A 65,793-nucleotide genomic window follows, 5' to 3' on the forward strand; every position below is an offset into this window, starting at 1 on the left:
TTCAGATTTATTAAATGCCAATTTTATTTATAGAAATAGTTAGAACATAATTTATATTGAAAATTTAAACGTATTATTTGTTGTTTCCCTTTATCGAATCTGGAAGTCTTGTTCTCAAGTAGTAAGTTAACCAAAAAATAAAATATTAAATATATTTTTAAAGGTATACAGAATGATTGATTTATTTTTGACTATTAAATCTCTTGTAATATAATAATGGTTTATTTTTCATATTTTGTTTAGTAACTATTACTAAACATAATATTACTATAATATGTATATCTCCAACTAAAGAAATAAAAACTTTTCAGTATTTCAGAAGTTATTAATATTTATAATGGAGAAAAGAGGCAATTATGGATTATATTTTTTTTATCATCATCCATACTCTTCCTCTCATCCTGGTACATAAATATTATATTTAATTCCTGAACTTTTGGTTCAAACGGTGTTTTCAGTCATTTTTTAGGTTGAATAAATTTCTTTTACGTGAACTAATTAAATATGTCTGTTACCATTTAAAATAATATAGTTGATATTCTTATAAGCTTCAAAAGTGTTTAACTACTTAAAATTTAAAAATAAATACCCTTTAAATAAGTCATAAATTTTCTAAATCATTATAATTTTAGAAGAAATCTAATAGTAAACAATAAATTAACAATCTGTATAAGCTATGCTTATTTATTTTTTTTATTATTTAATTTGATTTTAGGCTTAAATAAAAAATAAATTTATTTATAGAAACCAGTAGTTTTGAAGTATTTATCAAATGATAGCGTTTAGTAATTAATTAAAAAACAATATTTTATAGCTATTATTTAAAAATATTTTTAATGAATTATTAAAATTATTACTATTATTATTTAAATATGTGTAACATAATTAAATTAAAATGAATAATTAATTCATCATATATTGCAATATATTTTATGGTTCCTTAAGACAGGTTAATATAACTATCAAAATGTATTTCATTTTATTAATATTTTTAAAATAAATATCAAATGAGTTACAATGGCAAGACATGATCTATTATATGTATTAAATTGATTAAATAAAATTTAATAAATACTTTAAATTATAATCATTGTACAATTCCCAGTAAAAACCCTATAATAATTTTAACGAACATGATAAAATAATAGATTTTCCTCTATAATATATCAATTTGACAATTGGGTGAAATTCAAAGTAAAGAACAATAGTTATTTCTATTATAATTGATTATAAAATCACATATAACTGTTGAACGCAGTAATTCGATTTTACATAAATGAATGTTGTATTATTTTCAAAGTAATTTTAAAACAAAAAACCTTAAAATTCTTATATACATTGTTTATCAGTGTAATCGGTTTATCACAAATCACTTAATTATTCGTAAAATAAATACAATATAAGAAAAATAATTTTTGATGTCTTTTTGATATATATATTTTTGATCAGCTAATAATTAAAATAATTATTTTTAGGATCATCCCTTATTACATATAGAAATGTCAAGTTTATTTTTTGAAATGGTAACATACATATATTTAATTAACTTACAAAATAGAACATAATCTAATTAAGAAAATGACTGATCGATAACAACTTTTTAACCAGCATTTCAGAAGTTATTAATAATTAAAGTATGACTGGAGGTAAGGAGAGCGTTCTACTTTTTTTCACTAGTTATTTCCCGGTCGTGCTCTTCGTCCAGCCTAGGAATAAAAATTAGAATAATATCTAAAGTACTGGTTATCATAGTAAATAACTATTGCGCCCACTCATAAGTGATCTTGTGAAGATGTCATTGTTTATTGATTAGTAGTAATGAAACATTTTTTAAAGCGCTCAAACTACATTGGTTCGACATCTGTTGAAATATCAAGAATTAAATAGAAATGATTAATTCCTATGATTTTTATTCAAGGGATTTATTTCGAAGTTAATACAAAAAAGTAGTAATTTTAACGAATTTATTTTATATACTGTTATTGTTAGTAAGACTTGCACGCTAAACCATACAAAGCTTATAATTTTGGTTTAAGTTGGGACATTTTAAATGAAGGATGTGTGCTGTTCAAAGCAATTTTGTATATGAAATTCTTATAACACTTATAAGTTTTTTTTTCTGCCGTTCCAAACCATTAATCACTTATTAACCAAGGAAAAGAGAATTTCAGAAACCACCGATTATTTGGCACAAATATTTGCTTCAGGTGGATAACAGCCAATATCTGGTCATACGTACCGCATAGGCATACACGTATCGTTCACAGGAAGTAAAACGGTTTATATTTCTAAATGCGTGTACAATCACTGGTAATGTATTGATAGGGCAATGGTGTTATTGTAGCAACTATAAATGATTTGGAGAGAGAACTGCTGAGTATAAATGAAGAGTTTAGACGATATCAGTGCAATCCCTCTTGCCAAACCACTTAACTAGCCCATTACTCGCCGTACGCATGATAACATTAATATATACTATAAATGGGTCAAGAGCCGTTATGTCACACACGCAAGAGTGGTTTTTTATATTTACACACCCATTGGGAATTATTAGTTCGCATATCTTACAAAGCTTGCAACTGGGGTTAAGTTTGAACGTTTGCAGTGTATTTGTCATAACCAGAAATATCTACTGTTTTATAACTATAGTTAAATTTCTTACGGTCAAATAAAATAGTATTACTTTATGTATGATAAGTATTAAGTGTTTAAGTAATTTAGTTATAGGTAAAATAGCGCTTTTGCCAATTCAACAGCAGTTTTTATACATAAAGGACAACGTGATGCAGCTGCTTCTGAGCGCAACAATAAGGGATTCACAACGATATAGGAGTCATATCAACTGAATATACGTTCTAAAAATATTTTAACAGAGTTGAAATAATTTCAGGTATATATTTAGAGTATTGTCTATTATTTAAAATATAACAATCACTAATATAGGATATTATATGGCTTATAAAAATATATTTATATATCAGAAATTATAGTTAAATTTATTCATAATATATTATGATTATAGTCAAATTGTCTTAAATTTTTCATTTTTTTGAAAAAGTGTTTTTACTATAAAATAATATGAGTATGGCTTTGAACTGTATGCATTTATATATTTTATTAAGTTAATCCGAAAAAACAATCAGCTAGTACAAATTTTTATAGAATTAAAAACTTAGTAATGTGTTTTTTCCAATGTTATGGTTTTGTGATAAATCTCCCCTAAAATGATAAATATTTTTTTGTTATTATATAATCTTAAGTTGCGCAAACTTGAGATACTTCAAAATGGCGCAAACAAAATTTATAAATGTATATGATATAACTCTGAATATGAGTCATCCGTGTGACTAAGCTAATTTATCTAATACAGAATAATGCTTAATACCAGCAGGTTACTAAAATTGGCATAACATTTGTAATTTTTCATGTATCACAGCTTCTTAACAAAGCAACTCTTTATCACAAAATATAAACAATGACTAGAATATGTGGTTATTTAAATTTCTAAGTAAAAATAACTAAAATTGTTGATATAGTGTATATAATCCATTATTATTAAATCAACTACACAAGTGACCGATTAAAAATTACCCTTACAAATGCCAAAACAAACTGATACACAATATCAATGATTTTTGGAAATGTTGGTTTCAGTGATAATTTTATCAAAACAAGTGTTAGAATTATAAACAACATTTGTCGCCACAAGATTTATTTTAAATAACTTTAAAAATCACATATTTATACTACAATTTATAATTTTGAAATTCAGCAACTAAAATATTGGAACCAAAACTGTAACCCTTATTTTTATTATGTTTTGATTTTTAAGGGTTTCGTTGATGTGTTTCCCGGTAGCGGTTTGGGTTTGTTCATTTTTTAAGGGTTACAGTTTTTTTTGGTTCGACTCTAATTTCTGGTTTATATAGACACACATTGTTATTTCATTGATTTAAAACATCGATCAAAATTGCAACTTTCATCGATGAAACTTTTAGTTACAACCAAAATTCTAACGTTAAACAATATAAAAGCATATCAATATGTTATAAAATGCCATACTTACTTTTCTGTTGAATTTGTGTCTGAAATTTTAATTTTGGATCAATAATTTTTTTTACCGTCTTTAATTTGAACAATTATGTGGGCAGTGGTGTGGCGCAGTAGATTATTTAATCGCCGTATTAGGGCTGATATTCAAGTGCGCTGTTGTTTCCCGAATGGGGTTATCCACCTGGAAACTTTAACAGTGACACATATCATGACAATATTTTAGTTCCCTCAGCTATAATAAGGTTGCGTTAGGTCAACAGCTGGTGTATAGTTTAATTAAACAGTTTTCAAATAAGCTTATAGAAATCATGTATTAAATATTTATTCACTAAAAGAAATTATCAAAATAATTTTTATTTCATCTAAAATCTGCTGGTTCACTAAATTCTGATGACCCTGTATAGAAATAAAAGCAAATTTAAGAAAATCAATGGATAAATTATATCATCTATTTAAATATTTAGGATAAAAATTTAGATGACATAACATATTACATGACTTATTTTATTAACACCGAAAAAAATAATTTGAAAATGACGATTTACAATCATTGTTAAAATAGAATCAAGTTGTTTTATAATTTCGATTTGAAATGAATGATTATTTTTTTGAAAACAATCATTTATTTTTTATTATTGATTTTTTGATTGTTAAAGAATTTATTTTGTTATTTATTTCAAAGTTTATATTTATTAATTATTATTGGAAACTTGAGTTATTTATCTGTTATTTAGTTTTAAAGATTAAACACTTACATTTATAACACATATCACACATATTAAGTATTATATATATATCACTAGTTTTGCGCAGGCGACCCCTGCCATCACCAGTGATTATTTTCATTTTATTACACACTAATAGGTTGGTCAGTCCTTGGAGTTGTATACTAAGTATCTAACCTAAATGTAAAAAAAACCGTAATAACCGAGTAAGCAATCTACTACTTACTTGGTTCATACATATAATGTATTAATAATTAATATTTTATTAAATACTTATCATAGTATTAAAATTACTATCCAACCGAGAGATGAATTGAAAAGATTAAACCNATATAATGTATTAATAATTAATATTTTATTAAATACTTATCATAGTATTAAAATTACTATCTTTCATACAAACTTTTGAAAGTAGAAGAAGTTTTAATTATTTAAAGTTGAGCTAGACAGTAAATTTTAATTTAGGTGAGTAATCAATAGTTCTTTAGTTTCTTTTAAATAATTTTTATTGATTTTCATTCTTGCCATTAGTTATGTATTTAAAAATAACTATTTTATAAAATCAAATGTATCATTTTTGGTAAATACATAAATTTAATACTAGGAGTAATACTTTATGTTTCTCCCAACTGAAATAAACTGATATCAAATATATTTTCAGTTCATACTCCTTAGAATGATTTTAAAATAATTAAAACTAGTTATTCTAAATGAAGTTCCATAATTATGAATCATTACTGTACAATTTTTTTAATAAAATACTATAAAATATTTAAAACAAATGTGTATTATAAATACGCTGATCATTAAAAGTGCATCATTATAAGTGAAATATTTTTCTTATTTTATTCAAAATAAGACACATAATAAGTAATGTTTGATAATAAATTTTATAGTAATATGAATAATATAAATATAATATATCAATTCAATATTAAAATAATGCAATTTTACATAATATCTATCAGGATATCGCTTCAATAGAAAAACACCAAGGAAAATGGATGACTATGTATGGATTTTAATTAGAAATAAAAATGTAAACACTATTCACTAAAGAAAAAGTTTAAATGGATATTTTTAAAATTACTTGTGTGGAATACTTATTTATTTATATTTATTTTATATAAAAATTCTGCTATTCTTAATGATGTTTTTTATTAAATAGTTAACATTTTAAAAATCATATATTACCATAGTTTTCTACCACAAAAAGTACATAAGTCTGTACTTTTTTTTTCTTTGTTTAAGTGAATTATGTTTAAAGACTTTAAATATAATCAATATTGTTATTACAATTTTTTTATTTATTAAGTTTTTTTTTCACATTTATAGCGGTTGTGTTTAGTTGTGTTAGCTAAATGTGACATAATAAACAAAATTTTAGTATTTTTTTTATTTTCATACAATTTTTTATTGATATAATAAATAATAAAAACAGTAACACATCCATACTCTGCCAAGACTCTGGGAGAAGTATAAATAAAAATAAAAATAATTGGATCCTTGATAGTACTTTATTATTAGTAAGAACATATAGTGATTACTACGCTACATTTTGTATTACCATACAAACCATACAAATATACCAGAAAAACATGAACAGATATTAAATCACCAAAATATATTAAATATTGTAAACAAAAAAACTGAAGTAACTAATACAAAGTTTAAAATACCTAAATTGAAAAATAGATGTTTTATTTTTAAATTAATATTTAGCTTATTTTAGGATCTTCCATTATTAAAATATACATTTTGAGTAATTTTATCTCAAAATGAAAAATCAGGTATAAAAGTGATAATATACTGTGTGATATTAATTTGTTTTAAAAAATTTTCGGTAAATATTCAGCAGCTTAAAACTAAAATAAAAAAAATTAAAAAGCTCTGTTATAATGTGACAGATGTTTTGTTAATGTATATTTTGATATTTATAAACATAGAACAGATTAAATACATGTTATTTGACATTTTGCCAAATAATATTTTGATCGAAAATTTTCAGTCATAGTAGTTATTAGCAATTATTTTAGAATGCTTTCATTAAAACTTATAAAGTTAAGTTTTATATTTTCTGTGATTTTGTATGCAAAAGGAAACCAGAGTTCAAAAAAAAAAATACAGCAGATAGATAACTTACTAATGTATCCGGGTTGGACAAAATTAAATGATTTAATCTGCATAAAATATTATAGAAGAAAATATAATCTTCAAAATTTGATTAAAACAAACAAGTATCGCTATGATGGTAATCCAAAAATAAAAATCACTACTATATTTCTTGGATGCACTTACGCAAAAGTTATAAAAAATCTTTGTACAGTTATTAGCAATCTTATACAAGATAGTAAAAGAAAATTTTATGAAATGAACGATTTAATTAATGGATTTTTTTGCACCGAAAAACTCATAAACATTATATCTTTATTAATTGTTCCACTGGCAACAATGTTTAAAGGAGCTATGGATGCTTTGGATTTATTACTTACTAACCGATGGTTTAATAAAAAATATACCTACATGAAAAGTTCTCGATTAGAGAAAATTGGAACTATTCATGACTATTTAGACAAACAAATTCTCTCACGTGATGATATTTTTACATACTTTTGGACATTAAATGTTGTAGATAATTTTATTAAAATCATAATGGCAGAGATAAATTATGACACTGCACAATATTGTGAATTTGTACCATTTGATACAAATTATTTATGGAATGAATGGAATCTAGAATATAAAACCATTATTGATCATGGCATTAATTTAGTGTTTTTAAAATTCCTATCCAATAAAATTGAGTATTATATCCAGACAGTAATTATACAAAAGTATTTTCAACTCGGATTTAAATATGATTCAATCACCGGAGAAACGTATATAACAAAACCGGGAGAGCTAATTGAGCTAGGTATTTAATATAAAAAAATATTTATTAAAATATCATATAAATGTCTTATATTTCTTTTTTATGAATTTAGAATTGGAACTTAAAGCAACAAATATATAGCATCCAAAGCAAATATTAATAGTAACTCAATTAATGTTGTAATAAAATAAGTTTCGTTCAACACTTATGTTTTATAATAATCACAATTTGCATACTTAATTTTTATATCATTGAGTAATTCAATAAATTAATAACATATAATTTCAACAAAATAATATGATCTAATTGTTGATTTATTTTTCATCACTAAAAATGTATGATATAATTATTTGATAATCTTAAATATCACACAAATTAGAAAATTACATTTTTATAAGTAAATATAGTTTGTTTTTTTAATGTATCAGTTAATTGACAATAATTACAATTAACAATTAAATAGTGAGGACTGTAATTTATACACACATTTATTTATTGGTTATTCACATAGAATAAATTAATAAATATATTATCGATATTGACAATTATAAAAATTAAAAGTAAATACTGTAGGTTTAGATTGGGTATTTTTATTATAAGTCATTTCTTACCCTTAATCTTCCCACCTAATTATATACATTTATATTATTATGCTAAAAAACCTAGTTAAATCCAAATCGTCATTTTAATAATTAAATTATTATATGATAAATAAACTATAAAATTAGGCATGAACCATATGGAAAAATTAAATTGATATCCTTATAAGATTAAAGGACTACACCAAATTTAATAAATTGAAATCAAAATGTAACTAAATGAAACCACAAAAATTATAAATATTATTATTAGATCTCTTACATTGAGCGTATGACAGAGTACCGAGAGTGGTTTTAAAGTAGGCATTAATGAGAAAAGGAGTCCCGAAAACGTACATTAATATAATAGAAGATATGTATGATGGCACTTGTACCAGGGTAAAAAGCGTAGGAAGAATATCAGAAGGTTTTCGGGTAAGAGTAGGAGTGCTCCAAGGTTCTAATTTAAGCCCTTACTTATTCTCAATAGTGATGGACGAAATTACTAGAGAAATACAAGAATAGGTGCCGTGATGCATGTTGTTTGCTGATGATATAGTGTTAATAGGAGAAATTAGGGAGGAAATTAATCAAAGGCTAGAGGTGTGAAGATCAGCTCTTGAAGAAAAGGGTTTAAGAATAAGTAGAAGTAAGACTGAGTATATAGAGTACGAGTTTGACAAAGGAGAACATGAGGTAGGTGAAATGAGGAGGTCAGTGACAATTGGCGAGGACGTGATTGGAGAGGTGGAGAGTTTTAAGTATTTAAGGTCAGTTGTGCAAATAGTGGTGGTGTTGACGAGGATGTAAGGCACAGAATTAAGTGCGGGTGGTTGAAGTGGAAAGAAGCGTCTGGTGTCTTATGCGATTAAAGAATTCCAATGAGGCTGAAAGGTAAAATCTACAAGACTGTAATAAGGCCAGCTATGATGTATGGTTCAGAGTGTTGGGCGGTTGATAAGAAAGTAGACCAGAGAATGAGTATAGCACAGATGAGAATGCTTAGATGGATGAGTGGAGTGACTAGAAAAGATAGAATAAGGAACGAGCATATAAGAGGGAGTATAGGTGTAGCATCAATTGTGGATAAGATGAGAGAAAATAGACTTAGATGGTTTGGTCATGTAATGAGGAAAGAAGAATCGGAAGCTGTAAGAATAGTTATAGAAATGAATGTTGAAGGAAGAAGAGGTAGAGAAAGACCAAAAAAGAGATGGAGGGATGCTATTGAATGCGATTTGAGGACAGCTGATGTGAGCGTAAATGATGTGAGAGATCGTGTCAAGTGGAAGTTTAGGATAAGGATGGCCGACCCTAAGTAGTTGGGATTAAGGCGAGGAAGAAGAAGAAGAATATTAGATCTCTTACAGTATATATCTGCTGTGCATACGGAAAAGTTTTAAAATATTTGATATCTATGATACCATTCATGTGTCTAGAAGGTTATAAAATTTTCATACTTGACTAATATTAAATTATTCTTTACCATATTTACATAGTAATTACTTTAATTCTAGCTACTTGATTTCTATAAAAGTAATAATTTTTTTCGACTAGTTATTTTCTTCGTTAGATCATTTTTAGTTTTGATGCGAAGCTATGGAGGTGTTAATTTTACTATGATATGTTTTTTTTGTGTCTGTTGCCACTATTTCTCAGCTCTCACTAGATCGATTTCTTTCAATGATACGTCAAAAGTTCACAAATTGCATCTAGTTGAAAACGTTGTCTTTAATAATTAAAAAAAATTCTCTCGTTTCCTGTAAATGGGGGTAAATCCCCTAAAAAATTACGCTTTTTAATTCGATACATTTTTACATTTTTTTCACTTAGATTTTTTATTATAAAGTGCCATAAATTTTTTAAAAATTATCAAAAAAAATAATTTTTTTTATATATAAATCTTAATGATTTCCCTTTTATACATTATTTTTTTTGAAATTCATAATAGCAACTTTTAACAAAAGTCAACTTTTCAACTTGACTTTTGTAAATGTTCTGAAATTTTGCATCCTTTAAATATATGTTAAATTAAAGCTTATATTATGTAGTATAAAATAAAAACAATTTTCAGTCATAGTTATTAGCAATTATTTTAGAATGCTATCATTAAAACTTATCAAGTTAAGTTTTATATTTTCTGTGATTTTGTATACAAAAGGAAACCAGAGTTCAAAAAAAAAAAAAAAATACACCAGATAGATAACTTACTATTGTATCCGGGATGGACAAATTTAAATGATTTAATCTGCATAAAATATTATAGTAGAAAATATAATCTTCAAAATTTGACTAAAACAAACAAATATCGCTATGATGGTAATCCAAAAATAAAAATCATTACTATATTTCTTGGATGCACTATGCAAAAGTTATAAAAATCTTTGTACAGTAATTAGCAACCTAATACAAGATAGTTAATCTCATGATAGACCCTATTGTATTACCTTTTTTTTTTTGGTTTTACACTCTCCGGTCGGAGTACTTATCAAATTGAATGTGGTTTTTGCATTGGATAACACAAGGAGACGTAAAAGGAATTTCATTGAACAATCACCCTTAAATGAACAATGAGTTCATAACTTCACATTGAATAAAAAAATAATATGGTCATAAGAAATATAGTTGTATGTTAAATTTTGGCATTTTGAAACGTTCATTAGTCAATCTCACAATATATTTATTGTGTTGTATTATTTTGTACTTTGTGTAATAAGCACAAATATGGTTAGTATAATAATTGCTAACGACAATTGTAGTAATGATCATAGTGATTTAGCAGTCTTATGAAATAATTATTTAAATAGTAAAAGTAAAATATAACATACAAGTATGAAAATTTTTATAATATATAAAAAGTGAACGGTTTCTAATAAACCATTAGATTACTCTCGAAATTTATATAATATAATTAAAAAATTTTTGATTATTTTTAATTACATATATCTCTTGATTTATCAGCTAATAATTATATTTTAGAAACACCCCCTTTATATTTAATAGGATTATCAGCTTAATATGTAAATTATAATCGTAATATATTTTTTTAGATTGAAAAAGCCAAACTTCCGAAAAAATGTCTTGCATTTTTTCACCTTTTCAATAGCTAATAATAATAATAATATTCTAATATTAAATATTAATTCAAAGTTGTTATAAAATGTAGTATTTTTGTTACGGAACACATTTACTCCATACAGCCTAATATAATAATAAATATGTGCGATGAGTGACTGGTTATATCTAATAAATTTCAATCTAGTATATACGTCTATTCAAAAATAGACTATCGAAAACAAATATATTAGAATAAATTTATGCTCGAAAATTAACAAAGTTCTATAAATTATTAAAATTTATTTGCTCATAGTATATTTTAGAGTTTTAAATTGTGAAAATAAGAATTGGAATTACAGTTTATACCTCCAAACCTATTTGTTTTGTGCAAAGTAAATATATAATTTTTAAGATTTTAAAATACTGTATTATATATAAAGAAATGGCTGATCTTACTTATTCAAAACTATTTACAACTAAGTGATAAAAAAATCATACCATTTGTATATCTATAAATAGTATTTTTGGTTTAGTTGAGTAGTATTTATTTCTGGATCTATAAGTCGTTTTATATGTTTAGGTTATCCCTTAACTATTATAAAGGTACCAAATTCATTTTTTTAAATGACAATATACATATTAAACGTGTATATTGCTATTTAGATAAATATTAAATAACTGATAATATAATAAATATTTTAATTAATAAATTGATATGTCGAAAAAATTATTTGTTTTAGAGAAATCAAGTAGCTAGCGTTAAAGTAATTACTATGTGTATATGGTAATGAATAATTAAATACTGTTTTCATATTATTTACTTTGGTGTATGTCCAATCGTTATATCTTAAAAGGATGTTAAGAATTAAAAGAATATTTTCCCATATAGTTTATGCCTAATTTACTAGTTTATTCATCATATAATAGTTTAATTATTAAGATGACGGGTTGGATTTAACTACGTTTCTTAGCATAATAATATATGTTTAAATGTATATAATTAGGTGGGAAGAGTAAGGGTAAGAAATGAATCATAATAAAAATACCCACTCTAAACCTACAGTATTCACTTTTAATTGTTATAATTGTTAATATCGATATTATATTTATTAAATTATTTATTTTTAAGAGTTTAAATGAGGACATTACTAAACCTTATAAACACATTTTAGTGGTTAGAAGAATACTAATCGTTTTTTTAAATACTAAGGTTTTATGCGTAGTCAAAAATCATTAATATAACAGTAATTAACTCTATCATATTATAAAAATGTACGGTATACACACATTTTAAAAGTATTGGGATCGAGGCGTTCATGCTGCACCACTTCGTGCAGAAGAAATCCTCAGAGTAAGTCCCTGTGTAAAGGCACATGCCACTTGGGGTTGCTTAACTTACATAAAACCGTATAGTTACAATTTAACACATGAACAAATAATTTAATACTTTAATTTACATTAAAAAGTTTATTATTTTTAAACTCTCGAACCATGACACCGATAAAATATAATTAATCATATGTAGTAACTCACTCGTGTTCTACCGCATTTAGATAAGAATATTCTTGTCTCTGATAAAAACTCCTAGTAGACCAGTGTATTTATTCATAAATAATAAACGAGTTTTTTTTGAAATCAAGCTTTTCAATTTTTTATACGTTTTTCTCCGTAAAAATAATAATATTAAATTATTGAATATAAATTTCATACTACATTTAATTAATACAATAAGTATATTCATTCATGCATTATGCTTATAGATCATAGAACTATTAATTAAGAATAACGATTGAAATAGGAATTAAATTGCTTTTAGAACAATCGTCCTTTTTCTTAAAACTAAACACTATTTACATCGAAGTGTTTCTTATGATTTAATTTTTAATCACTGTCAGATATTATCTATACTTGCCCCAACTATGTCACTTCAATACCGTGTCGTGACCCCATTGTACTACCGTTTTCTTATATGATATTATCATATAAAATTTTTTCTGGTATATTATTTTACAAAATGTAGCGTAGTAAACACTATATGCTTTTACTAATAATATAGACTAGATATAGTACTACCAAGGATCCAATTATTTTTATATTAATAAGTACTTCTGCCGGGGTCACAGCACAGTGAGGACGTGTTACCGATTTTTATTATTTATTATATCAATAGAAAATTGTATGGAAATAAAAAAAAACCTAAAATTTTGTTGTCATAATTGACCCTCAGAGTCTGTGATAGTGACGTCATAAAAAACTAAGTAGCTACCTGTATTTGTAATCCCTCGTGTATTATACGTGTATATTAACTCAATAATTTGAATCTTTAAAGTTTTATAATCTAATTAGCAAATAAAGTTTTATTAAAGAATCAAATGCCTTTTACTAATAAAAAAACCCAAACATTTTATTAAATTCAAAATACATGTTTCCATTTGAAAAAACAAAGTTAACACCCTTACAAGGCATCAGGGATAAACTTTAAAAGTATTAGATATCCATTAATTTAAGAAAAATATGTAACTAAAGGTAACCAAAAAAAAATTTTACATTATTTTTATTTTGTAAGTAATTGATCGGGTTATGATAAAAAAAACAACCTAATTATAAATAGTATGTAAAATAAAAAATTTGTAGAAGTATCAATTAAACACAGTCAACATAAACCTTATATTAAGATGTATTATGAAATACATTAATTTATTTATTTTATGTTTTACCCGATTGCTAAGAGTATTGAATCGTATTTTATATCGCTAACAAGTTATGTATTTTATATGAAAATGTGTTTCCTCCCTTTATTATTTTTTTTATCAAACGTCCCTCTGCGGTTGGCACATTTAAAAGAGTTCTCTTGGGGCTCAAATTTCTTTTGTGCGCTAACAATAATTTTTGTCAAAAGCGGTAGGACGAAGAATAAAAAGGTGGAAATAATTGGAATACTTAAATTCGACATAAGTGCGTTTTTGATACTATTCTGGTTTCTGATCGAAAACAAGCACAAAGCGTTTCAAATAATAATATCATATTGAAACCGAATATAAATTGGACAGCGATTTTACATTTATTTTACAGTATTTTAAGGATTCTATAAAATTTATCATAAGATACTTTATTTAAATTATTTAGGAATTTATATTGAATTAATAAACAATTAATGTAATTAAAATTAAATTTAAGGTTCTAAAACACATAGAACACGTAGAAGTTACTAAATTAAATGAGGCTATTTCAATGCAAAAGTAAAATTCATAATTAGACACTTTAAATTTAATTAACATAACTATAACGTTATTACGGAACTAATTACCGACGTATTAATATAAAATATATACTTAGTAATTTAGTATATACCATATTGTATTATACTTTTAACATAATATTATCAATCAGTTTAATTCATATAGTAACAATGGTCTATTTTACTTTAAACAATGCATTTTTATTAGTGATATTTTTATAGACAATAACTTGGAGTATTATTATTAGTGGCTGGTTTCATGCAGTCGAAAAAACTGCAATTTTTTTCGATGGACCAATTTAAACTAATTGGACGGTGTTGGTCACATTCCCAGTAAAACAATTAGAATCACCCCAACGATATTCTTTTAAAAATTTTCACCTCAAATGAGATTATTTTTAAAGTACATTTTATAATAATACAATAAACATTATAGTATTATTGCCATTTAATTATTGCTAAAATAATAAATGAATGTATTATTGGGATTGCTTACAATTTTTACTTCATATATAATTTTATAATCGCTATCGAATGATGTAATAATTAATTTAACGAAAAGTTTACTTTCTATTGAACTATTATAAATAACATAAAGAATACTATAATAATTATAATATTCTAAATTAATTTACATAACTATTATGTAAATAAATTTAGAGTATAGCCGCAAAGAGTTCTTCAATGTAATTAAAAGGATTTTCCGTAGTAAGATTATTTATGATAGTCGTAATAAATATAATTTTAAAATATCATGAATGAACGAAGTAATCAAATATTATTTTTTTTGGTTTAACTTAAATTAAATTATTTTTAGTTTTAAAGCAAAACCTAATTAATTATTTTTTAATTATATTTAATTAATGTTTAAGATTTGATTAAAAAAAATGTCCGTAAAGTTATAAGTAATGTTTTAATATTCAATATATGTTTAAAATAATCAAAGCTAGACATAATAATAATTACACAATACAAATATGATTCTACAGTGTGATTTATTAACGCTAGCCACTCGTTCCTTTTAAAGTAGTAATTTTTAATTTTGTTTTTGGCTTTTATTAGTGACTTATATATTTCTAATTATCTGGTATAAAATATTTTTATGTCCATCCTTTATGTTTTATAGGTGTGCCAACTTAAATTTTTTAATAAAACATACATATTTAACAAGCTTATAAAATGAAAATTATGCAATTAAGAAAATAACAGATCGATAACAATCTTTGGACCAGTATTTCAAAAATTATTAATAGTTAAAAGTAATGACTTGTGGTGAGGAGTGTATGCTGCTGTTTTTATCACTAAATATTTATAGACCTCACTTCTCCACCAGCGAAGATATAACAATGTTAATAATTTCTAAAATACTGGTCCAGAAGTTATTATCGACCAGTATTTTTATTAATTATATCATTTTCTATTTTATAGTTAGTTGAATATGTATGTTTCAATTAAAAAAAATAAAAGTAACACCATTATATGCCATAAGGGATGAACATAAAAAATATCTTATAACTGATAAATAAAAATAGATATGTAACTAACAGCAGCAAAATAATAAAAATTTACAAAAAAAGTTATTATTTTAAGAAAAACCGAGTGAACACATCAAAAGAATCATTCAGAATATAACGAAGTTTATTATAAGTCGACAGATGGTTTATAGTAAATATTTATCTAATTATTTATGAATGTAGAACAGAATAAATACGGGAATTTATTAATTCTTCGATTTATATTTTGATAAAAATATTTTAATCATATTTATATGTAATTATATTCCAATGTTTTCATTAAAAATTTTAACGTTTAGTTTTTTATTATATTCTGTGATTTTGTATACAAACGCAAAAATGGGTACAAAAAAAACAATAGAACAGTTAGATTTGATACTACAGTTTTCAGGATGGAAAAATTTAAGTGATATAAATTTGATAAAATTTTACAGTAACACACATTATTTACAAAATATGATTGAAACACCAACACATTTTAATAAATGTAATCAAAAAATAAGAACTTTAACTATTTATCTCGGATGTACATATGCAAAGGTTATGCAAAATCTTTATTCAGTAATTAGTAACGTTATACGACATAGTAAAAGAAAAATTTACGAAGAAAAAGATTTAATCAATGGATGCATTTTCACCGATGAACTAATAAAGCTTATATCCTTATACATTGTTCCACTGGCAACATTATTAAAAGGAGCCATGGATGCTTTTGACTTATTACATGATACTCCATGGAATAACATAGAAAAATATGACTACATGGTAAGTCCTACATTAGAGAAAATTGAAAATATTCATGACTATTTAAAAAAACTAATTCTGTCACATAATGATATTTCTACATATACTGGGGCATTGGAAACTATTGATAAATTTTTTAAAATCAAAATGACAAATTTAAATAAAGACTGTGTACATTATTGTGAATTTGTACCAGTTAAAACAAATTTATGGAAAGAATGGAATCATGAGTACAAAACAATTTTTGGTCATGCCATTAATTTAGTATTTTTCAAATTTTTAACCAAAAAAATGCAGAATTATATCCAGACAGTAATTACAGAAAAGTATTTTCATCTCGGATTTAAATTTGATCCAATCACCGGAGAAACGATTTTACCAACACCAATGGATCCAATTGAGCTAGGTATTTAAAATATAAAATATTTATTAAAATATCAATTAAATATCTTATAATTTTTTTTATGAATTTAGATTTGGAATTAAGAGTACCATATCAACATCTTCCATCGCCAATACTAATAGGGACTCAATAATTGTTTTAATAATATAAGTTTTGTACTATATTTATAATTAACCACAATTTACATAATCAATTTGTAAATCTTTGGGTAACCATTTAAACAAAATAGTATGATTTAATTTTTAATTTATTTTTTATCGCTAAAAATATATGATATAATTATTTGATAATCTTAAATATGACATAAAATAGAAAATTACATTTTTATATACAAATATAGTTTGCCTGTTTAATATATAAGTTAATTAACAATAATTATAATAAACATTTAAAAAATGAGGACTGATATTTATTCACACATTTATTTATTGGTTGTAAATTTTTCTGGTACATTGTTTTACAAAATGTAGCGTAGTAAATACTATATGCTTTTACTAATAATATAGACTAGATATAGTAACATCAAGGATCCAATTATTTTTATTTTAATAAGTATATCTGCCGGTGTCACGGCACAGTGTGAATTACATACATGTGTAATAATTACAACAATCATTACTTAAGCTCATGGTTTACCATTATTGTAAAATAAATTAATACGGTATTTGACTTTAAAGTTTTCAATATATTTATGATACATATTCAATTGTTGAATGAAATATTAATATAAAATTGTTAAAATAGCAGAAGTTGTTATGAAGGAAAATTTATGCTACAAGCTTATAAGAAACTGGATTATAATTTATATGAATTTTATATGTATTGAACTTAAAATTAATATTTCTACATTATGAAACTTACATTTCTAATTAAAATATTTATGATTTTTCCGTGTACTAGTTCAATATAACAGAGGATTTATCATTATATTCAATTACATCAATATGTATATTCATTTTATAATTTAATAATGCAGAGTTTCACTTGTCCTGCTTTTTTATTTTCATTACGTTTATCATAATAATTTTTTATGGGACGATTGTTTAAATCATTACTTTCCGACTTCTTAGCAATCTTTTTATTTATATACTCGTATGAATAATCCTCTTTAATTGTCCTAATGCTTACAAAATGTGTATTATGATTTATTTTTGTCCCAAGACCACTTTTTAGTAAGATAGTAAACTTGCGTTACCACTTAAGTGTATGCAGTTGTTAATAGACATAAATTAAGTACAATATTTTTGTGTGCTGGAAAATACCTTAATAAATAAAAATTATTTTATACAATAACAATGCAAAACGGAAATTTTCTGTTATTTTTACCAATAATATCTTATTAGAAAATTTATTTTAAATTAATAAACTTTAAATTGTTGTAATTGTTAACGATTAATCGGATAAAAATATGTTAAGACTAAAATTATTTATATTTATTTTCCCTGTCAAAAAATTAGTTCCCACTTACAAATATTAAATTTAAGTTTTGAAATATCTTGTTGTGACCTTAAAAGAAGGAAATACATTGAACTTCAAAATAGTCCATTCTTATACAAGCGTTCTTGTGTAAAACTGCTCGCATATACATCAAAAATCGTATATTTTTACCGTTTCAAAAATAAAATAATAAAATACAGGATTTTTACTATTAATACAGGGTGCTATAACATTTCATCTGTTGATTTTCGATGGATCGTATTGTTATATGTGATATAACTCTTATTAAACTCTTATTGTTCCAATTTTGACGAATGGCGGTAAAGTCGAAAATAATCATTTTCATACACTCAAGATGTACTTTTGTGTATATAATCTTTAGTAACTTTTTTTTAACAATGAATGTTTGCAAACGCTAACAATGATTCAAAACACTAGAAGGCTAACACACTATCTCTTGGAATCTACCCTTTAGTACAACAAATTGTTTTATGGGATGAAGAATTATAACCATTTTTTTACATTATTATTATTTTAAGATATAGAACAAAGTTTGACTGGGGGGAAGGTCATCTGTGGCGTTCTTGCCGAAGAAAATATTGCTGACCATAAATTTTTTTAACTACAAGTACATACTATATATTATCGTCTTTTAACATAATACTATATACTATATAATATACTATTATAATACTTAATACTATATAATGCACACACGCTAAGTACCATTGCGTACTTCAATAGAGCTTTTCGTGTGATTGTTACAATTGAAGTGATTAAAGACTATTTAAACGTACTTCATGATACGGTATTATACCTTCATCGAATTCAAAAACAATTATTGAAGCGTCAAAATTTTCATAACAACAGTTATTGAAAAGAAAATCAGTGTCTATTTAATTTCAACCATAGAACAAGTCCCACTACAAATTATGTGAATACAACCTTTAACTACACAATAGTATTCTACAGGGTAATTGCTTAACAATGCCTTATGTAATAGCCTTAAAAGTAAATATAATAAGAATTTTCCTTTTTTAAAAATTAATAACATCTTTTGTTTTATAATTTTCAAAAAAACTATACTACTTCTACCACTTTGTATAAAAAATATAAATATTTTATAAAGTATTGATTCAAAAATTTTTAACGAGTGGTCAATTTTTTAGTTAATAGAATTTGTCAAATATAATTAATTATTAATTTTTGATTAGTTTAGATTATATTTATATATATTTTAAAATTAGATGAAAAAAATTGGAAATTTGTCAGAAAACGTTTAGATAGTTAAATAAATCTGTTGCTCTGCCATAAATATTTTTTTTGTTATTTATAAATGTACTTTATTACTAAACCGAATTACATTTTGATCAAAAAGTAACAGTAATTAAAATTATATTATTTTAAAAACTATTTCATTAATACTAGCCAAATTTGTTTTATATTATTATCTGTGATTTTGTATACAAAAGTATGTTCAATTATAAAAGTAAAAAAGGATCAGTTTAATAAGTTATTACAGTATTCAGGATGGAGAAATTTAAATGAATTAATTTATATAAAATATTTCAATAAAATGTATTATATTTAAAATTTGATTGAAATAACCACAAATACCAATAAATGTAAGCAAAAAATACGATTTTTGACTATATATCATGGATGCACATACGCAAATGTATTGAATAATCTTTTTCTAATTAATAAAAAATTAATATAAATATGTAAAAATAAATTTGAAGAAGAGAAAGATTTGATTAATGAATGTATTTGAACAGAAGAACTCGTAAAAATAGTATACTTATTAATTGTTCCACTAGCAATATTGTTCAAGAGAGCTATGGATGCTTTGGATTTACTACATATCCAACCTTGGGCATATAATAAAACTACCTATATGATAAGTCCTCGATTAGGGAAAATTGAAAATATTCATGACGATTTAAACAAACAAATTTTATCACGTGATGACATTTCTACATACTTATGGGCGATAAATACTGTTGATAATTTTTTTCGAATAATAATGGCTGGTGTAAATCATGACGCTTCACAATATTGTGTATTTGTACAAGTTGATAACAATAATTTATGGGAAGAATGGAATCAAGAGTACGAAATCATTATTAACCAAGGAATTAATTTAGTATTTTTCAAATTCTTAACCAAAAAAATTAAGAATTATATCCAGACAGTAATTACAGAAAAGTATTTTCAGCTCGGATTTAAATTTGATCCAATTACCCAAGAAACATTTATACCAAAACCAGATGACTCAATTGAGCTAGGTAATTTAAATAAAAAAATATTTATTAAAATATCAATTCAATGTCTTATAATTTTTTTTATGAATCTAGAATTGGAATTTAAAACAACAGATGAATAAAACAAAGATAATAGTAATAAAGACTCATTAAATGTTGTAAAAAAATAAATTACATTCTATATTTACGTTTAAAAATAAACCACACTTACATAATTAATTTGTAAATCTTTGGGTAACCATTTAAACAAAATAATATGATTTTATTTTTAATTTTTTTTTGAATCATTAATAATAAATGATATAAATATATATGATTATCTTAAATATGACACTAAAAATAATATAATGAAATTTTAGACCTATTTAGAAACTAATATAAATTGCCAGCTTAATAGATCAGTTAATTATCAATTACAAAAAATACAATAAACAATTAAATAATGAAGACTGGAATCTTACGCAAGTGATTTTAAATATATATACTCATTTATTATTAGTGGTACACATAAAAAGTTTAATAAATATAATATTGATATTCAAATTATAAAAATAAAAATAATTACTGAATTTTTGGTTTGAGTATTTATATTATTAATAATTTCTCGCCCTTATTCCTCCTCTCATCCATTTATAAGTATATAAAGTCTATAGAATATTGTATCGCAGGATAAGTATATTTAAATTATATAATATAAGTATATTCATATTTCCACATACATTTGGACATTAAATACTGTAGATAAATTTTTTGACGACATAATGAAACGTCAAAATTATGAAGTTGCTGAATATTATGAATTTCTAACTTATGATAAGAATTATTTATGGAAAGAATGGAATCAGGAGTACAAAACCAGTATTGGTCATGACATTAATTTAGTATTTTTCAAATTCCTAACCAAAAATTTTGAGAAAAATTTACAGTAAATATTCAGCGGCTTAAAATAAAAAAAATTAAAGAGGTCTATTATAATGTGACAGATGTTTTGTTTATTTATATTTTGATATTCATAAACAGAGAACAGATTACATACGTGTTATTTGACATTTTGTCAAATATTATTTTGATCGAAAATTTTCAGTCATAGTAGTTATTAGCAATTATTTTAGAATGCTTTCATTAAAACTTATAAAGTTAAGTTTTATATTTTCTGTGATTTTGTATGTAAAAGGAAACCAGAGTTCAAAAAAAAAATAGCAGATAGATAACTTACTAATGTATCCGGGTTGGACAAAATTAAATGATTTCCTTCATTACTCCTAATTAGTACTTCTATGATTTTTAAGTATAATATAGGAATAAATATCTAATAAATTTGTTCAACTTCGACAGTCATATGCATATAGAGGATAAATTGTCGAGACAAATTTTTTTTTTTAATTTATAGTTCGTAACATGAGCTTTAATTTTACATATATTTAAAAGATACAGTATTTCTGGAACATTTTCAAAATTTAATCTGAAAAAGTTTCTATTTGAATCCTTCCTTGTAGGCAGGTAAAGAGTCAGGTTTTTAATAAATGTATATCAAGTAAAAGATAGAAGAAGTCTGGTGAAACAGCAACCGCAAAAATTGTCCGGCTGATATCAAATACTTTATTCCTTAGATCTTCTCCGTTTTTAACTACATCTGTTCCTCTCATCTGTTATTCCCGCGTACATACTAGATGGAACACTCTCCTTAGTTTTGTTCAGAACTCCTCATACTTTTTGACAAAAATTTTACTACTTCTGTCGACCCGACGCAATCGCATTAGTCGCCTCTTATGACTGGCAGGGGGACCGTGGGAATATTCTTATCCTTAATCCACACAGACATTTATACACAGAGTGATTCTAATGAATATACTGTACAAATGATAATATACAGAAAAAACATAAAAGAGTTTGTGTACATCGTAATTTAAATGAACATTGACTGGTAGAAGTAGAGATTAGTAAGAGTATTGAAGAGGAAGTGAAAAAAGGCAAGGGAAATATGTGAGGATTATAAAATTATATACTCAGGTAAGACCAATACAAACAATGTTGTAGGTATGATAATGGATGATGAGATGAAAAGTAAAGTAGAACTAATTAAATGCCTATACTCCACAAGTAGGATGTGATGGAAGTATTTTAAAGAGAGATAGGTGAGGTAATGCAAGTTATACTTAGTAATGAGGATACGATAATACATGGATATAAAGGTAATAAGAGGAGAGGATGTAAATGAGTACGTGGAGGGTATGGTTATAATAGGAATTTAAGAGACTGGATAAAAATCGTAAACATTTTTAAAATGGTAATCTTGAGTTATTTATTACATCAACTTATGTAGTTACATTATTTAGGTTGTTATAATTAATAAAATTTTAGTTTTGATGCGTAGCTGAGAAGATTTTTTATATTTTTCGCCAATTTTTCTCAGCTCTCGCCGGACCGATTTTATTCAATAATACGTAAAATGATCACAACTAGTTTTTAGTTAAAGATATTACAGTCAAAACTTGAAAATGATTTTCCCTTTATCAAATAAATATTTACTTAACCAATTTTTTACATATAAAATGTTAAAATCATTAATTTCTAATGTTTTATGGAACTTATACTCGCTTCAGTATCAACATCGAAAATGATATCTTTTTTATTTACTTTTTCCTTTATTAATAGAAATCGAGAAGATAAGAGAAATCGTTAATTTTTATCAAATTCAAGGATTGAATGTTTAATTCACAACTAGTTTTATCTTTTGATATTGATTCATATTCTATAAATTCAAATATTTTAAGTGAATGTTCATATAAGTATAAAAATAACATAGACAATTTTTTATTATCATCTAATTTATTCACTTTTGACACGCAATCGAAATACTTAAAATATTTATTGATATCCGTTTCCATTTCTTCCCAATATGTTAATGATTTCATTCAATTTGGCATATTTTTGATAACTCATATAAAATGATTTTAAATTATCGCATAGGGAAATTTACGAACTCATTGTTACTATATTAAAAATAACAACAATGTGATAGTCGTTATATACGTAACCTACTACTTACTTAACACGTATGATTGTGTAACGTGTCAAACGTAAAAAATATGAGAATATATAACTTTGATGGTTTTTGTCATTTTTGTGTAGAGAGGAATCGGAAGCTGTAAGAACAATTATGGAAACAAATGTTGAAGGAAAAAGAAGTAGAGAAAGACCAAAAAAGAGATTGATAGCAATATGAAGACTGCTGACGTGTACATTGATGAGTGAGATCGTGTCTTGTGAAAGTTGAAGAAAAAGGTGGCTCACCCAAGTAGTTGGGAAAAATAAGAGGAAAAAGAAGAACAAAGATGAAGATTACATAATGTAATGTCTGCCTACCACTGTGTTATTCGTATGTGTAGTGTGACAGTGGAATTCATGAATTACTTGACATTTACTAAAGCGGTAGTATACTTCAGGAGCTATTTTACAATGAGCAGTTAAATAAAATCTACCTGATTTTGGAACACTGCACCTGGTTAATTAACCTCTGTGAGTAGCCAAAAGTTACACGGTATAAGGGTTATTTAATAATAATATATTATAATACCGTGATTGTTTTAAAGTAAAATAAGTTTATTTTGCTTTTAAACGTAACAATACAGGGTGGCCCACCACTCACTGACAACTTAAATAACTTTTGATCCAGTTAATATTTTTAGTTGATTTTTTTTTTAAATAATAGTTATACGTTAGGTCTATAGCTATATCTCAATAATTAATTTTTTTACATTTTATTAAAAATATTAATTATTTTTAAATTTTAAATAAAATGTAAAAAAAAAATCTAAGATAGCTATTTTGTAGAGTAGAATTTAAGAAAAATTTTAGTAAAAAAATATCTTATTAATATTCAGTAGTAAATATTCTGTAGCGTTTTGAAGTTTGTGAAAATTTGAATTTTCATGTATTATTTTACGGTATTAAACATTGAAATACGTATTGAGAAAAGGACAGAAGAAAACGCTATCTTTTCATGATTACTGTGTATACATATGATGATAATGTGTATACATTACAAACTTGGCATTAATACCATGATAAGAAATTAGATAAGGCAATTATTACTTATCACTCTCATTCAAAAGTATATTGAAAAGATAGCGTTTTCTTCTGTCCTTTTCTCAATACGTATTTCAATGTTTAATACCGTAAAATAATACATGAAAATTCAAATTTTCACAAACTTCAAAACGCTACAGAATATTTACTACTGAATATTAATAAGATATTTTTTTACTAAAATTTTTCTTAAATTCTACTCTACAAAATAGCTATCTTAGATTTTTTTTTTTCATTTTATTTAAAATTTAAAAATAAATAATATTTTTAATAAAATGTAAAAAAATTAATTATTAAGATATAGCTATGGACCTAACGTATAACTATTATTTAAAAAGAAATCAGCTAAAAATATTAACTGGATTAAAAGTTATTTAAGTTGTCAGTGAGTGGTGGGCCACCCTGTATACAAAACAGTCAAAACTCGAATACATAAGTATTTCCACCCTGTATACTTAAATATTAAAAAATACATGAAATACGGGTGTACAATATGACGTGATCGTACGATTTGGTAGCACGTCGGCGAATGTAAATAGATGAACTTATTTACATAGTCGCCAACTTGTTTTCGCACCTTCACAATCGTCATTGTTGACAATAACACTATGTTCGTCTTGTTTTTATCATCAAAAACTGGATTATAATAACTATGATTTTAAATCTATTAAATTCAAAATTATGATTTCTAAATAATCTTACATTATAAAATTTATCTCTAATAAAAATTATAAAATAACATCATTATTTAATTATATGCTTTTCATTTATTAATTCTATTATTTTGCTAATCAGAATACATATATTTTAATAACAATTATATCTATCTTAATTCAAAATAATAATTGAAATACATCTTCCATCAAAAATTAACAACTTATTATTTAGTTTAATAAAAATTATGTAAAAATCAGTACATTTGGGATCAAGAATAGTAGAACTCAGTATAGAATAAAATCTTGTGTGTTTCACATTGACACAGTAAACACAGTATCGTATCAATATCAGTATAATAAAAAACATCGATGCGTTTATATAGAATAACTTAAAAAAAACCCGGCACAGTGGGGTCGTGGCATAGTTGGGTTCAGTATAGATGATATCTGCCAGTGATTAAAATCACTATCATAAAAAACGCTACGATGCAAATCTGTAGATAGTGTTTAATTAAAAAAAAAAAATTTGTCAAAAAAGTAGGTCAAGTGAGAGCAGAGAAAATAAATGATAGCTACAAAAAAAAACCACATAGTAAAATAATATTTATAATGAATTTCTTCTCACGAGAGGAGACTACAGTAAAGGGATTCTTGATATTTATTGAAATTATTGAATCTAAATGAGATAAAAATCAAATGAGTTAAACATTTTATTCTAACTCAAAAAGAATTAAGAAAAAATTCAGTGCCACAGGCATGAAAGATCCAAGTGTTACCGCCTCAGAAACCATACGTCTCATTCGTCACTTAATAAAAATGGAAACTTAGCTAGTTCAAATTTAAAGTTATTTTTCTCGACTCCAAAGAAACAAAAAAATTTAAATATGTTTAATTTTTTATACTATGTCAATTAGATTGATATAATATTTATGAAAATTAGTGTAATCCTTTTATAATAAAATAAAATACAAAACCAAGAATTTTAACACAAAAATAACATATTTTTGAATACGGTAGCTGTTTTCACCATGAAAATAAAATAAAGTCCGAATTTTTTTTTTAATTTTAAAGTATATTACATAAGCTTTAATTTAAGATATATATAAAAGTCAGTATTTCCGGAACACTTTCAAACATTAAGTTGAAAAAGTTCTACTTTCTATATGTATTTATATGTTTTGAACCACCCGTGTATTAAGGGAAATGGTCCGATTTAAAAAAAAAGTATGTCGAATGAAAGAAGTATATAAATATTATTTATTATAAGAAAATTGTGTTGATCCATACATTTTTCAAAAAGTTATAACACTTAAAGTTAAAAATGTAAAATATAAAATCGAGAATTTTAACAAAAAAATAGCATACGTTAGCCAATTTCACCGTGAAGACAAAATAAAGTCCGAAATTTTTTTTTTTCATAATAAAGTATATTACATTAGGTTTAATTTATGATATATATAAAAGTGTCAGAACATTTTCAAAAATCAAGTTCAAAAATATACCAAATAAAAGGTAATGATATCATGCATCTATATAAAAAGAAATTATATTGATTTGGTTATTTTTAAAAAAGTTATAGCAATCTTAAGTAAAAAAAATTGAAAAAATTTCGAAAATTAGCGATTTTTAAATTTGTAATTTTTTTGAAGGTTTTACGGGGAACGAGGGAAATTTTTTCAATTTTTGAGGGTAATGTCTTCGACTAGATATGATTTGTGATCTTTTGACGTATCGTAGAAAGAAATCGGATCAATGAGAGCTGAGAAAAAGTGGTAACAGACATAATAAATAAATAAATAAATAAAAAAACACATCATATTAAAATTAACACCTTCTCAGCTTCACGTCAAAGCTAAAACAACTATGTTTACGGAATTTTTATAAATTTTTACATTAATGATATTGCTTATAAAAAACATGTTGTTGGGATGTTTATTTAATCTTCAAATAAATTGTAAAAGCTTTAATTTAAAAAAAATAATACTATGTATGTAGATATTCTAAAATATTTTAAAATGTTTAAAAAAAAACATTTTTTTTAAAAATCAAATATATATTTTATAAATTTATTGGTTGATTTCACACAATAAACTGGTCGTCAAGACAAATTTTTAATTCGTATAATAGAAAAGGATGTGACAAGTTGGCTTCTTAAACTCCAACTTTATCTCTTAAATAAATTATTTATATATTCATTTCAAAATTAATAGGGAGAGACCTCCATTAAGAACTTTTGGATGTATTATAAAATTTTGATTTAGTATACCGACTGACAAAAAAAGAAAAAAATAGTTAATACACCTAGAAAAGAAAAATCTACTTTTAAGGTATACCCCTGGATGATTATTAGAATTATTTTATCAGCTTTTGAAATTGTTTAATTATTTATAAGTAAATTATTTTATATACAGGGTGATTCATTAAGAATAAGACACTCATTTTCTCGGTAATTATTGAAAATTTTAAATTTTTGGTGAGGAAAATATTGTTTAATTCAAAAAACTCTACAATAATACGTAGTAAAAACATAAAATTTTCATCCCTTCGAGGTTAAAAATCCCTATTTTTAATTTGTTATTATGATTTAAAATAAAAGTATAAGCAACTTGCTCTTATAATTTTTTTTCCGATTAACCGTTCGTCTGTCACATTGTATTATTATACTATTTTGAATACAGAAGGCATTATTTTTAATATAAACTAATTTTTGTTGACCAAAATATGACATGTAAGACAGCAAAAATAATTTACAACACAATTATTGAGAGATAATATATTCAAATCGGGCCTTAACTATATTATTAGTAGTACAGTCTATTGGTTTGTAAGACAAACTGTAATACTGATAAATTAATTTCTTTGAAAAACCCAACTCTATGCGTAGTATAGTGACTCCTAATAATCCAAAACTACAATAATATTATCGTAATCATTGTTACGCAAAATAATATTTATTTTTGTTGACGGATACGTATTAAAAGTTGTAGCGTAACCCTCATAAACAGGATTAAGTTAAATTGGTTTATGTTACACCATAGAAAATGAGTGACTCCTGTATTCGAAACAGTAAAATAATAATAGAAATTTATTCCAAAATCATATAACTTTAACAACTTGTTAAAGTTCTACTGTTACCGCTTGTAACAGTAGAACGGTTCATCGGAAAAAAAATTATAAGAGCAAAGTTGCTTATACTTTTATTTTAAATCATAATAACAAATTAAAAATAGGGATTTTTAACCTTGAAGGGATGAAAATTTTATGTTTTTACTGCATATTATTGTAGAGCTTTTTAAATTAAACAATATTTTCCTTACCAAAAATTAAAAATTTTCAATAGTTACCGGGACAATGAAAGTCTTATACTTAATGAAACACCCTGTATAGGCATTTCATATAGAAATAACAAAAGTTCAATAGCCCTCATTTCATTTGTATTTAAAAATCCCCTTATTACTCTCTTGATTTGTATAACACTTTATAAGTCTTAAAATTATATTTGCAATAATTTTTATTCATGATGTTTTTCGTAAGCTATTACAATAAATTGAAATTTATTTTTATATTCATACTCAAATTAAATCTTACGCTATAAAACATCAACAATTTATATATCGTTCGTGAAAAAAGGTATATGCGTAAATAAAATCAAATATGTGTTCATTTAAATTATTTTTGAAAAATTTGTCATTGTGTAATTAATATACTTAAAATTACTAACATGAAAAATTAGCAAACAATACTATTTTTTTAAAATTCAAGAAATTCATTGTTCCAAGGATCAACTTACTTCGCACTTCCCTTTACTATAATGGCTTTCAAAAGTATGCTTTTCTTGTATAAATATACCTAATTTCACATTTTATAATAGTATAACTATTTAAAAATACAGCATGTTCAATAAGTAAGGAAACAGGTAAATTGTTACAATGAGAGCAATAGATACCAGTTTCTTTACTTACTGAACATTATATATATGTATCAAATTATTAATATTTTACTAATATCTTATGTTACTACCCTTTTATTTAATTATTTATTTTTAAAAATCTATCAACTTTTTCAACCCCTTTTTGATGGGTATTTTTATAAATATGTATGCTAGATATAAAAATAGTAGACTACTCAAACATTTTATTACTTGAAATACAGAAATACAATAGACTATCATAAAAATAAATGTTTGTTGTTTTCAGAATTCAATACTCGCTACACTCTTAAGACTAGTTCAGACTATTCCAGTAATTTAGTCGAGTGGTAAGTGATTTACTAACTACTAAACGATTTAGTAACTGAAAAGTGTTCAGACAAAATTAGGGTTTAAAACTGTTTCATTACATTAGTAGGCCTTTATTTAGTTATCAGCCGGGAAAGAGAGGGTAGCTACTCGACCACAAAAAAATAGAATAGAATGGATTGACTAAACTAAATTACTTTACTAAACTACTCGTCTAAATCGATCTGTTCATATGTGATTAGTTACTAAAATACTCTCTACTTGACTAAATTACTGGCATAGTCTGAACTAGTTTTTAGTTGAATCCTTAAATTTATATAAAATATATTTAAAAAGACGCAATTGTTATTTTTAATCATAGTATACTACAAATTTTTAATTTTTTAATGATGAATGAATACATTGGCAAAACATATTATAATAACCTGAAAGATAGGTAATAGCAATATGCTGAATGTAATAATACTAGATGCAATAATATATTATACTAATAATATAATATAGTATATTAGTATCAAATAATTTTGAGCTCCATGAAATTGAAGATAATGAAATATGATGAATGTTGTGAAGTTTATGACAAAATGTTGATTATTTTCAATTACATTCTTATATTTTATAGGGCTATCAACTTAATATGTAAATACTTTATAATAAATTTTTATATACTATATAATAAATTTAATAAATACTATACTAGTCATAATAATAGAATTATTTTTTTTAGATAAAACAAAACGCCCTTCTACAAAGAATAAGAAAATAAAGTAGATGCACGATATGTGTTGCAGTAGATTATTCAGTCGCTACCGTGATAATGTTCAACTGTTTGCTGTTGGTTCCCGAATGGGTGACCATAAGGAAACTTTAACAGTGAGACACATCTTTCCCATACTGCGTCTCTCAGCTATAATCAATTCGATGCATCTAGTCGATAGCTGGTAATGATATGAATGACAAAGAAGAACCTTTGTATCTTATCAACATTTTATTATTAATTTTTTTTTTCCATAAAATTTGAATTGAGTAAATCGTAAAATTTTATCTGTTTTTTCTTTTTAACGTTAGATACCACAGCGCGAGTCCCTGGCCGAACCAATGTCGGTTTGAATACGTAAACATTTATTGAATAGAAGATTTCCAATGCATTTTTACATCATAAAAAACTTATATATGAGTACGCTACAAGCATTTATTTTATGTGTGAAATCTTCCTTAGCCATTCGAATGCATTTATCGTTTCAGATACTATAGTATAATGGTACTATCTCATATAAGAAGAGTATAAAAGATTTGCACTTCTGAAAATAATGAACTTATTTAGTAGATATTCTTCAGTACTAAGTTTTCTGATTAATAAAAACTAAAAATCATTGAAATGCAAGGTTCTTTAGTTTGAAGAACATAACATTAAATAACCAATTGTCCAAAATAAGTCAATTATTACAACATAGGACCAAGTGTGCGTACGTAATGCAAGGAAAGCACGAGACAATAATTTTTTGGTTTAACGTATATGTTATAATAGTTCAGTCGTTTATCTCTATAAGTCGCATAAGTACGCTTCTCATTTCGGACTTACGTTTCTGGCCGCCNTTGTCCAAAATAAGTCAATTATTACAACATAGGACCAAGTGTGCGTACGTAATGCAAGGAAAGCACGAGACAATAATTTTTTGTTTAATATATATGTTATAATAGTTCAGTCGTTTACCAAAGATAAATAAATAACCGCCGTAAATTACATAAATAAAGCCAATCCTTGCTTTGCATGCGTAACATAAAATTATTATCCTCATTACGAATTGCATTTTCTTTTGAATTTTACTACTTGACTTCTCCAATGCCAAACAAATTTAATTTTGGATATTCAAGTCATAGATAATGAATTTTTACTTTTTTTATGCACAAAAAATCATAAAAATTGCTATTACTGATTTACTTACAGATTATTCGAGTACCACAGTACTGAATATCGTTAAATTTGTAATAAAATAAACTTTCTACTTATTATGAAATATAATTTTAAATTTTAGAAATTAAGCATTCAGTTTTACTCCGTAATGCTCTGAATTATTGTAGTAGTAAAATCAACTGAAATATACAAAAATAATTATTTATATATTTATTTTTAAACAATTAAGTTTTATCTCGTTTTTGTTAAGTAAATAGTTAAAAGTAAACGTATTATGCAGTCCACTCTGAAACCAAAACAAAATGGTTTGAATGCATATATTTTGCTCATTGTTTTATAATTTTATTTATTTTAGTTCTAAAGAGTACTAGTTTTATTTAAAATAGATTTTTGACAAAGCACTAATACAATAGTATTATTAAGAAATTGCGTGTCTACTTCGTTTGAATTTAACTCGATAGTCCTAAATGGTAAAGACTAAAAATTTACGACTTCCGTTGAATAAATCGTACATTATAAAAAAAAAATAGGATATCCTGTCGTCAGTTTGTGGTCCTGTAGTTTCAAGAGAGTAAAGTTGCAGAAATACTATAATATATTTTGATAAATATAAATTATAATTTCATTTTTTTGTTGTTAAATCTCCTTCCTTGTCAGAATTACTTTTAGTTATAGTTAAAAAATCGTCTTCAAAACAGGAAATAGATGTTATTACATATGACTTAAGTACAATCGGATGAAACATGAAACACTAGATTAAATTATTGCTTACAATGACTAACTATAAAATTTTTAATGAAGTAATTGCTGACGTTGCTCTTATTAGTTTTTGATTAAAATCAAAAGTTTCTATCCTTTATAAAAAATATTTCATTTGTGGAATCTTTTTTAATACCATGAGTTAAAAATGATTACTATAATTACTATCAAAATTTTTATTACGATAGAAAAGTAATGATTTTAACTAATATTGGGTTTTTCTCATAAATGTACTGCAAACAATAATTATAATTTTTTCTGACCTCATAGTAATCTGAACAATACCATATTTTTTAATTATCTTAAAATTTTCTATTTATCAATTTCATTATTACAATTTTAGCTAAAAAAAGTTTATTCTTTTTATTATAAGCTATCATAAAAATAAACATTAAAGAATCAAAAAAATAAGTTAAGAAGAAAATTTTGAATTGACATTTTACACGGATTATTATTAACATATTAAAAATCTAAATTAATAAAAATTTGAAAACAAATTTTTTGTTTTTAAATATTTTTTTTATATGTAAATACTTGTTTTTACTAATTAGTAAAATTAGAGGTGATAGAAAAAATATAATTGCAGATTTTAAAACAGCATGAAATTTCATTCAAAAAAGTATATTTTTGACTCTGTTGAAAATTTCTTGTAGACCAATGTATTTATTCATAATTAACAAAAAATTATTTTATAATAATTTTTACATCAAGACCTTTAATTTTTATATATATTCACCAGAAATATGATAAAATTTAAAAGTACTTTATTATTTTATATGATTTCTCCGTAAAAATTACAATATTAAATTATTTTATAATAAATTTAATTTCTATACTTACTATTTAATTATGTATTATACTTCTAAATCAACAAACTACTGATCAGGATATAATTAAGGAAGTGGGAGTTGATGTTGCTTTTGGAATAATTCAGCAATTTCTTCTAAAAATTACACTTTCACTCGTTTACCTTTTATCTTTTGCTTTTTCTTTACTGTGTTACGACACTAGTATTATGAATATAATTAAAGAAATAAGAGTTGATGTTGCTTTTGGAATAATCCACCAATTTCTCTAAATGAAACACTATCTACAGCTTTGCATCGAAGCGTTTCTTATCATAGTAATTTGAATCACTGTCAGATATCAACTATATTTTTCCCAACTATGGTCGCGGCACAGTATTCCACAAACCCATTGTACTACCAGTTTTTCTCTCACTAATCTTGTAGAAAGTATAAAAAACGTATGAAAAAAAAGATAAAACTTCTTTACACTGTTGATATGATAAAATCTATTTATTATGAATACTCTGATAACGTTTAAAATACTGTAAAAATATCTAACAATTAAAAAAATAATATTAATTTAAACGCTGTTAATCCACGCATGAGACGACTAAGATTGATTATGACAAATGTCAGTCTAATCTACCCGACTCAGTGTGTAATGAAACTGGAGTTGAGTTCAGATTGTCTTTAAAAAAAACAATAGTAATAATAATACTTAGAATTAAGCATGGACGATGAAATTATTGAGGAAAAATGTATAATACTTACATCTATGTGGTAAAAAATAACACGAATAAGGATGTATGCATATACGTTAACGGCGTGTACTGAATGTCATATTATATGTACGCTGTTGTATCTATTGTATGAATATAATATATATATATATTATGTTTACTGAATATTCACTTTTAGAATAGTGCATAAGTGATAGATATGTTGGAATTATCCTAAAGAGAATCTTGAGCATTTCAAATGCGTACTATGATATGTATAAAGTAGTTTTTATTTTAAAATACTTTATATTGCGTTTGAAGTATTTTTTGCTAAGAAAATGGTCAATGGTGAGCAGAATAGGCTAGTAAATAAATTATGCTAAGGATATTGTCCGCCGTCAACTCAGGAGATGAAACTGTGTTTATATTTTTCTAATTGAATTAATATTACAAAAAAACAAAAATTCTTATCTACCCATGTTATTGTGAATTTAATCTTAAATACTCTATTTGCGAGTTTTTCTGTCTATAGTTCAAATCACTTTCGTAATACACTGAGTATGTTAATTTCATCTACAAAGTTTACAATTATTATTATTTTATAGATTTATTTAAAATGATATTATAATTTATGTTAATTCTGTTTCGCATTTATAAATATTATTATAACAAGACGTTGTCCTGTCAAAGTCGTTTTCTTTTATAGAACATAATTAATGATTACATCTAAATGAATAAAACAACAACAAATGGAAGATTTTACAATTAGATACTTTGCCTTACAGTTATTCATGAATTGTTTCTTTTAGTTAGTTATACTAAAAAAAAATTATTGTTAATAATCAACCAAACTTTACTTTGTTTATTTGAGGTATATATTTTATAATGTCTTTTTTATTTTATTTATTTATGAAGTTAAACGGCCACATTTGATTCAAGTACAGGATATGTTTTCAATATGTGATTTAACAATTGATAATTTAATATATGCAACATGAATTACTTAAATTATATGAATTATTAAATTACTACATGGTATTAAAATCTTCTACTACTATATTAATGTGCTCTGGGTTGAAGTTTTTCGGTTTTTGAAATTAAATGTCTGACCTTAGATAAGACCTATATGGGAGGTTCAGTAAGTAAGGAAAAATAATTCTGTTGTTCTCATTGTTCATAACAATAGACCTGTTTCCATACTTTTTGAAAATTTCGCACATCGATGTTATAGTGCACGTGGATGATAAGGATGAAATCTTTATCGAAAAACATTAAATCTTCCTCGAGTGCATCAATTTTATATTGTAGTTTTTAGAGGCACCACTTGGAGGTTTCAATTATAACCTCATCATGTATTTTGTACCATGTACTAAAAAAAAAACCCAGCACAGGGGGGTCGCGGCACAGTGGTGACGTGGTATAGTTGGATCAAGTATAATGATATCTGACAGTGATTAAAATCACTATCAAAAAAAAACGCTTCGATGCAAATCTTTAGATACTGTTTAATTTTAAAAAATTGGTGGACTATTCCAAAAGCTACATGATCTGCTAGTTCATTATTAATATCCTAATTAAGATAAAGTATGTAGAATGAAAAAGGGATTATTAAAAAATATTATTTCTCATAAAAAAATAATGTTGGTCCATACACTTTTCAATATGTCATAGCATTATAAAGTTAAAAATTTAAAGAATAAAATCGAGAATTTTCACACAATAATAACATTCGGTAGCCATTTTCACAATGAAGATAAAATAAAGTCCGAAATTTTTTTTTTGCATAATAAAGTATATTACATTAGCTTTAATTTAAGATATATATAAAAGTGTCAGACTTTCCGGAACACTTTCAAAATTTAAGTTGAAAAAGTTCTACTTTCTACATGCATTTTTTAGATTTGAACCCCCCTCGTATATAGGGAAATGGTCGGATTTAAAAAAACAGTATGTCAAATGAAAGATGTATATAAATACTACTCCTCATGAAAAAATTGTACTGATCCATACATTTTTCAAAAAGTTATAGCATAATAAAGTTAAAAATGTAAAATACAAAATCGAAAATTTTCACACAAAAAAAGCATTCGGTAGCCATTTTCACCGTGAAGATAAAATAAAGTCCGAAATTTTTTTTTTGCATAATAATGAATATTACATCATTTTAAATCCCCGCTTGTGGGCAGGTTAAGGGTTAAATTTATGAAAAAAATATACCAAACGAAGGGTAATGATATTACACATCTATATAAAAAAGAATTATATTGATATGTTCATTTTTGAAAAAGTTACGGCAGTTTTTAGTAATAAAAATTGAAAAAATTTCGAAAATTAGCGATTTTTAAATTTGTAATTTTTTCGGAGGTTTCCCCCATTTACGGGGCACGAGGGAATTTTTTTCAATTTTTAAGGGTAATGTCTTCGACTAGATACAATTTGTGATCTTTTGACGTATCATTGAAAGAAATTGGTTCGGTGAGAGCTGAGAAAAAGTGGTAACAGACACAAAAAAAAAAAAAATAAATAAATAAATAAACACATCTTAGTAAAACCAATACCTTCTCAGCTTCACATCGAAGCTAAAACATACTCAAACCAAACATACAGTATTTTCATTCAATTTTTATAATTGTTAATATCAATATTATATTTATTAAGCTTTTCATGTTTACAAATAATAATAAATTTATGTATAAACATAAAAATATCCAAGCTACAATTCCAGTTCACTTTTTAATTGTTTGTTGTCATGTTTATAATTGTTAATTAACTGTTATATTATGCAGGTTGGGTTGAAAATCTTAAATATTGTCATATTTAAGATTATAATGTCTATTTATATCATTTATTTTTAGTGATTAAAAATAAAATCGTATTATTTTGTTTTCATAATTATTCATTGATTTACAAATTAATTATGTAAATTTTGATTTATTTAAAAAAAATAATGCAGAACAAAATTTAATTAGTCTCTATTAATATTGGCAATGGAGGATCTTCATATAGTGCTCTAAATTCCAATTCTAAATTCATAAAAAAAAATTTAAGATATTAATTGTAGTTTTAATAAATATTTTTTTTTTCAAATACCTATATCACTTGGTTCCTTTGGTTTTGGTAAAAAGATTTCTTCGGTTATTGGATCAAATTTAAATCCGAGTTGAAAATACTTTTGTATAATTACATTCTGGATATAATCCTTAATTTTTTTGGTTAAGAATTTGATAAATACTAAATTAATTCCTTGGTTAATATTGTCTTTGTACTCATGATACCATTTATCCCATAAATAATTCTTGCCAAGTAGAACTAATTTACAATATTGTTCAACGTCATGATTTATACCTATCGATACGATTCGAAAACGATTTTCTATTGTATTTAATGTCCATAAGTAAGTAAAAATATCTTCACGTGATAATATATGTTCGTTTAAATCATTAAGAATATTTTCAATTATACCTAATCGTGGACTTACTATGTACTGACATCTTTGATATACCCAAGGTTCGCTATGTAAAAAATCCAAAGAATCCATAGCTCCTTTCATCAATTTTGCCAGGGGAATAATAAATATGGATATTATGTTTATGAGTTCTTCGGTGCAAGTACATCCATTAAAATAATCGTCCTTTTTTTTTAATTTGTTCTGACAAATTTGAATAATGTTGGTAATAATTGAAAAAAGATTATTTATAACATTTGAGTATGTGCACCCAAGATGTATGGTTAACATTCTTATTTTTCGCTTACATTTATAGCGATCTGCGACTGGATCGATAAAATCACGAGGATATTGTATTTTATTGAAATATTTTATGTAAATCAAATTATCAGAATTTTTCCATCCTGAATACTGTAATAATGTATTTAACTGATCCATATTTGATTTTAAAATTATACCTGCTTTTGTATACATAACCACAGAAAATAATATAAAACCAAAATTGGCTAGTTTTAATGAAATCATTCGGAAGTTAAATAATTTTAATTACAATTGAACTTTTTGATAAAAAATAATTCGATGAAGTATAAAAGGACACTTATTTATTCTATTTTACATTTATAAGTAACAAGATAAACATTCATGATAGAACAACTGTCGTTTTAAAATAAATTTCTATAATGTTTTTTACTTATGGTTTATTGAACTATCTAAACATTTTCAGAGATATTTAAATTTTTATTTATCTAATATTAAAAATAAATTCATTATTTAAAAAAAATTATAGTGTGAACATACACAGAAGTACATTCTGGGTGTAAGAAAATGATAATTTTTGACCTCGCTGCCATTTGTTAAAATAGAAACAAATAAGGTTTGGGATATCACATATAACAATACGATCCACCAAAAATCAACGACCCTGTTCTTTGACTGAAACAGAAATGAACAGCATATACTAAAACAACAAAAACCTTTAAATAAAATGATACGATCACATATATGTGCTCATATCCTATAACATCATTCTACCGCCGACTAGGCTTATAACATTGATACACATATTAATGTGACACACATATTAATACAGGAGCGCAGACTGCACACATAAACACTTTTGGGATTTACGACCACCGTGTCGTAGTACGAGAGTCTCAAACACCAGACTTTTTACAATCATCACGACTTATGGTCTAAAATATTAAATTAAATGAGGTACTACCAAGATGTTATGTAATAACCATAACAGTCATATTGGTGCTGATATTGTACATTGCAGCCCAGCACGACTTATGTACATGAATTTAGTTCAATCGTATTTTGACACTATAAACTTAAATATCTGGACTATTGATTCAGTGTTACAACTAAATTATAATTATTATCAAAAATATTGAACGTATAAGTGACTGTAAACCAATAATAAAGCAACTAATTAAGTTTATACACGAGTGTCAAGTTATATTTGGTAACCATTCATTATCTCTCTTTCAACTTCTACAACTAACTCAACCACAGGTAAGACTACTCAAGAAGTCATACCCTACGGAATCTAAGTCAATGCTGCTGACGAAAACTCTGATGACTTTGAACTTGACATCACGACTCATGATCGAAGAAGTTAGATTAAATCAAGGAACTAGTTCTTAGAATGAATCGATGTGACTGCTTTAAAAAGAAACAAATAGATAAAAATATTGAATCACCGCATTTAATAAGTAACGCGTTGATTACGAACAGTTATTGAACAAAAAATTAAATCAATAAATAATACATTATAATAATATACAGCGTGATTTTAAAGAAATAAACGCAAATTTAATTATACAGGGTGTTCAGTAAGTCAGGAAACGGGTTTCTATTGTTCTCATTGTTTGTAACAATGAAAACAATAGAAACCCGTTTCCTGACTTACTGAACACTCTGTATACAGAGCGATTCAAATGAATATACTGTACAAATGATAATATACACAATGAGTCAAATGATAAACTATATACGGTGTTGGGTACAATGTGATTTTAATGAAATAACCGAAAATTTAATTATGTACAGAGTAATTGTAATGAATTAAATATATAATTTTAAATATACAGGGTGATTCAAATGTACTAGGTAAAATTTTAAGGACTTTTAAAAATATTGAATCATAACATTTAATAAGTAACTTGTTGATGGATGTTCAAAAGTTATTGAAAAAAAAATTTAATTAATAAATGGTATGTAGATTCAGATTTCAGTGACCATATGACTAGACAAAATGAATGGTTTGTAGACTACAAACAGTTTAAAACTAATGTATATGTGCGTATTAGAGTCGGAACTGTAATTACAACTTATGGCAAAGGCAATATAAATGTACTTGTTTTTGCAAATGGAAAATGGACAACAAAATATTTGTCAAATATTCTATACGTTTTAGAGTTAAAATTTAACTTATTCTCATCTGGCACATGATTGGATAATAAAATAAAAATGGTGTCCAATATTAAAATGTGTAAATTTATTAATAATAGTTATATTTTAGCAGAAGGTGTGCGTGATAATAATGAAATTTAATAATAATTGTAATGAAATTAAAAACCATACCAGAATAGAAAATATAGTATAATACAGACCAATATAGTAAAAAAGGTGGAATCAAATCCAACAAAAAGGTTGCAACAATGGTACCAGTGGTCTGGTCATTAAAATTTTCAATACGTACGCAATTATTTGACTCGTATGCAAATACTATTTAAAAACACGGACAATGACAAATTTTGTAAAGAATGTATTTATGGAAAAAAACATAAAAAACGATTTCATTTATTTAAAAAAAAAACAAAAGCATCCACTGAAATTATACATGGCGATGTATGTGGGCCAACGGACAAAATTCATTAGGTAGTACCTTTATTTGTATTATTTTAAGAGGATTATACAAATTATCGTTACGTACATTTTTCGTCAAATAAATCAGAGGTAAAAGGAAATTACAAATGTATTTTAATTTTATTAAAAATCAGCGAGATATATCAGTAAATATTTTATGAAGTGACAATATTTTAGAATACGAATTATGATACGATAAAATTCCTCAAATCGACAAATTAAAAATTTGGCAGTGAAGTTTATATATATGTATCAAAGGAAAAACAACGAGAACGGTATAAAAAGGGCAGAATAGGTGGTATATTTGTTGGATACTCTGAAGAAACAAAAAGCTATCGTATATCTTATGACCACAGAAAAATATCTGTTAGCAGAAACGTAACATTTAAAGAAGATACAATGTTCAAGAGGAAAATAATTTTGATGAAGAAATTGTTCAATAAAAAAGTGATATAGATGAGAAAAATCAATCATTAAAAGAAAGCCAAGAAACATAAAATGAAACTAAGAAGTAGACGAAATATAAAAAAAACCCAGCACAGTGAAGTGGTGGCACAGTGGGGTCGTGGCATAGTTGGTTCCAGTATAGATGATATCTGACAGCGATTAAAATCACTATCATAAAAAACGCTTCGATGCAAATCTGTAGATAGTGTTTCATTTAGAGAAATTGGTGGATTATTCCAAAAGCAACATCAACTCTTATTTCTTTAATTATATTCATAATACTAGTGTTGTAACACAGTAAAGAAAAAGCAAAAGATAAAAGGTAAACGAGTGAAAGTGTAAATGTGAAACTATGTGTACGAAGATGAATATGAGGAGGTGGTGCCTGCTGTCTAGGTATTCACGTGCGTGTTGTCGTACAGCAGTCACCGTGCTCGGCTGACACTCCGGGTTAGCTGTGGGTGTCGAAAGGCTGTTGTTATAGGAAGGGAGAATAAGAGTAACACCTAGGTATGAGGTGCAGACGAAGTGCAAAACACAAATACCAGGTGTACGCAAAAGGAGCCCAAAGTATGAGGTGCAGACAAAGTGCAAGACACAAGTACTTTAGTTATTAGGAGAGGACAACGAAGTACGAGGTGCAGACGAAGTGCAAGACACAAGTACTTCAAAGAGAGAACGGGGTAGCCGAGTATAAGGTGCAGACGAAGTGCAAGACACAAATACTGGGCGTACCAGATAAGGAGTATAACAAAGCACGAGGTGCAGACGAAGTGCAAGACACAAGTACTTTAGTTATTAGGAGAGGACAATGAAGTACGAGGTGCAGACGAAGTGCAAGACACAAGTACTTCAGAGAGAGAACGGGGTAGCCGAGTATAAGGTGCAGACGAAGTGCAAGACACAAATACTAGGCGTACCAGGTGAGGAAAGATAACAGAGTACGAGGTGCAGACGAAGTGCAAGACACAAGTACTCTGAAATGTCGAGGAAAAGAGTATATAGGTTAGAAAAGGAATAAACAAAGACTTTACTTTAAACAGTAAGCCGGACAGCGACAACCGAGTACTGAGACTGATGAATGACACAAGGCACTGGAGTCGACTGACCACGATGGTCAGGTCTATTGGGTTTTTATAATAATTACACCTATTGCCGATTTGGCAATAAATATTATTTGTTAATTCACCAGTCTCAGGAAGCGGATGTGCTGTCTGTATTTTATTAAAATAATTCTCACGATTATGAAAACGTGACACTATCACACTAGAAACAATTGCTCATTATGTTAACCTTAATGCATATTATTATTAATATTATATACAAATTATGAAAAAAATAATTAACTTACAACAAAACAAACTTATTATTTTCAAATTATAAATACCACTCTCGATACTCATCCAGAGTGTTGAATGGAATAGGTTATGTAATTAAAAGATTTAGAAATTATTCGTAATATAATAGTATTTATTATAAAATGTCAAAACATATAATATAAGAGATGTACAACGGCAACGGGTCACTTTACTCGATAGACGGTGAAACTACGACTAAACTGTAAATATGTATACAATAGCATTGAGTAAAACAACATAATCGTAAAAGGAATGTGTCCCTTTGACCTTGTACTATACTAACATAAGTAAAAATACATTAAACTGTTATCTTAAATAATATTACTGTACCCAGCGTGTTGTTTAATAATATCAACACAGAGTCTCATCAACCAAATTTTTAAATTCACGATAGGTATTGAACATTCGTTTTGTTGACAATTAAGTTTTATATGCAAACAAAATCTATCGTACGATGACTTTTAAATTCATTCCTCAAATTTTGACTGCTACCTGTAAATAAACTCAATCTTTCTGTACAATTATAAAATATTAAAATATTGTACATATTTATTATAAGTATTTTCGCTTTAATATAATAATAATGATAACCCCATAATGAGTATGATTACACATCGCCTTCCTTCTTTGTAGGGGTAAACCGTTGATCTACTGTTTTAATACATACGTTAGTCAAAGAAGGGGGACTCTCTATGGTCAAAGGCATACACGTTATAGTTGGGTTTTGTTGGGTTAATTAAGCCAACCCTCGTGAAGTCCTGCCCCCACCTCCACGTGGTGCAACCCGGGCAACGGATCCCGACTTTTGGAATCCGGCTAACGGGGGAGGCCACACCCACGTTGTGAATCAGCTCTTGATTAATTTCGGGCTGATTCACAACGTGGTGGTGTGAATTTTTAGACGGCGTGGGCCGCCCTGAAGCAATACCTCACGGTAGTTCCAGGGCGGTCCACAGCATGCCGGCGGTTGTAAAAAAAATAAAAAAATATGCCGCCGCCCCCGTTTCGCTGTGCTAGTGTCGGTGTGATCGGGCTCTAGGGGGCTACGAAACGTCGGCACGAACGCAGTTTCCCTATCTCGGGGAATCGGGCGCGTCCTCAGGTTGCGGATAGAGGAACGGCCTGCAGATATGCAGGTTAGCCGCGAAATAAGCGGTCGTGGACAATGAGCCTCGACAGGTGGATTGGCCGGACTCACGGGGAAATTACTTATCGTCTGACCCAGGTGATGTCCGGTCACGGCTGCTTTAAAAAATACCTTCACGGTATTCGCAAGACAGCCGCGCTGACGTGCGATTACTGTCGGGATCGCCCGGGAGAAGCGGACAATGCTCTGCATACGCTCTTCCGGTGCGAGACGTGGGCCAGCGAGCGGGAGGAGTTGGAAACCCGCTCAGGGTCCATGTTTGGCGTAAGGTCCATGGTGGATCATATGCTGAGAAGCCGGGAAGGGTGGTCTCTGGTTTAGGCGTTCGCTGAATCGGTGATGAGCCAAAAAGAGGAGGCCGAACGTCTGAGGCAGAGACTGCCCCGGTTAGGACAACCTGTGGAGTCGGCTCGGCTGGCGCCGTAGGTTTTTGTTATTGTTTTTTATGATCGTTTGTTTAATGTATGTTTGTGAATTATTAAGCCAACCCTCGCAAAGTCCTACCCCCACCTCCACATGGTGCAACCCGGGCAACGGATCCCGACTTTTGGGATCCGGCTAACGGGGGAGGCCACACCCACGTTGTGAATCAGCTCTTGATTAATTTCGGGCTGATTCACAACGTGGTGGTGTGAATTTTTAGACGGCGCGGGCCGCTCTGAAGCAATACCTAACGGCAAAGGCGTAAAGCATTTGAGTAAATGTATTTGAATGCAAGCAAATTAAACTCAGTCAAAATGAAAATTGAGAATAATTCTCTGTTATTTTATATGTTACATTATAGTATAACATAATTATTGTGCTTATCTAAATGCTATTATGTATACATCTATTTTTAATATATCAGTTAAACCTACAATAGCCTATTGCAGGTTCAAATGATTTACTCTATTGTCAATAAGACATACTTTACAGGTTTTTACACATGTACTAATATTTAATTTTTTTCACTGATTAGTCTCCAATAATTAATTTTATTTACCTCTAACAAAAAATATCGAAAATAATAAATGAGTTCTCTTAATTTAAGAGTACTCAATATTTGACTCAAATTACCCTCTTGTAATTATTTAGGTGGAAACTTTTGCTCGNTCAAATTACCCTCTTGTAATTATTTAGGTGGAACCTTTTGCTCGTAGTTAAAATAAAAACATTATTATTATTTTTTAATTGTATTCTTAGTATTTGAAATACTTTTGTAAAGTAATTGAGTATTACTCAAATACTTTTGTATGAAAAGTATTCAAATAGTATTTTTATTACATTTTTTTTTAAATATTTGAGTATTATTTAAAATACTTTTTAAAAGTATTTTTTACAACTATGCCTAACGGTAGTCCCTGGGCGATCCACATTATGCCGGGTGTAGGAAAAAAAAAATATATGCCACCGCCGTTCGATGGCACCTTTTATTTTTCAGCGCTTAAATATTTTCACATGTTTCTAAAATTATACAATTTTCAAAATTTTCTGTAATATATCATATGTATACTATACGATTTTCCATCTACCTAGGTATACTATGCATATACCAAGGTATACTATACATATACTTTGAGAACTAAACATGTATATAACATAACATAACATAACGCTATCTAGGAATGAAAAACATCTATCCTTCATAATACCCAACCGTTTACACCGTCCGTCTTCCTAGGGAGAGAAAACGGCCGGGACCGTTTTAGGGGTATACACTTATATATTACACAACTACTCTAGGGCAAACCTTTATAAGGTATTTTAAAATAAATAAAATTTGAACACAAAAATAGCATGTTTTTTAACTACGGTAGCAGTTTGCACAAAAAAAGATAGATCGTTGGGAATTTTTTTTTTTTTTTTGATTTATAGTACATGACAAAAACTTTAATTTGAATTATGGTTTAAGAACGCAGTATTTGCGGAACATTTTTAACACGCTTATATTAGTTTCACCTGTATGTTTGTGAGTTCTTTGTAACTTTTCACTCGCCACGTGTCTACGGCCTTGAGACTAGACGGTCGTAATGCATTCGCCCCTTCCCGCTCACCACTCGTAGACAACAATATTTTACAACCCGTAGACGCGCGCTTATCATCAATTATATATATATAAGTCATTTTGTTCAATAATAAGTTGATCGATTCTACAATAAAGTGGTTTATTAATACTAAATTGTATAACAAATACACACATAAACAATAAACAATAAAAAATCGATAATTTAAAACTTATTACTGTATACTCTTTAAATTATATAAAATAAAAATAATTATTAATTATTAAAAATGTTACCGTAGATTTTACACATTAAATTTATATAATTATACAAATTACAACAGTGATAACAATGCCGCCACTGTTATACCTCCCCTCCTCTAGACATAAACTCCAGTTTATGTACTCAAATTTTGTGCTGGAATTAATTTATTCCTATGGAAAAAATTTTTTTTTCTTTTTTCTTCTATCTCATATATTTAATTTGATATTTGTTTTATTATTCGGAAAGGACCTCTTCTAACTTCATCCAACTTGTTCCTATTCATTTTGTTGCCATTTTTTATGTATACTAACTCATTTTCTTTAAATGTATATTCTTTTCTTGTTTTGTCTACTCTTTTTTTATTTTTTTCATAATTTTTATTAGAATTTATTATAGCTTGTTCTCTATCTTTTTCTAAATTAAAAGTTTTTTCTTGAAGTTCATTTGGTACTATATAAGACTTTACACCAAATAATAGATAAGACGGTGAAAATTTTATTACACTATGTGTTGTATTGTTGTATTCCTCTACACATTCCTCCGCTATCTTAGACCATGCTTTTTTTCTCCACTATTAATTTTACATCTTATTCTGTTTACCAATGTTTGGTTTAGTCTTTCATTTAATCCATTTGATTCCGGGCAATCCACTGATGTAAATATTAATATTATATTCTTTGATTTCATATAATCTTTGACTTCTTTGGATTTAATCCCTGTATATTGTTCCGCCAAAACCATTTTTATTTGGTGCTGTCTTGCCACCAAATCGACTAATTTGATAAAATCTTTAGCACTTTGCCCTTTTGAAGTTAAAATAAATGCATATCTCGAGAAATTATCACTTAAGNAATCACTGATTATTTCTACTAAAAAAGTGCAAATAATACTGAATAAGTTTAAAGAAAGACATTTAAATACTATTAAACCTCTATACTTAGCTGCATCTTTGTTGANCTACTAAAATATGTAAATACTTTTTTGATGACCTATTACCTCCAAAACCTCCCACTGTGTCAATGGACATAATTTCATAAGGTTTTGTCGCTGGTCCTAATTTTGAAAGCAAACCAATTTTTTTACTACTTCTTGATTTATTTTTTTTTTACATATTTCACATGCACTACAAAATTGGTGAATAATTTTATCCATATTTTTGAAATAATAATAAGGTCTTAATTTTTCACTTAAATGACAAGTACCAATGTGACCATAATATTCATGCATTTACTTAATTAATAATAAACCAACTTCCTGAGAAATGTAAATTCTTTGTCTATTTTTAAAGTATTTAAATTTGATATTTCCTTTTTCAAATACTCTTTTGGAGTCCTTAATCTCAATTGCATTTTTTTGTTGGTCACTAATTATTTCTTCTAATGTAACCATATTTACAACTTTTAATATATCTTCTTCTATACTAATTCACTTTCTTTTTCATTTATGTTTTGAAAAATATTTAAATTTTCATCCTGTGACAATTTAAATATTTTAATAGCATCTAGACCAAGTAATAAATCATATGAAAAATTATTGTTTTTTATAACATATACATCTAAAACTTTTTCAATTTTATTAATTTTTAAATGTAAACGTGCCCGGCTATTGGTAAAATTTACTCCACTTATTGTTTTAAACAAACTATGATTTTCAAAAAATTTTGTTTTTAGTTGGTTTATAATCTTGTGATTAACAAGTGTAATATTTGAACCACTATCATAGATACCTTTTACTTTTTTTGATTTATTAATTAATACGTTTAATGTTATAAGCGGTGTAAATTTTTCCGGGCGATTTAGTTTTTTTGGTTCTCTAGTTCAATATCCAATAGTTCATCAATTTCAGTTTGATTGACTTCGGATACATTAACATTTCTTTTTTTCAAATATTGTAGCTTGTTCCGACAAAGTTGAAGTGGCTTTTTTTCAGAAAATCCTTTTGGTGCTACATTATACTTCTTGTCAACATTACTCTTCCCCTTTATAATTACATTATTATTATTATAATTAGATTTCATCTTATCATCTTTTTATATTAGTTTTTTTCTGAATCATACATTCTTATTTTATTCATTAATAAATCTGTACTTGTTATCTCCTCCTTATCCAGTTTATCTTGTACATTTAGTGGTAAGCCCATAACAATCAAATTAATTCTAGATGTATTTGACATAGAACTCTCAATTTCTAGTATTAAACGTTCTTTTTTTAGAGCATAGTCAATTAATGATCCATTTAAATATTTAAAGTTATATGCAAATCTGACATTTGCCCAACTTTTATCAGCATACACTTGTAAAAAGGACCCTACCCAATCTGACCATTTGTTTATTGATAATTTTCTTAAATTTGAATTATACCATTATTTTGCAATCTCTTCTAAAAAAAATTTTAAACTTTGTATCTTCTTAATTTCCTCTATGACTTTATATTTATCACACTCTTTTTCAAATTGGTCTAACCATTCTTTTACATTCTGTCTACCGTTAAATTTATCTATAATAAATTTTTTTTCTATATCAGCTAATGATATCTCTCTTAATTCTAATTGAGCTTTTAAATCCATACACAATTTCATTAAATCATTTTTATCATCCACTACAAATGTATTTTTATCTGCATTAATTTTTTTTTCGTCTAATTCGTCAAGATAATATGATCTGAATACAAAATTACGTTGGTCATCAGTGTACAATGCACTTACCTCTTCCGATAACATAACCGTTATATTACGAAATTGTCCTTCTTTTACCATACTCTTGCATGCGTTTTTGACAATACTGATTTGAAACAATTCCTTATGTAGATCTTCATGTTGCCCCTTTACGGGAAATGCATACTCAACTGTATCATCCAAAAATCTAATTGTTTTTCCATATTAACTAGTTGACCAGTAACCATCTGTTTCTGGAATTTTATTTTAAACTGTGCAGACATATTTTAAATTATCGATTTGTAATTTTGTTCAATAATAAGTTGATCGATTCTACAATAAAGTGGTTTTTTAATACTAAATTGTATAACAAATACACACATAAACAACTTATTACTGTATACTCTTTAAATTATATAAAAAAAAAATAATTATTAATTATTAAAAATGTTACCATAGATTTTACACATTAAATCTATATNGTCGTTTTACGTCGCGGTGCAAAGTCCAGCAAGTGCCGCACGGCCGACGACGTCCCGCCGTTAATGATACCGTAGTCTTCTTCTCGTTGTCAAAGTGACAACATTAACAAACTGATCCGCACTCGCGCACTGTCGTCATCTACCATGATTAGTGATGTGCCACAAGAAATATTCCCCAGGGAACGTTCCTGGGAATGAGGAATATTCCGGAAATATTCTATTACCACTCGGGAATATTTCTTTAATAACAACTAATGCATTTTATTTATTATAATTATTAAAGTATGGCAGTGCTAGTGAAAGAGACAACGTTATTGTATTTATATCTTGATTACACTGATATGTTTATCAACATACTATTGATAAGCAATATATCAAGGCTTAGATTAAAATTGATTATAGTAGTATCGTTTTTCACAGTTATTTTATTTGTTATTTTACTTTTCAAAATACTTTTAAAATGCCGGTAAAAATATTCGAATTGTTGGTCTTATTTTAACGAAAGACTAGTTAACTTCAATGAAAGAATGTAAATTATCATTACAAACATTAGCTGTTCATGCTGTTGGATCTTCTATGATAGGAATAAACAGAAACAAATTAATTTTAGATGATGCTGTATTTTGGACTAAAATCGATAAACTTATTAATTTACTTAACCCTATTGTAAAATGGATTACAATTTTAGAAGGGGACAGCAATATAATTAATCATGTATTTGATGCTTTTTATGAAATTCAAAATACTTTTTGTAGTTATATCTCAGAATCACTGATTATTTCTACTAAAAAATTGCAAATAATACTGAATAAGTTTAAAGAAAGACATTTAAATACTATTAAACCTCTATACTTAGCTGCATCTTTGTTGGATCCCAAAACTCAAGGGTGTAATTTATTAAATTCAGAAGTATTAAAAGCTATTGAGTTTATTGATCAAATGATATCTATACAAAATAATATGACTGATTCTCTTAAAATGGATGGTGCTCAAATAATAGCTGATATAGCAAATTACAGATCTCGACAAGATATATGGAGCAATAATTTTATTTGGAAATGTGTGGAGAAAATAAGTCCTTTAACATGGTGGAATAGTTTTTGTTCAAGTACTCATTTATGTATTATTGCAAAAAAAATATTAATTGTTCCTGCTACATTAGCAGCCACTGAACGTTCATTTAGCACATTCTCAAATATTCACACAAAAAAAGGAACCGTTTAACAACATCAAATGCTTCAAAAATAACTTTTGTTGTCCATTATTGGAGACAAAATATAGAATAGAATAAAAAAGTTACTTATGTTAATTATGAAGGCGAACCCCGTGAACCTAATGAAATGGATAAAAATACACTTAATATATCAATTGTGTCAGATGAAAATTCAATGTCAATTGATGGTTTAATTTCGTCCGACGATGAAGAGTGGTGTCCTAGTGACAGTGACAATGATTTCTTTAATGAGTATTTAAAACAAAAAGAAATAAGTTATCTTGTTGTTATTTACATTTATAAGTAAACATTTATGTTAATAAAGTTATCCTTTGCTTTTATTACTTTTGAAAAACCTGGAAAATGTGAACAAAAAATAACGTATTAAATTTGGTAACTTGTTTAAGCATTTTATAGGCATCATAGACTATGATGCCTATAAAATGATTCATAGCATACAGTTAATTTGAAATATAAACAGTAAAAAGTATAACAGAATCAAAAATTATAATTAGTTATAAAATATTTAAAATTCCTAATGTTTCAACATAAAATTTCATATTTAGTTTAATGTAAATATATACAAGCAGTTTAAATAATTACTTATAGTCAATTCTTTGCATCAACAACTGAACCTTTAGTACATAATTTCATTATATTAATAAATTCATAGGTACCTAAATCTTAATCAAATCAAATATTTTTAGAATAATTCTACTAATTATTACACAAATGTCTTACTTTTCTCCAATAATATTTTTGTGTATAAAATATAGGCCATGGACCATTTACAGCTATAAGTTTAGTTAAATATTGAAACAAAATTAATAAATATGAACAAAATTTAACAAAATTATAATATTCCCGATAAATTCCCGGTATAAGGAATGTTCCGGAAATTATCTCAAGGGATTTTCCCATCATAAAATTCCTGGGAATTTGCACATCACTAACCATGCTAACCTTTTGACGCCCGAGGATCACGCCAGACATCGCGTCGTCGACGCCAGCGACAGTGCCGCGATATTATGCGAGAAAAATATATTCCTACCGCCACCGCTAATATTAATATATATATACATATACATATATATATATATATATATATTAATATTTATACGTATATTCGTATATGTTAATATTAATTTATATATTCCTACAGCCGCCGTATATGCATCGTGTATAATGTTCCCCCCGCCACGCCCGCCCACAAAACACGGCTATACCTCATGCATGATACGCTTACGTACTTAAGTCCCTTTACATGTATATATATATATATATATTCTAATTACTATTAAAACATATATTAATACACTGTATTCTCATTATATCTCTTAGTAGTGTATTCATTCTGATTACGGGGGATGATTCTCGTATCGTCATTTTTTGTCACTACCTCCACGTTGCGCGCCTGCTGTGGTAGCCGTTTCTTAGACTCCCTCTCCAAAATCGAACCCTGATATCCCGTTACCCGTTATAACCATGATATTCATATTAACTACTATCATAACATGAAACTAAAAAGTGAGAAATAAATATAGTTTAAAACTTAAGTTGAAAAGTGGAGTTTTGTAAAAAAGTTGCTATTTTGATTGACCCCCTGTGAGCAGGTGAAGTGTTAGAATTTAAAAAAATGATATTACATGAAAGGGAAATATTTAAAGTTTTAATAAAAATAAATTATGTTGATTTGTTCATTTTTTTAAAAAGTTATAGAAGTTTTAAGAAAAAAATGCCAAAATTTAACAACTTTAAAAATTGTAATTTTTTGGGGACTTGCGCCTATTACAGGGAACAATGAAATTTGTTTAATTTTTTTAGGGCATTGCTTTCAATTAGATTTTTTGACGTATTATTGAAAGAAATCGGTCTAGTGAGAGCTAAGAAAAAGTGACAACAGACATAAAAAAAGAACCTATGATATATTTTACTATTAATTTTACTAATAAAATTAACACCTTCTCAACTTCTCCTCGAACCTAAAATTAAGAACTTGTTGGAAATACTAAGTTAAATAAATCTAAAATTAAGAACTTTAAAGAAATTTATTTTAAATCGACAGATGTTCTATCATAATTGTTTATTTTATTATTCATAAATGTAAAATATAAAAAATAAGTGTATTTTATTACTTTATCGTATTATATTTTGATCAAAAAATTTAGTATTAATTCATATTATTTATTTTCCAAATGATTTTATTAAAATTTGCCAAGTTTGGTTTTGTATTCTTTTTTGCAATTATGTATATAAAAGCAGATTCAATTTTAAAAGCAAAAAGGGATCAGTTAAATAAGTTACTACAGTATTCAGGATGGAGAAAATTAAATGAATTGATCTGTATAAAATTTCACAGTAATATACATTTTCTTCACAATTTGTTTGAAACAACTCTTAATCGCCATAAATGTAAGCAAAAAATAAGAGTATTAACCATATATCTTGGATGCACATACTCAAATGTTATAAATAATCTTTTTTCAATTATTAGCAACGTTACACAAATTTGTCAGAACAAATTAAAAGAAGAGAATGATTTGATTAATGGATGCATTTGTACCGAAAAACTCATAAACATAATGTCCTTATTTATTGTTCCTCTGGCAAAATTGATGGCAAGCGCTATGGATGCTTTGGATTTACTACATATCCAACCATGGGCATATAATAAAACTACCTACATGATAAGTCCTCGATTAGGGAAAATTGAAGATATTCATGACGATTTAAAAAAACAAATTTTATCACGTGATGATATTTCTACATACTTATGGGCGTTAAATACTGTAGATAATTTTTTTCGAATAATAATGGATGGTGTAAATCATGACACTTCACAATATTGTGTATTTGTACAAGTTGATAACAATAATTTATGGAAAGAATGGTNTGTAAATCATGACACTTCACAATATTGTGTATTTGTACAAGTTGATAACAATAATTTATGGGAAGAATGGTATCAAGAGTACGAAATCATTATTAACCAAGGAATTAATTTAGTATTTTTCAAATTCTTAACCAAAAAAATTAAGAATTATATCCGGACTGTAATTACAGAAAAGTATTTTCAGCTCGGATTTAAATTTGATCCAATTACCCAAGAAACATTTATACCAAAACCAGATGACTCAATTGAGCTAGGTAATTTAAATAAAAAAATATTTATTAAAATATCAATTCAATGTCTTATAATTTTTTTTATGAATCTAGAATTGGAATTTAAAACAACAGATGAATAGTCAACAAAGACAATATTAATAGAGACTCATTAAATGTTGTAAAAATATACATTACATTTTAAATTTACGTTTAAAAATAAACCACAATTACATAATTAAATTGTAAATCTTTGAATAATTATTAAAACAAAATAATATGGTTTTATTTTTAATTTTTTTTGAATCATTAATAATAAATGATATAAATATATATGATTATCTTAAATATGACACTAAAAATAATATAATGAAATTTTAGACATATTTAGAAACTAATATAAATTGCCAGCTTAATAGATCAGTTAATTATCAATTACAAAAAAGACAATAAACAATTAAATAATGAAGACTGGAATCTTACGCAAGTGATTTTAAATATATATACTCATTTATTATTAGTCGTACACATAAAAAGTTTAATAAATATAATATTGATATTCAAATTATAAAAATAAAAATAAACACTGAATGTTTAGTTTGGGTATTTATATTATTAAAAATTTTTCGCCCTTATTCCTCCTCTCATTCATTTATAAGTATATAAAGTCTATAGAATATTGAATCGTAGTATAAGTATATTTAAATTATATAATATAAATATAAGTATATTCATATTGCTCCGGCGGTGGATTTGCCTGTCGGAAGTAACGAGTGGACCTCATAGGAGAGTTCCTCATTGGACCCAATCGGGTAGACAGGTGGGTGGACCAGACATACGGTGAGATGACATTCTGTCTCGCCAAATGATGTTCGGATCGCCCGGAAGAGGCTTACAGCGCTTTGCACGCCTTCTTCTGGTGCAAGGCGTGAGCCCAAGTGGGGGACTCTTTGGAGTCCTTACTAGGGTCCATAATGGGCCTGATGTTGTGAGCGGGGAGGCGTGGAGGATCGTCCAAGCGTTCGCCGAATCCGTCTTGAAAAATAAGGAGGAAGCGGAACGCCTGAGACTGAGGTAGCCACGCCACCCGGTGCAGGAGGACCTAAGGCGCTGGTTTAGGCCGGTGCCTTAGGATTTCGTGTTATATGTTTTTTTTCATACCCAAAGGCTACCGCTTATTCATCAAACCGACACTGTAGTGCAGCGCAATGGGAAGTTCAAACAACATTTTTTTCCTACCATCGACTTATGGTTGGCCACCCTGGAACTGTTGTGAGGCATTACTTCAGGGCGACCAACATGGTGATAAAACTCACACCGCTGTGATGTGACTCGGCTCAAAATTAATCAAGAGCTGAGCCACACACAGCGTAGCCTCCCCTATTAGCCGGATCTCAGAGTGGGATCCTTTGTCCTGACTAATGTTACATATGACGAACAAACAGACTATCCAAAAAATTATTCATTAAATGCAATAGATATTTCTTCATTTACAAACTCTAATCTACCATCGACTAACTCCATGAACATATTTTCAAGATTTTATATTTCATTTAAATTCATCTAAATGGAGAGATAATGAATGTTATAATAATAGCCAACCTAAAATATGTTCGATTAGTGTAGATAATGATACTACCGAACGCTCTATAAAGTCGATAGAAGAATATATCGCTAAAATTAACAAAAATGAAGAAAAAAAAAACGGTAGCACAGTGGGGTCGAGGCACAGTGTGGACGAGGCATAGATGGGACAAGTATAGATGATATCTGACAGTGATTAAAATCACTATCATAAGAAACGCTTCGATGCAAATCTGTAGATAGTGTTTCCTTTAGAGANGCTTCGATGCAAATCTGTAGATAGTGTTTCCTTTAGAGAAATTGGTGAAATATTTTAAAAGCAACATGAACTCTTATTTCTTTAATTATATCCTGATTAGTAGTTCTTTGATTTTAAAATATAATATATGAATAAATACTAATTATAGTTTTTAAATTTAGTATGAAATTGTGTGGCCAGCTATGATGTATGGTTCATAGTGTTGGGCGGTTGATAAGAAAGTAGAGCAGAGAATAAGTGTAGCAGAGATGAGAATGCTTAGTTGGATGAGTGGAGTGACTAGAGAAGGTAGGATAAGGAACGAGCATATAAGATGAAGTAAAGGTGTAGTGTCAATTGTGGATAAGATGAGAGAAAATAGACTTAGATGGTTTAGTAATGTTATGAGGAGAGAGGAATCGGAAGCTCAAAGAATAGTTATAGAAATTAATGTTGAAGGAAGAAACGGTAGAGGAGGACCAAAAAAGAGATAGAAGTATGTTATTGAATGTNAAAAAAAGAGATGGAGGGATGCTATTGAATGCGATTTGAACAGCTGATGTGAGCGTAGAAGATGTGGGGGAGATCGTGTCAAGTGGAAGCTTAGGATAAGGGTGGCCGACCCCAAGTAGTTGGGATTAAGGCAAAGAAAAAGAAAAATATTACCAGAAATTCCGGTGGCAATTGACATAATATGATTGTTGTTTCGGAATGTACAATTTAGCGTTTAGTTGGGTTTAAATAATATAGCGTCAAATCAATTACCTACTCTATCGGTTGTATCTCAATATACACTACACTTTAATGATACAATAAATAAATAAACTCACACATACACACATATGCATTTATAACATTGTGTCTAACGTAAGTGTAACATGATAAAAAGTAACAGTAAAATTAAAAAAATGGAATATAAATTTTACTACTCATATTAACTGTAATGTAACTCGAAAAATATTTGTTTAAATGAAAAAATATAAGAAAATTTTTTTGTTTACAATTGTCTTTTAAACAACTTTTGTACGAAACTTTTTTTTGTAAGTTAAATATTTTTTGAGAAAATTAAAAAAGCTCATATTTTGGACTTTTGCGAGGCTGTAAAAAAAAAGCTCAATTCCAATCTTGAGGACTATTAGTATGTCATTATACATATTTTAATTCAACTTTTAAAAAAACAAAATTTTTTCCGCAATTTTTCCTTTGTTGACTGGCCTAGATGTCAATTTTAAACTTGTAATTGAGCTAAAAGTTATGGTAATATATTCAATTTATTTTACTATAAACTTTCATAAATCTTTATCAAAAATTTTTCATCAACTTTAAAGAACCAAAAAAATAGGTTAAAATTGAAAATTTGGACTGATTATTTTTAACATATTAAAAATCAAATCAGTAATAATTTGAAAACAAATTTTTTTTTCTTTTAATTATTATTTTATATATATAATTAGTAATAATATAAAAAATTAGAAGTGATAGAAATAGTCTACTTGCAGATTTGAAAACAACGCGAAAATTTGATTTAGAAAAGTATATTTTTGCTTCTGATGAAAGTTCCTTGTAGTCCAGTGCATTTTTTTATAGTAACAAACAGTTTTTATTGAAAATTATTGTATCAAGCCCTTTAAATTTTTATACACGTAAAAGTAAAGCAAAATATAACTTCTTTATTATTTTTATAATTTCTCCGTTTAAATTACAATATTAAATATCAATTTCATACTAAATTTAATAATTATAATTAGTATATATTCATATATTATATTTTAAAATCAAAGAACTACTAATCATGATATAATTAAAGAAATAAGAGTTGATGTTGCTTTTGGAATAATCCACCAATTGCCTAATTAAAACAAAAAAAAAAAAAGTTTGTTGGGAATTTTTTCTGCTATTCTGCAAAATTACTCCTTCGTTGACTAGAATGAATCATTAAATAGAAAATTTTATGAGAATTAAAACAATGTTATTTTTAAGATTAATATGCAGTCAGAAAGTTTTATAATTACTATTTATTGTAAATTTATCAGAAAAACTCATTATTTTTTGCATTTTTATCGTAATAGAACACTTAAATAGAAATTATAGTAATCATTTCTAAGTAAGTTTTGGTATTTAAAAAGATTCTACAATTGAAATATCCAGAACTGAATTAATTCTAATGACTTACTTTAACTAAAAAAAAAAAAGTTTTTATTTTGAATTCCTCTTATATTAAAGTAAAAAAATNTCATTTTTAAAAAAGTTATGGCAATTTTAAGTAAAAAAAATTGAAAAAATTTCGAAAATTAGCGATTTTTAAATTTGTAATTTTTTGGGGGATTTCCCCCGTTTACGAAGAACGAGGGATTTTTTTTCAATTTTTGAGGGTAATGTCTTCAACTAGATACAATTTGTGATCTTTTGACATATTTTTCATCAAAATTGGTTCAGTGAGAGCTGAGATTGAGAGTATACAGAAAAAAAAAAAAAAAAAAAACACATCATAGTAAAATTAATACCTTCTCAGCTTCGCATCGAAGCTAAAAAATGTATTTTACAGGTAATATATAAAGACGAAAATATAAAAATACATTTATGTAAAAAATTAACTATATATTTAATCATAAGTAGCCAAAAATTTCCAAATAACAACCGAAAATGTTTTATAAATCCAACTGAATAATGCATATTTTTCATTATTTTTAGTGTTCATTTTTAATTTTTTTAATGAGCAATATGAAATAATTTTATTTTTAATACCTTTTTTATATAAAGAACACTTACTTTAAAGATTTAAAATATTTAGGTGAGGTAATGAAGTCGGCGTAATGTCCTTCTAATTTTTATAGTCACCATTTCAAAACGCTATTTACCTTACACAGCATTAAAGTGTTCATTATTTTTTTATCTGGCGTCTATATGGTAAATAACCTTAATATTATTAATTTTACAAAATTATAAAAATGAAAAGATATTTTTTAATTATCACAGTAATAATGGATTTTAGAAAAAATGAATTCGAATCTTTTTTGTGTCAAATTTAACACTAAATAGTTTTTTATTCTATGGATTTTGACACTAACTATAATATTTATTAAAATAAATGTGAAAAACTAAAATCAACCCTATTTAATCAAACCCCAATGTAACACGAGAAGGGGTTGTTTGATCCAGTCCAATTTTTCACAGTATAAGTNTCCCCGCAAATGGGGGAAATATCCAAAAAAATTACAAATTTAAAAATCGCTAATTTTCGAAATTTTTTCACTTTTTTTTCTTAAAACTTCCATAACTATTTGAAAAGTCAACAAATCTACATAATTTTTTTTTATACTAAAATCTTAGATATTTACCTTTCATTTGATATCATTTTTGGAAAATCTATCACTTAACCTGCTCATTGGGGGGGATTTAAAATGGCAACTTTTTTACAAAAATTAATTTTTTCAACTTAATTTTTAAAAATGTTCCGGAAAGACTGCGTCCTTTAAACATATATCAAATTAAAGCTTATTTTATGTACTACAAAATGAAAAAAAAAAATTTGTCCCGACACTTTTTTTTCTACATTTAAACGGCTGCCGTAGTTAAAAAAACACTATTTTTGTGTTAAAATTTTCGATTTTCGATTTTAAATTTTCAACTTAAAAATGCTATAACTTTTTGAAAAATGTATATATCAGCACAAATTTTTTTTTTCTAAATACATTATAAGTACATCTTTCATTTGATATACTTTTTATTAAAATTGGACAATTTCCCCTTATATAGGGGGCGTTCAAAACTTGAAAAATTGTAAAAACATAGATCTTTTTCAACTGAACTTTTGAAAATGTTTCGGAAATACTGCGTCCTTTAAACATATATCAAATCAAAGTTTATGCTATATACTATCAAATGAAAAAAAAAAATTTGTCCCGACATCTTATCTTCTATGCGCAAATGGCTACCATATTCAAAAATATGCTATTTTAACAAATTTTTTTTTTTAATTAAACACTATCTACAGATTTGCATCGAAGCGTTTTTTATGATAGTGATTTTAATCACTGTCAGATATCATCTATATTGGACCCAACTATGCCACGACCACACTGTGCCGCCACCTCACTGTGCTGGGTTTTTTTAAGTTTACCATTCTATAAATTGTTTAACATTACCATTCAAACTTATATAAAAACTTATATATTATAATGAAAACAAAGATATTAACGCATTTCTATTCCAATTTTAAAATTACAAAAATATTATTAAATATGTTTTTTGTAATATTAATTATTTAATAAATTACAACATATAATATAAGTAAAATCAGCTGAATCAATACTTATCGCCTAATATTATGGGTATTTTATATGAAATTACCATGAAATTGCAAGTTGTTATAAAGAAAAATTAATGTTACTTGCTCAGAAGAAACTGAATTATAATATCCATAATTTTAAATCTATTGAACTTAAAATATATAATATTTCTACATTATCTTACATTATGAAACCTATATATCTAATAAATAATTTAAAGAATATTTTCATTTTCAGCTAAAGGTTTTTATTAGATTTAATATTTTGTTACAAGGATTAAACCATTATCTAATAACTAAAAACGCATACGTAGATAATTGTTTTGATCTATAAATAACTATTTTCTACGTAGTGTTAGAAACATGAGTAACTTTATTACATAATAATTTTATCTAATACAATTATATCTGTAATATTGTTATAACTATTTGCTATAAAATTATAATAACTATGCATTGTCAAGTGATTACAGAAATATTTAGTTTAGAAATACCAGTTTGCAAATTTTTTACAATATTAATATTAAATTTTGAGACTAATTTATAATTATAAAAATTTTAACTTATTATTTATAAGAACGTACAAACATTTTTTTTCTTTTGATAAAATTCTTATCATTATTTTGAAGTATTGTCATGCACATGGTAATAGGAAATTATGGCATAATTTATTGAATATATTTTTTTAAATCATGAAAGTCGCATGCATATCCCGACGACAAGCGCTTTTTGTGGGCAATTAGATTTATAAAAAATTCAACTATATGTTTTCCTAAATTAAATATTTTCTAAACTTAAGGATAAGTTAAATTATTTTTGAATACTATCGATGAGGTTTATAATACAATTATATCATGCATCTTCATTAATAAATATATATATATATATATATCATAAAAACTATTGAAAAATAATAATTGACGAATTTCTATTGAATATAAAAATAATATGTATGGCCTATAAAAAGATAGAAAATAATTCATTATAAGTTTTTGAAATAAGTAAATCGATTTTATTGCCTAGAAAAATCGAATAGTCACTAACATTAGACTTATCTTGTAATTGATTAATGAACTCATTTTTTATAAATTTTACTCCGGGCAAAGAATTGGTATATCTACAAAATGATGCCACAAAGTGAGAAGTATTATCAAATAAAATCGCTAAAACATTTCTGAAAGTGATAATACTTTTATGCTTTTTTGGATCAAGTGATCTTCGTATTTTTTTGAGGTCTCTAAGGAATGGATTAGTATCAAAACTAGACATAGATTCTTCTTCAAAAAATAAACAAATTCTTAGAACAGTATTAATTATACTATCTACTAACTCTATATATTTACTAGTTTTTTCTTTGAGTAATTTGAATAATTTAATGCATTCGTTATTGTCTTCAATTGCATCAATACCTGAATTCATTTGATAATGCATAATAATACTGAAACTGTTCTTTTTTACATTTAAATCATTTTTTGTAGGAATACTGTTTAAGTCATTATTCTTTGGATTCATAGTAATTTTTTTAGTTATATACCTTTCCGTCATAATGAGTAAATAACGGTTACATTGTTTGAGTATTTCGTAAAATTTACATTTGATCATTATGTAAATAAGGTTTAATTTTTGTTTATAGTTACTTTGATTCACTGCAAGATTTTCAGGCAACAAAAGATCTTTAGAAAATATTTTTTGAGTCAGATCAAATTTTTCAAGTTTAATGTTATCGTAAAGATTAGCGATCGTAAAATATTTTTTGTTTACTATAGCTATAATATTGTTAAACTCCATCCAACATTCATTTGACAATATTTTGTTTAGACAACTAACAATATCTTTTTCAGGTATAGCTAATAAATAACCAAAATACATACATTTTAATGATGATAATATCCAGAATAATTCAAAACAACCATTGAAATACATCTTTTACCAATAAATAACAAATCGTCACTTATTTAAAAAAAATATTACGCTTATAAACAAGAAGTTTATTAGATTAATTTTTTATTACAATTTAATATTTCACAAAATCAATTCAATTAACTTGATAACATCTACTTAAAATGTGTAAACAAGTCATAAACAATTAAATAATTCATTATAGATTTAAAATAAATGTCTATAAATAAATTACACGTACTAAATTTTCATGTTATTTTAGGAATAATAATTTAATTTCCTCAAATATAAAATTTTTTAAGCTTTGATACAAAACTGAGAACATATTAATTATACTACGATATGATTTCTTTATCTGTTACCACTTTTTCCCAGTTCATACAGAATCGTTTCTTTTTACGATACGTTAAAATATCACAATTTGTATCTAATCAAAGACATTACTTTCAAATGAAATAAATTTCCCTCTTTACCGTAAATGGGTTAAATTCCATAAAAATTACAATTTTAGAAATCGGTAATATTCGAAATTTCTTAAAATTGCCATAACTTTTTTAAAAATGAATGAACCAACATAATTTATTTTATAGATAACTTAGATTTTACTTACCATTTGGTATATTTTTTGTGAAAATTTGCCCATAGAAAGGTTTTAAATAGCAACATTTCAACAAAAAATTAACTTTTTCAACTTTTAAATGTTCAGAAATACTGAAGCTTTTATATAAATCTTAAATTAATGCTTATGTAATATACTCATGTAAAAATTTGACTTCTAGGTTTGTCAGCATGGTGAAAATAACTGCCGTATTCAAAAATATGATATTTTTGTGATAAAATTCTTGATTATATAATTCTATAATTTTTGTATATTAAAATAACTTACAAGGGTCTGTCGTAGTAATGAGTTCACCAATTTTTATAAAAGTTGTATGAATTTGACTTAAATTTGATATAAATTTAAACTAGTTTTTAATATTTTGCCTCTTACATTAAAAGAAACGACTTTAAATTTTTTAACAAGCCTAAATTGTCCTTTTTTTTCTATTAACATGTATTCTGTATGATTTTCGAGTCGATAACAGTTCAGTATGTCACACACGGGCTGAACTCAACCTAAACGTCTCAACGATCAAGGACCCCATCACTGTAGTCTACTATCGTGAGTAGGAATATCTTATTCGTACTGAAATTATTTTACTGTGTGGTTTTTTTTTTGTGTTTGTCATTAATTTTTCTCAGCTCTCACTTGACAAATTTTTTTAACGATATAAAGGATTACAACTAATATCTGGTTAGAGGTATTATTCTCATAAATTAAAAAAAATTCCTGTTTATCAAATAAAAAAATGCTTAACCAACTTTCTCCAAACAGGAAATTAAAATTAAAATTTTTCATTTTTAATGTATTTAATATATTAGATTTGATACGACAAGCTTCAACTACAAAGTTGAATAATCTTATTTTGTTATTTATTAATTATTAATTATTTAACTCTATTTATGTGTTCCACTACCAGTCTATTAATATTACAAAATGTTTTATTATATATTACTGTATAAATCATATTTAAAAAAGTTATTTCGGGTTCCACATCAATTTAACAATGGATTTTTACAATTATAATTAATTTTTATTATACGTTATATTGAGTAAAATGTTTTGAAAAAATTTTTATAATTTTTTTTTAGTTTCGATGAGAAACTTGGAAGTTTTTGTGATGCTATGCATTTTTTTTTGTGTTTATAAAATATCTCAACTCTCACTGGACCAATTTTGATAATTTATACAACATATTAAACTATTTTTATCTAGTTGAACAAATAGTTATCAAATATTGGAAAAAATCCCTTAATTTAAGAAACGTAAACAAATATCTACTATAAAAAAATTTTTTATTTAATATCTCCACAAATAATACGAGAATAAAATTTGTTTTTATACTGATTTACACGGTGAAATCATATCACTAAAATTAAGCATTTTTTAATGAACATAGACTAAAATATGATTTGCTAATCCACGTTATTGCGCTGATTTGAAATCTGAAATATAATTTTTTGCATCGCCTCTTTTTTTTAGAGATTATTACTAATTTATACAAACTAGAATTTATTTTTAATTTGTTAAAAATAATCCGTCATGATGAATCAATCAAAATGTCATATTTGACTATTTTTTTGGATCTTTAAAGTTGATTTTTATGAAAGGTAATAATTTTAAAATATGTAGACTTTTAACTTTTTTTTAGTTCAACTTGCAAGTTTAAAATCGATATCATTGAATAGAAAATTTTATTAAGATTTAATAAATGGTTTCGTTTAGATTTATATATGGTCAGAAACTTATATGAGTGTTCAGTAAATAAGGAAACGGATTTCTATTGTTTTCAGTGTTAGTAACAATTGACCTGTTTCTTATTTACTGAACACCATGTATAATTACTATTAACAGAAAATTTATAAATTTAAAAATCCCAAAATTTCGTTAAAATAACTTATTTAATTTTTGTATTTATATTGTAATAAATCATTTCAATAGAAATACTAATCATTTCTACGATCGTAAGTAATTCTTGGTATTTAAATAGATGTTATAATTGAGATATTCAGAACTATATTACGTATAGTTATATCCTATAGTTTTTTACCAATTAACAATAATATAAAATTATATTTATCATAGGTGGGTCTAGTATAGATGATATCTGACAGTGATTAAAATCACTATCATAAAAAACGCTTCGAAGCAAATCTGTAGATAGTGTTTAATTTAAAAAAAAAAAATTTGTTAAAATAGCATATTTTTGAATACGGTAGCCCTTTGCACATAGAAGATAGGTCGTCGGGACAAATTTTTTTTTTCATTTTATAGCACATAAAATAAACTTTAATTTGATATATGTTTAAAGGATGCAGTATTTCCCGAACATTTTCAAAAATTAAGTTAAAAAAGTTAGTTTTTGTAAAAAAGTTGATGATTTAAATCCTCTCTCATGAGCAGGTTAAGTGTTAGATTTTCAACAAAATGATATCAAACGAAAGGAAAATATCTAAGGTTTTAGTAGAAAAAAAATGTATGTTGATTTGTTTATTTTTCAAAAAGTTATGGAAGTTTTAAGAAAAAAAAGTGAAAAAAAAGACAAAATTTACCGATTTTTAAATTAGTAATTTTTTTGGATATTTCCCCCATTTTCGGGGAACCAGTGAAATTTTTTCAATTTTTAAGGGTAATGTCTCNCCCCCATTTGCGGGGAACGAGGGAATTTTTTTCAATTTTTAAGGGTAATGTCTTCAACTAGATACGATTTGTGATCTTTTGACGTATTTTTGAAAGAAACCGGTCCAGTGAGAGCTGAGAAAAAGTGGCAACAGACATAAAAAAAAAACACATCTTAGTAAAACCAATACNAAAAAAAAAACACATCTTAGTAAAACCAATACCTTCTCAACTTCGCATCGAAGCTAAAATATAAGATTTAGTGATCGAGCCTTAGAATGTAATAGATCAATAACAACACAGGTATAATCAATAAGAAATGATATTTTGGTTAAACAACAAATAAGAGCATAAAAATGAACAAATTAATAAATAACAGAATATCCTTTTTCTAACCAATATATATATTTTATGTGGACTGTATAAATCTTTGAACAAAACAATAAAAAAAAAAATTCTAAATTTTTACCCACTGCTGTTTGGAGGTGATGAATACTGTAAAACTCCGGATACAGGGAAGGAAAATAACACCGTAACATTTATCAAACCAAACCGATGAGCAGCTCAATTTAACAAATGTGACCCCAACACTTGGCATCGTTATGACTGAAACGACCGAATAACTAAGAAGAAGAATTAGTCTTGAATGTTTCAAGACGTTGCAGGACCGGTTCAAACATAATCGCTGCGGCACCGTACCATTACGACGCGATGATGGTGGTGGTTGGGTTGGTGGAAATTATGTAAAAGGTCGCGGCTTACTGTTAACGTGGAATTGCCCGTCCATTCGACGGCTGCAGATCAAAAACAAACTATTGTCAAGATGTCAGTGGCATACCTGTCGTGATAGACACAAACGTGCAGACTACGACCCACTGACTTGCTCTTACAAAATACTGTGTTTTTATATTTATAAATGGTTAAAATTAACCTCATCCCATCTCATGTTTACCTAACAGGAGGTGAAGGGCAGATCTGTTATCCGATTTTTATCTTATAATAATATAAGTATTTCTGAACCACACTACTTCGCGTGCACTATTAAAAAAATCCAAATATATATCTTATNAAAAAAAAAAAAAACACATCATAGTAAAACCAATACCTTCTCAGCTTCGCATCGAAGCTAAAATTACATCATAGTAAAATTAATACCTTCTCCGCTTCGCATTGAAGCTAATACTAATCATTTCTATGTAACTCTTGGTATTTAAATAGATGTTATAATTGAGATATTCAGAACTATATTATGTATAGTTATATCCTATAGTTTTTTACCAATTAATGATAATATAAAATTAAATATAAAAAACCCAGCACAGGGGGGTCGCGGCACAGTGGTGACGTGGCATNGAGGGTCGCGGCACAGTGGTGACGCGGTATAGATGGATCAAGTATAATGATATCTGACAGTGATTAAAATCACTAACAAAAAAAAACGCTTCGATGCAAATCTTTAGATACTGTTTTATTTTAAAAAATTGGTGGACTATTCCAAAAGCTACATGATCTGCTAGTTCCTTATTAATATCCTGATTAAGATAAAGTAT

The 65,793-nt window shown here is 26.4% G+C and overlaps 4 protein-coding genes and 3 long non-coding RNA genes across 8 annotated transcripts; 6 read left to right on the top strand and 1 right to left on the bottom strand.

The window, feature by feature from the left end:
* Positions 1 to 6,825: 6,825 nt before the first annotated feature.
* On the top strand, positions 6,826 to 7,918 carry LOC126908166 (uncharacterized). The gene is made up of 2 exons (XM_050690080.1): positions 6,826 to 7,692; positions 7,763 to 7,918. Exons 1-2 carry the CDS (start codon positions 6,924 to 6,926, stop codon positions 7,789 to 7,791), a joined length of 798 nt encoding a protein of 265 aa, XP_050546037.1. The 5' UTR covers positions 6,826 to 6,923; the 3' UTR covers positions 7,792 to 7,918.
* An 8,359-nt stretch (positions 7,919 to 16,277) lies between these two features.
* LOC126908164 (uncharacterized) lies at positions 16,278 to 17,999 on the top strand. Its single transcript, XM_050690076.1, has 2 exons — positions 16,278 to 17,187; positions 17,256 to 17,999. The coding sequence occupies exons 1-2, from the start codon at positions 16,308 to 16,310 to the stop codon at positions 17,315 to 17,317; spliced, it is 942 nt and encodes a 313-aa protein (XP_050546033.1). The 5' UTR covers positions 16,278 to 16,307; the 3' UTR covers positions 17,318 to 17,999.
* Positions 18,000 to 20,292: 2,293 nt separating this feature from the next.
* LOC126908169 (uncharacterized) lies at positions 20,293 to 21,205 on the top strand. Its single transcript, XM_050690083.1, has 2 exons — positions 20,293 to 20,909; positions 20,979 to 21,205. Exons 1-2 carry the CDS (start codon positions 20,462 to 20,464, stop codon positions 21,005 to 21,007), a joined length of 477 nt encoding a protein of 158 aa, XP_050546040.1. The 5' UTR covers positions 20,293 to 20,461; the 3' UTR covers positions 21,008 to 21,205.
* Positions 21,206 to 29,275: 8,070 nt separating this feature from the next.
* LOC126908170 (uncharacterized) lies at positions 29,276 to 30,899 on the top strand. The gene is made up of 3 exons (XR_007704721.1): positions 29,276 to 29,454; positions 29,827 to 29,887; positions 30,595 to 30,899. It is a non-coding gene; the product is annotated as an uncharacterized LOC126908170 (long non-coding RNA).
* A 5,763-nt stretch (positions 30,900 to 36,662) lies between these two features.
* On the bottom strand, positions 36,663 to 38,062 carry LOC126908163 (uncharacterized). Its single transcript, XM_050690075.1, has 2 exons — positions 37,139 to 38,062; positions 36,663 to 37,071 (listed from the first exon to the last, which is right to left on the bottom strand). The coding sequence occupies exons 1-2, from the start codon at positions 38,016 to 38,018 to the stop codon at positions 37,010 to 37,012; spliced, it is 942 nt and encodes a 313-aa protein (XP_050546032.1). The 5' UTR covers positions 38,019 to 38,062; the 3' UTR covers positions 36,663 to 37,009.
* A 3,100-nt stretch (positions 38,063 to 41,162) lies between these two features.
* LOC126908171 (uncharacterized) lies at positions 41,163 to 42,045 on the top strand. Of its 2 annotated transcripts, none has more exons than XR_007704723.1 (3): positions 41,163 to 41,331; positions 41,453 to 41,576; positions 41,638 to 42,045. It is a non-coding gene; the product is annotated as an uncharacterized LOC126908171 (long non-coding RNA). The 2 variants fall into 2 exon arrangements; XR_007704722.1 differs by having other exon boundaries at positions 41,453 to 41,512; positions 41,638 to 42,044.
* Positions 42,046 to 52,811: 10,766 nt separating this feature from the next.
* On the top strand, positions 52,812 to 53,298 carry LOC126908172 (uncharacterized). The gene is made up of 2 exons (XR_007704724.1): positions 52,812 to 53,059; positions 53,129 to 53,298. It is a non-coding gene; the product is annotated as an uncharacterized LOC126908172 (long non-coding RNA).
* Positions 53,299 to 65,793: the final 12,495 nt, after the last annotated feature.

The sequence above is a fragment of the Daktulosphaira vitifoliae genome, unplaced genomic scaffold (genome assembly GCF_025091365.1).
Source record: "Daktulosphaira vitifoliae isolate Bord-2020 unplaced genomic scaffold, ASM2509136v1 Scaffold_5, whole genome shotgun sequence".
NCBI classification, from domain to species: domain Eukaryota; kingdom Metazoa; phylum Arthropoda; class Insecta; order Hemiptera; family Phylloxeridae; genus Daktulosphaira; species Daktulosphaira vitifoliae.

Bases quoted from the DNA above. Each gene is read 5' to 3' on its own strand.
- LOC126908163 (XM_050690075.1), bottom strand. From the start codon at position 38,018: ATGATTTCATTAAAACTAGCCAATTTTGGTTTTATATTATTTTCTGTG. The intron at 37,072-37,138 runs GTATTTGAAAAA...TTATGAATTTAG, and splicing joins AAAGGAACCAAGTGATATAG to AATTGGAATTTAGAGCACTA.
- LOC126908164 (XM_050690076.1), top strand. From the start codon at position 16,308: ATGTTTTCATTAAAAATTTTAACGTTTAGTTTTTTATTATATTCTGTG. The intron at 17,188-17,255 runs GTATTTAAAATA...TTATGAATTTAG, and splicing joins AATGGATCCAATTGAGCTAG to ATTTGGAATTAAGAGTACCA.
- LOC126908169 (XM_050690083.1), top strand. From the start codon at position 20,462: ATGGATGCTTTGGATTTACTACATATCCAACCTTGGGCATATAATAAA. The intron at 20,910-20,978 runs GTAATTTAAATA...TTATGAATCTAG, and splicing joins AGATGACTCAATTGAGCTAG to AATTGGAATTTAAAACAACA.
- LOC126908166 (XM_050690080.1), top strand. From the start codon at position 6,924: ATGTATCCGGGTTGGACAAAATTAAATGATTTAATCTGCATAAAATAT. The intron at 7,693-7,762 runs GTATTTAATATA...TTATGAATTTAG, and splicing joins GGGAGAGCTAATTGAGCTAG to AATTGGAACTTAAAGCAACA.